The 72,089-nt window shown below is 38.2% G+C and overlaps 3 protein-coding genes and 1 non-coding gene across 5 annotated transcripts; 2 read left to right on the forward strand and 2 right to left on the reverse strand.

The window, feature by feature from the left end:
* The first annotated feature begins 21,521 nt into the window (after positions 1-21,521).
* Positions 21,522-21,628, forward strand: LOC142608491 (small nucleolar RNA R71). Its single transcript, XR_012839520.1, has one exon. It is a non-coding gene; the product is annotated as a small nucleolar RNA R71 (small nucleolar RNA).
* A 13,281-nt stretch (positions 21,629-34,909) lies between these two features.
* Positions 34,910-37,500, forward strand: LOC142605656 (SWR1 complex subunit 6). Of its 2 annotated transcripts, XM_075777088.1 has the most exons (6): positions 34,921-35,136; positions 35,814-35,920; positions 36,059-36,161; positions 36,582-36,691; positions 36,767-37,000; positions 37,290-37,500. In XM_075777088.1, the coding sequence occupies exons 2-5, from the start codon at positions 35,816-35,818 to the stop codon at positions 36,968-36,970; spliced, it is 522 nt and encodes a 173-aa protein (XP_075633203.1). In that variant the 5' UTR covers positions 34,921-35,136; positions 35,814-35,815; the 3' UTR covers positions 36,971-37,000; positions 37,290-37,500. The 2 variants fall into 2 exon arrangements, with proteins under 2 accessions (XP_075633202.1, XP_075633203.1); XM_075777087.1 differs by lacking the exon at positions 37,290-37,500 and having other exon boundaries at positions 34,910-35,136; positions 36,767-37,164.
* LOC142605655 (laccase-13-like) lies at positions 37,467-40,529 on the reverse strand. Its single transcript, XM_075777086.1, has 6 exons — positions 40,377-40,529; positions 40,124-40,275; positions 39,641-39,885; positions 39,364-39,492; positions 37,958-38,914; positions 37,467-37,843 (listed from the first exon to the last, which is right to left on the reverse strand). Exons 1-6 carry the CDS (start codon positions 40,494-40,496, stop codon positions 37,713-37,715), a joined length of 1,734 nt encoding a protein of 577 aa, XP_075633201.1. The 5' UTR covers positions 40,497-40,529; the 3' UTR covers positions 37,467-37,712.
* Positions 40,530-45,251: 4,722 nt separating this feature from the next.
* On the reverse strand, positions 45,252-58,697 carry LOC142607394 (N-terminal acetyltransferase B complex auxiliary subunit NAA25). The gene is made up of 19 exons (XM_075778861.1): positions 58,406-58,697; positions 57,900-58,056; positions 57,687-57,805; positions 57,473-57,547; positions 57,216-57,309; positions 57,008-57,126; positions 55,110-55,180; positions 54,128-54,269; positions 53,832-54,007; positions 51,046-51,248; positions 50,493-50,623; positions 49,602-49,678; positions 49,260-49,334; positions 48,885-49,077; positions 48,081-48,200; positions 47,856-47,994; positions 47,701-47,741; positions 47,276-47,530; positions 45,252-46,304 (listed from the first exon to the last, which is right to left on the reverse strand). Exons 1-19 carry the CDS (start codon positions 58,550-58,552, stop codon positions 45,603-45,605), a joined length of 3,036 nt encoding a protein of 1,011 aa, XP_075634976.1. The 5' UTR covers positions 58,553-58,697; the 3' UTR covers positions 45,252-45,602.
* Between the last annotated feature and the right edge of the window lie 13,392 nt (positions 58,698-72,089).

The raw sequence follows: 72,089 nt of genomic DNA on the forward strand, positions 1-72,089 counted from the left end.
TTTATGTTTCTTGTACCTTAAACACGCGTCTTGATATTATTGGACAACGCTTAATCTAGGCTTTTTTTAAGAAGGAAGTTGGGTCTGGCGCTCTGCGGAATGGGTTCCAAAGTACCATTCTGCCACTATCAGTTTGTACGCAAACATTGAGTCCAAAGTCTAAGGAAAGATGTTGTAAAGTGGGCTTATCCTTTGTTTCTGCCGTAGAAGGAACTTTTCTTCAGTTTCTACTACAAGACTGACATTTCTACTGTGTAGTAAAACTTTCTGCTATGCAGTAAAACCTTTTGCTGTGCTGTAAAATTTTTTACTGCGCAGTAAAAATTTCGGCTGTATAGTAAAGCTTCTTGCTGTGCAGTAAAGTTTCATGTTGTGTAGTAAAACCTTCTGCTGTGCGGTAAAACTTTCTGCTATGTAGTAAAGCTTTCTGTTATGTAGTAAAACCTTTTGTTACTCAGTAAAGCTTTCTGCACTTTTCTGCAACGTGAATGACTACTTTCCATTTTTTACTGCAAAAATACTTTTATACTTCCTGCACATAAACAAATCTAAAACCCAAAGAAAATACTCATCAAGCAAATGTTAGTTTACATGGGTTAACATATTTTCAAATATATACATACAAATATTCGTATATGTACTTATATGTATTCACATATACACATGTAAAATATATTTTGTAGAACATGAGATACAATGTATATGTATAAATACTTATAACAGGATAATGATTAGTTCGTGTCAAAAGTAAAACACGTAACAAAGAAATAAGAAGGCTTCAGCAAAAAAGGTTTAGCAAGTATAATATCTAACACGGTAAATATAATAAAAATGTGATACAATAGAATAACTAGTACAGCAAATAAAGATACCATAGCAAGACAAATGATGCAGCGAATGTGATAAAAAAAAACGTACTACAGCAGAACGACTAAATACAGCAGATATAAGTTTTAACGAGTGAAATCAAATATATTTGCAATTTAAATCAAGTATTGAATCTTCCCATAGAATTAGTAGACCAAGAAGGAATCCAAACCCCAACTTGAACAGCCTTGTCATAGGCTTTTGCCATCAAAGTTGTGCATTTTGGAGAATAGGCCTAAATGGCTACTAGTTATTACTTTTGAGGGACTTTAAAGAGTGAGTTTGCTAAGAGGGAGGGAAAAGATGGTCTATTGATGCATGCCCCTATTCTTACCGTGTTTTCTCTCCTCCTTTTACCACTTTTTTTTTTCTTTCTTCCTTTCTTTCTTTCGCTCTGTTCTTTTTACTCTTAGTTTCTTATTGCTCTCTTGCCATGGGTTGTTCACCCTTTGGTCATTCCTTTTCTTGGGGCCCTTTCTCTGGGTGCCTCCCCCTCTAAGTGCCTTCCTTAGATACTTACTACTCTCTTACCACAGGTTCCTCCCTTTCATCCATGGTTACCTCTTCCTTTTGTAGTGAACTAATTCAATAGGATTTCTTCCTTTTACCCCTAGGGTTTCACCAACTGTTTTTGGCTTGTTGTGAGCATTCCTTCAAGACTACCCACTAACTTATTGGTTGTCCGGCCACTGCCTCTGCTCAGAATACGTTTGCTGCTCCACTACTCACTTCATGACAAAATTTCATTTTGTTTATTCTTGCTGTATACCTCTACCTTTGGGTTCAAATGAATAAGAATTAGGCTACCTCACCACCTACCTCTATGGCATGCATTAGATGGTCTTAGCCATCTACTACATCTTTTGGGTAAGATACCATCCTAGTAGGGTTTATTCCTAAATGAAGTCACGGCTAGAAACCAAATATAGATCCCTTTTCCCCCCACCACCAAACCACACCCTCTGAATCCCCTTGATTGTGGGCCTACCTCCCTTGTATTGGCTGAGTACAGGTTGTTGATGCTTCAGCCCTTATGTGCTTGCTCCACTATCTTCTATTTTTGCCTTCTTTCGTTCCCACACAGTTTCTACCGTAGCAGATTAGCTTTATTTCATTCTGCTGCGTGTCTCTGTCTTATTTCTTCATGCATTTCCTACTATCTTTGTTATTTCCTTTGGTTTGGCTTTTCTTTCCTTCATGCAATTCATGCTACTGACACTTCCCGCTATTCCTTGTTTCTTTTCATCGTGCATCTTCATATTAGTTTTCACACCTATCCTTTTATACAAAAGGATTTGGACCTTTTGGACCAGATAATGTTAATTGGATCAAAAGGGTCTTGGGCCCAATTTGCCTTAATCTGTTGAAGTCATTCTACTAAAGAACTATATTCTACAGCAAATCTGTATCCTGCTGCAGATCGCTTTCTCTTGCATTTCTTTCTTTGGACCTTTCTTACTCTTCGGTCTTCTTGGTGGGTCTTTCGGCCTTGCTTTTCATTGGGCTTTCCTCCGTATGGGCTTTTGAGTCTTGCTTCTTATTAGGCTTTCTTCCTCATGGGCTTTTGGATACGAATTTGCAAAAATGGGCATCAACATTCAACCCCCTGAGCATATGGATTGCTCCTGCAATTCATATGCGAATACTTATGCAGTTTTCTTTCGCAGGTTGTTTCACAACTCATATGCGAATGCTTCTCTTCTTTTCTTCGCAGGCCTGTTGTTTCAGTCTTTACTCTCATTAGGCAAATCGTTTGCTTTCTTTCTGCAAATTTATGACCCTTCAAGGGTAGCCAAAAAGTTGCTCTTCATGAGGGTGGAGGTTTTGTTGCTGTCACTGTGGGGGGTAAAAAGATCCTGATGGGAACATGGGCCTTTTGGGCCGTGTTAAGGAGGGCCGACCTGACCCTGGGTTTAGAAGTTGTTAATACTATGGGTCGGCCCATGCGCCGAGGATCCGAGGACCCAGCCGAGGGTGAACTTACCCTCGGGTGAGCACCGAAGAACTCGAGATTTCATAGTAAAGGTTAGGGGATGGCACAGTTAAGGCCAATGGTTAAAAGGGGGAAACCCTAGAATGCCCCAGAAGCACCGGTGTTGAAGAAATGTCAAAGATAAAGGCTGCTACCTCCACATTAAAGACCCTGCACCTACCACCCTGGCCGCATTAATGGGGAGGTGACACTTGAACGTGGAAGCGGAAACTTCTAGTTACCGTTCAAAGGCACTAAGAAAAGAAATATCTAGGCTAAGGGAGGAGTTGGGGCAACACGTGTAGAAAGTATTAAAAAGAAGAGTATTTAAGGGAGGACCTAGAACGTAAAGAAGGAGGACTTTTTGTAACCTAACAAGAAAAAGACAAAGAGAGAGAGATAATATGAACGGTACTTCCCGCTTACGTCCGAGGAGACCTATTTACATTACTCCTTGCCGTTTCCAAATACCGGCAATCTTTAGTTGTCATTTAATCTTCACTCACTTCTAACTCGGGTTTCAAGCCCACTCTCTACAAATTTTTATCGTTTAAGGCTCATTCGGGCCTGAGCCCATAACTGTTCTTGGGTCCAGGTGCAATTGTGCACTTACAATTGGCGCCACCGTGGGAACCTAGTCTAGAAGTAGTAGGGATATTATGGCAGCTTAGGCTCTCACCATGCAGAGTCACAAGGATCACAACCGGAAGATCATTTCGAACGTCTTGAACATCTTAGGGATCGTGAGGGAAGCGTCCATACGTAATACCCGGTGGGCTAGCCATACTCAAGCTTAGGGGGTAGCACTACCCACGATGAGGGCTCTAAATCCATGCAGTATGAAATTAATCGTTTGAAGAGGAAGTTACGCCGTGCTAAATGTAAGGTTTCCCGTCCTCATCTAGTTCTTCCTCGTAGAGAAGGATAGGGGAGTTGGCTACAGCTCAAGGTCATATTCCCCCACTAGCGCAACATCCTCCGGCGAGGAGGACGACCAATCAACTCGCGTACGTAAGAAGCTTCGTTCTAGGGGCTTAGGCAACGATACCATGAGTAGGGCGTTGCACCAACTCTCTAAATCTCCGTTTTCACTGTGAGGATTGAGAGGGGGAGGCTTCCTCAGAGGTTCACCCCCCACCTTTACCATCTATAATGGCCGGACTGATCCGGTGGAACACGTGAGTCACTTCAACCAAAGGATGGCGGTGCACTCATAACAAGACTTTGATGTGTAAAGTCTTCCCTCCAACTTGGGACTCGTGGCTATGAGATGGTTTAACGGTCTCAAATCGGGGTCTCGTGGGCTCGTTTGGGGAGTTAACTAGGGCATTTGCTTCGCGGTTCATCACGTGTAGCGAGTCCCTCGGCCATTGGATTCGTTACTATCCATGGTCATGAAGGAAGGGGAGACACCGAAAGCATACTCCGACGTATACCGGGAGATGTTTAATGAAATAGATGGCGACTTTGATGAGGTGGCGCTTAATACCTTTAAGGTAGGCCTCCCTACCGATCACGATCTAAGAAAGTCTTTGACGAAAAGCCCGTCCGCGCGTACGCCGTCTTATGGATCGTATTGATGAATATAAAAGGGTAGAGGAAGACTAGCAAAGCAAGGAAAAGGAAAGGAGAAGGTTATCCCGCAGGAGAGAAGGGATTTCAGGTCGGCCTGGATATCACAACAACAAGCCGAGGAGGGATTACTTCGACAATCCGCTCTCAAGAAGACTTCAGTGTAAATCAGTGTTCCGAGAACTACAGGCATCGCTATTAGAAAAAGTTCGTAAAGAGCCCTTTTTCGATGGCAGCAAGATGGCAGTGGGACCCCGCGAGAAGAAATCAAAACCTTTCTCGTCGCACCATCAGATGTGGGCCATACTACCGAGAACCGTCGGACCTCGTGGAACCATCTCGGAGCAAACGTCGCCGAGGGAAAGTTAAAGGAAGATTTGTGGCCACTTGGGCAAGTAAGTCAAGTTGGTTCAACCTACCAGAGGAACAGTTCATCTCGGCCGGCATTTGGAACAATTAATGTTATCTTCGCACAAACTCGGTAGGACCGGTTCAGGTCCCACTAGGATTATATGGCAGTTCCATCCGCAAAGCCGAGGATGTAGGTAGCAGAGATTAAAGAGCACTCTACCTGTCTTGGGTTTCTCCGAGGAGGATAAAGTAGGGACTATCCAGCCCCATGACGATGCTCTTCGTGGTTACCCTCAGATAGGGAATTATGATGTGAGAAGGGTGATGATAGATCAAGGCAATGGGTGCGATATCATGTACCCCGATCTATTTAAAAGGACTCGAGGTTGGAGTTGGAAGATTTAACTCCTTATGATTCTCCACTTATAAGCTTTGAAGGAAGGGCCGTTGTGCCGAAGGGGCAGATCCGTTTACCCGTTCAAACCGGCTCGAAACGGCCGAGGTAGATTTCATTGTGGTTGACGCGTACTCTCCATATACAAACCCATCCTCGCCAGCCATGGCCGCACGCTTGGGAGCCGTCTCCTTCTACCTTACATGTTAAAGTAAAATTCCCCTGGGAGCATGTTGAGGAAATCCTCGCAGCCAGGTAGTTGCTAGGCAATGCATATCGTCGCGGTGCTTCGTCGCCGAAATGGAGTCATCAACCTTGCCCATCCAGAGTCATAGCAATGTAACAGCTCCGGAGGCACCCTGGAGCGATGATAGAAGATGAGGCTGTTTGTGAGGAGTTAGAGAAGTTTGTAATAACCGATGATCCGTAGAGATTCTTCCAAGTTGGCATACGATTGCCACACCAAGAGAAGATGGATTTGTTGAAATTTCGAAGGATAATTTAGATGTCTTTGCATGGAACCCCTACAGGCTCCAGGTGTGTAGATCCGAACTTTATTTGTCATCATTTAAATGTCAATCCGGCCATTGTTCCGAGGAGGCGCAACACCTCGGCGATCTTCCCGAGAACATTCCGAGGCTGTGAAGGAAGAGGTTCTTAAACTCAAAAGGGCGGGGGCTATCAAAGAAGTTTTCTACCCCGAATGGTTGGCTCATACCGTTGTCGTTAAGAAGAAGAACGGCAAGTGGAGAGTATGTGTAGACTTTACCGATCCGAACAAGGCCTCGTCCTAAAGATTCGTTCCCAATGCCACGGATTGATCAACCGGTAGATGCTATCGTCGGACATCCTCGACGAGTTTTTTGGATGCCTTCCAAGGTTACCATCAAATTCTCTTGGCGTTAGAAGATCAGGAGAAGACTGCTTTCATTACACCAACCGGGAACTATCATTATAAGGTCATTCCATTTTGGGTTAAAAAATGCGGGGGCTACTTACCAAAGAATGATGACCCGAATGTTTGAGCAGCAATCGGGGAAAAATATAGAAGTATACGTGGATGATATGGTGGTGAAGAGTAAGACGGTACCTTCGCACATGACAACATTTGGCCGACACCTTCCGTATGCCGAGGAAGTATAAGTTGCGCCTTAACGCCTCCAAGTGTTCTTTTGGCGTGGGATCCGGAAAGTTCCTAGGATATATGATCACTCATAGGGGCATAGAGGTGAACCTACAAGGTGTTAAGGCTATTCGAATTTGCAGCCGCCTCGGAACCCAAAAGAGATTCAAAAATTGACCGGAATGATTCGTCGCGCCGAATAGATTTATTTCTCAACCGACCGGTGCCGTCCTTTCTTTCGCTTGTTGAACAAGTGGAAAGGGTTTCAATGGACCGAAGATTGTGAGTCGGCCTTTCCAACAATTTTGGCAATATCTTTCTCGCCCGCCCATCTTATCTCGTCCTGAGGTGGACGAGGTTTTTGTCGCTTATTTGGCGGTGGCTATTCATGCGTGGAGTTTAGTACTTATTAGGAATGAAAATGGAGTGCAGAGACCAATTTACTACGTTAGTAAGTCCTTGAATGAGGCCGAGGTGCGCTATTTGCCCTTGGAAAAAGCGCTCGGCGCAGTCCACGCCACGCGCAAACTTCCCACTATTTTCGGGCCTCATATCGTGGTTGTTTGACCTACCGCTCAAGGCCGTGTTGCGTAGTGCTGATTATTCTCGGGCAAGGTGGCAAAATGGGGAACCATTTTAGGAGCCTTTGATGTTAAATACAAGCCTCGCACTTCTATGAAGGGCAGTCCTCGCCGATTTGGTGGCGAAGCATCGAACCATTGTTAGAAGAAACTTCAAAGGAAGCACACATGGGTGAAAATCGCTGGTGTGATCACGACCGTATCGCCCTCGGCTTGGAAAGTTTATGTGGATGGGGCTGCTAATCATAAAGGGTCCTAGGGGTTGGACTTGTTTCTAATGTCCCCGAAGGGATTGTCTTTGAAAAATCTTTGAGATTGGCCTTCTCGGCTACTAATAATGAGGCCGAGTATGAAGCGGTCTTGGTAGGCATGCGAATGGTACATAAGATGGGTGGCAAGGAAATCCATGTGTTCTCGGACTCTCGTTAGTGGTCGGCCAAGTCATGGGGACCATGGAGGCTAGAGACCCCGGTAATGAAGGACTATTTGGCCCAGTTAAACGTCGGCCAGACCGAATTCGACTCCTTTGCCTTAGCTCATGTCTCTAGGAGTGGAAACACTCATGCGGCATTCTTCGGCCTACATTGGCCACATCCTTGGCTCAAGGTCTACCAAGGGTTATTCTCAGTTGAGGATCCGGTAGAACCTTCTCTCTTGTAATCGCTAATGCACCTCGCATCCATCTAATAAGGCTCGGTCCTAGCCGGATGGATTCGATCATATCTTTTCTTAAAAATGACATCCTTCCCGAAGACAAGGTCGAAGCGTAAAAGGTACGTCGAAAGGCGCCGCGTTTCGGTTGTCCGAGGACTCGTAGAGTTATACAAACGATCCTTTTCAGACCGTATTTGCTTCGTGTGTACACCCCGAATCAACAATCATTGTCACTGGAGGAATTGCATGAAGGAATTTGTGGGAGTCACACTGGGGAAGGTCCTTAGCCCATGCAGCCCCGACTCGTGTTATTGGTGGCCTAATATGCAGTGGAGGCTCAGACTATGCCAAAATGTGATCAATGTCGAGATTCGCCCCTAATATCCACCAACCCGGAGGGGTTCTTAACCCTCTCTCCGCCCCTTGGCTTCGCGCAATGGGGCTTGGACATTGTAGGGCCATTTCCGAGAGGCCGTTGGAAACAAAAGATAGCCGCTCGTAGGACACGACTACTTCACGAAATGGGTTGAAGCCGAGCCCTTAGCCAATATCCGAGATGTTGATTCCAAGAAGTTTATATGGAAGAATATTGTTACTAGATTTGGTATACCGCATACACTTATCTCGACAATGGCGTTCAATTTGACAAAGAACGCCTTTAGCGCATCGTGGTGACATGGGCATCGTAAATAGATACTCTACCCAAGCCTTATCCTCGAGGAAATGGATTGGCCGAGGCCGTTAACAAGGTCATAGTCAACGGGCTCAAGAGGTTGGATGATGCGAAAGGCAGATGGGTAGAAGAGCTCCTCATGTCCTCGGACGATTCGACCACTCCGCGCAGTCCACCGGAGAAACGCCATTCTCTATGACTTACGGAGCTGAGGCGGTGATACCATTGGAGTCTGTTTTCCTACTCTAAAGACAAGTTCTTTAGTCCAGAGAATAACGAGGAACTTCTAGAGAGAGATCTTGATTTACTTGAAGAACGGCGTGAGGCCTATGGTCCAAATGGCTTATTATCGCGAAGCTAAAACAAGGACATGATGCCCACATGAAGCTAAGGCCACTTGCGCCTGGTGATCTTGTATTAAGGAAAGTTGTAGGCACTTCTAAGAACCCGCATGGGGTAAGCTAGGACCTAATCTGGGAAGGCCCTATCGCATTGTTTCAATAGCAGGCATAGGGTCGTATAGGCTAGCTGACCTGGATGAACGAGTTGTACCACGTCCATGGAATGTAAATAATCTTAGAAGGTATTATTATTAATCAAATAAGCTTTTGTCAATTAATGTTTCAAAGTTATGGCTAGCTCTCGTATTTGAAGTTACAATTTTTAAGAATCAACGAAACTTGGTTAAGTGTAGTCCTCGGACCACAAACCTTGTGGAAATTGATGTCTTGTCATTTGTTAAACAGAACCTTAGTTATGCCGGGTCTTCGAACCTCCTACTTTGGGAAAATTAACATTTGAAGTTACAATTTTTAAGAATCAAACAGAAACTTGGTTAAGTGCAGTCCTCGGACCACAAACCTTGTGGAAATTGATGTCTTGTCATTTGTTAAACAGAACCTTAGTTATGCCGGGTCTTCGGACCTCCTACTTTGTGAAAATTAACATTTGAAGTATCAATTATTAAGTATCAAAAAGAAACTTGGTTAAGTGCAGTCCTCGGACCACAAACCTTGTGGAAATTGATGTCTTGACATTTGTTAAACAACCTTAGTTATGCCGGGTCTTCGGACCTCCTACTTGGGAAAATTAACATTTGAAGTTACAATTTTTAAGAATCAAACAAACTTGGTTAAGTACAAATTCTCGACCACAAACATTGAGTAAAATGATGTCTTGACATTTGTTAAACAGAACCTTAGTTATGCCGGGTCTTCGGACCTCCTACTTTGGGAAAATTAACATTTGAAGTTACAATTTTTAAGAATCAAACGAAACTTGGTTATGTAGTCCTCGGACCACAAACTCTTGTGGAAATTGATGTCTTGTCATTTGTTAAACAACCTTAGTTATGCCGGTCTTCGGACCTCCCTTTGGGAAAATTAACATTTGAAGTTACAATTTTTAAGAATCAAACGAAACTTGGTTAAGTCTCGGACCACAAACCTTGTGGAAATTGATGTCTTATCGTTTACAGTTACAATCTTGAAGAATCAAACGAAAGATTGCTTAAGATTTATCTTCGGACTATGACTTTGATTTAACTTAACTTCTGATTGTGTCTGGATGTTAATACGTTACTGTTTATTAAACTCGGACCTTAAGTTTTATATCTCCAATTGTTAAGCAATTTTGTGTAAAGAATGGTCCTCGAATCTTACATCCTACTAGAAACAGTGTTATGCATTGTAAGGGCTTAATCATTATATGAAGTCCTTTTTCCTTTTTAATCAAGGCATTGTTCAAACGTATTAACTATGTCACTTTGTATTAAATCTTTAGTAATATACGCATGATTATGTGGAAGTTATGATTGTGCAATCCTTGGAGTTAGATTTTTATACTCTGAGAAACTTTTGATATGACTTAATGGGAAACTTTTGTGATAAGTACAAAAAAAAGAGTAAAGTAGAAACAGAGAAAATCCAAGTGAAAAGTAAACGAAATCGTTCTTCATTAATCAATTGAGTATGCATTACATATAATTCAAAAAAAAAAAAATGGAAAAAGAGAAGCCCTAAGCTAAGTCCTAAGCTGTTGGAGGAGGATCTTGCTGAGAGGTACTAGTGCCCTCGGTCTTTCTCAACTCAAGCTCAAAAGGAGTCATAATCTGCTTTCCTTTATCCACTGTCGTTGTTGAAAGGACGATGGGTTCCACTGCTCGTTCAAGTCCTTCTCTCGCATCCACTCCTCCTTCCTTCTCTTTATTGGAACCGAAGGTTCGTAGGATCGAATTTGCGGACCATCGAGGTAAAGCGGGAAGAGTCGTCTCGTGGGTAGGAGCAAAGCGGGAGCCTCTTCAATCTCCTCGTATTTCTAGGGGAAGCCAAACGTTCTCGGACTTCCTCAAATCCGAAGATTGGGGAACTCCTGCTGCGTTTAAAGCTTCCCCCCATACTTTTGACAGATTCGCGGCATAAAGCCGCGAACTCCTCTCTACCGCTCTCGGTGGTTGCTACCCCTTCATCGAACCGGCCTCGCTTAGCGCTGAAGAGAGAGTTGGAAGGAGCCGGCTTCTTCCTTCATCGCCGCTGCTTCTTCGCATCCGAGCACTCCCGAGCTCGGGAGAGCTCTTCATCTCTTTCACGAAGGAGCTTTGCGCCGTCCTTCTATCTAGGTCTTCATAGTCTTCAAGTCACTCGACCCCGTTTTTCTCTCCTCCCCGCTACCTCCGAGGTCAGCTTCTCATTCTCGGCAAGGGCTGTGCCCAAGGACTTCTCGCCTCCAACCTTATTTCGAGCTCGGCTTACGGCTACTTTCCGAGTGTCTTCAATAAGCTTTTCGCCCACAAAGACCTCCCGAATAGCCTTGTAACAAAGTACGATGGAGTTAACTATAAATATTATTAAAAGTGGAATCTTCCTAAAAAAGGAGAAAAACTTACCGCGCTAAGTCTCTTTTTAGAGAGAGAAATAGTTGTGGCCGGCCCATCTTCTCCAAGGTCTCCATGTCCTCGGGGCGGCGGGCAGGACGTTCCAAGACCTCGGCCGTGGTGGGCGTGGCCTTGTTGAACCGCCCTTATCGGACTGGCAAGAGATGGAGCGCCGTCCGGGCCTTAGATCGGGGGACCAAGTGGTCGGTGCTCGGCGCACTGGGCCTCATCCCCGATTTCCCGAGTTCAACCGAACGGCTCGCCTTGCCCTTGTCCGCTTCCGCTCGCCGGGGCCGGTGGGAGTTGTTGGCGTGGTTTCTTGGGGTCTTTATTAGTCGTCCCATCATTATCCCCCTTCCTCTTCTTCTTGGGATCCTCGGCTAGCGCTGGGGCTCGACTGAGGAGGAGGAGGAGGTAAAGCCGGGGGAACTCGGGACGTCCCCGTTTTCTTCTTCTCTCGCAACTTTGGCAGCCCCCGTTGGTGAGTGAGACCCTCCATTCGTCCCATGTCTTCTCCTACGTCGTCTTCGGGAAGGGCAACCACAAACCCACAATTCCGCAGGTCTCGGTGGCTTCTTCTTCCTCGTCGGAAAGTACCACAAACCGGTTCCCGCGAGGTCTCTCGGTGTCTTCGAGGTGGAATTGGTCTATCTCGTCGTCAAGTGTGTGAAGAAGACACTCGCTCTTCGAACGACGGTTGTTTGTGAGTGCACGGCGAGTGGACCGCTGCTATCGGCCGGTTGTACAAAATAGTGTTAGTGAGCGTCCGGAGGTCACGGTCGTCCAAAAAATGGCGCCGAGCTACGTTGATCCTCTTCCGTCTCTCGGCCGCCCGCAATAATGGCGTCCTCTATCTCTTGGAAGTCTTTGGAAAGGGGAGTGTATCCGAGGATGAGGTGAGCAGCCCGGAGTTGTAAGTCTTCGCTAACGAACACCTCGGAGCGAAGTACTTGGCGAGATCGGCAACGTTACGGTGACTCGACGAGGACGCACGTGCCGCTTATCCGCAAAAAAGACGTCAAAACAAACAAACCTCGATTAGATTCACACAAATATTTAACAAGTTTAAGTAAATACAAATAAGCATTTTTGTGTGTGTGTTAGGAGAAGTTGTGTTGTGGGGAGATTAATCCTACGGCGTCGCACTCGGATCCCCACCGAATCGGCGGTGGAAGTCATCGTGCCGCTCCTGTGACACGATCAAGTAGTCGTCCTTCATGCCTTTGTTTGATTTGGGCGTACAGGAGATTAGCCTAACGGTGCCTGGACCGAGATTTCATGTAATAACCTACCTTAGAGAGTTTGTGGGACTCATATAGGAACACGACATCGTGCCATGTGAGGTTTAAACCCATCTCGCTCGTTTAGAGCATCTACACTACCTAGAACTCTAAAAACGTTTGGAAGGCATTGGTCGGCACAACCGGTGGTTGCGAAGATACTCCCTCATTACGGGTTTCATTGGAAGGGTCATCCCACCCTCTATGAAGGCTATCATAGGGATGATAACCTCTTCCTCTTTCCTAGAACCCGCCACGGCTGTTGCCGGGCAGTATTCTAACCCTACGTCACTGGGAATATGGTATTTAGCTCTAAAGCCCTCCATCCCAGCGGCGGTATCAACTAGACACTTGAATTTTCCCATTACAGAAAGACGATTGACTAAACTTTAAAAGGGAGAGTGTTTGTATTGGTAGCCGAGGACAAATATCGAGGAGAAAAGGTTAAGAATAGGAGCAAGAACTTACAAGGTTGAAGGTGTGCAAATCTCCACGGTTTTCTGCAAAGTAAGGTATGATGGCTGATGTCTTGATGGGATTACCCCCTGAGGAATTAAATGAAGGCGCGGGTTCCCGAAGCGTCACGACGTGCGAAAAGGCGGCCTCGAAATTATGTCTGTCCCGCCTAAAATTTCGTGGAGTAATGAGAACCGTTGGATGTCCATCTCACCGTTGAACGTGGGAGACAAAGAGTAACTTACAGTAATAAATGCGCGCGTTTTCGAAAATAAAACCGCCAAGTGTCATCTTCTCGGGGACGCGAAACGATTTCCACACGTGCCATCACTTATAAAGTGTGTAGAAAGGTGTTCTGTTTGATCAAAACCCTATTTTTCTCCTCGGACGTTGAAAATTAGAGTTTTCGAGGGGCTATTGTGGGGGGCAAAAAGATCCCGATGGGAACACGGGCCTGGGCCGTGTTAAGGAGGGCCGACCCGACCCCGGGTTTAGAAGTTGTTAATACTATGGGTCGGCCCATGCGCCGAGGATCCGAGGACCCAGCCCGAGGGTGAACTTACCTCGGGTGAGCACCGAAGAACTCGAGATTTCATAGTAAAGGTTAGGGGATGGCACGCTAAGGCCAATGGTTAAAAGCGGGGAAACCCTAGAATGCCCCGTAAGCACCGGTGTTGAAGAAATGTCAAAGATAAAGGCTGCTACCTCCACATTAAAGACCCCGCACCTACCACCCTGGCCGCATTAATGGGGAGGTGACACTTGAACAGTGGAAGGGAAACTTCTAGTTACTGTTCAAAGGCACTAAGAAAAGAAATATCTAGGCTAAGGGAGGAGTTGGGGCAACACGTGTAGAAAGTATTAAAAAGAAGAGTATTTAAGGGAGGACCTAGAACAGAAAGAAGGAGGACTTTTTGTAACCTAACAAGAAAAAAGACAAAGAGAGAGAGATAATATAAGAACAGCTCTCGGCTTACGTCCGAGGAGACCTATTTACATTACTCCTTGCTGTTTCCAAATACTGGCAATCTTTAGTTGTCATTTAATCTTCACTCACTTCTAACCTGGGTTTCAAGCCCACTCTCTACAAATTTTTATTGTTTAAGGCTCATTGGGCCTGAGCCCATAACTGTTCTTGGGTCCAGGTGCAATTGTGCACTTACAGTCACCCTAAAGCGAGTTTGCTCAAAAATTTGCCTTTTTTTAGTTCGATTTTTTTGCTGATTGCCTGCATGTTATTCTGTTGAAGTGAGAGGTCCTTACTGAGAGCTCTCGCTTGCAATTTCAAGAGGAAAGGTAGCATCTGCTGCTAACTCTATTAATGTCAGTGTTGAAAGTTTGAGGAGGGAGCGCTTACTTTCTGCCACGCCTACCCCAAATGACTTTCAAGATACTTTTCTCATTATTGATTTCATTTGATTGTGTTGTGTTGTTGATATCTGTGTCTAGGCCCTTACTCTTTTTTTCTTTTTTTTTTAATCTTCTTCTCTACTCACGTACCCATCTTCTTCTTTTTCCTTCCTCTTTGTAAGGAAAGCGATTCTTTCACCACTTCTTTTATGCATAAACATTTCTTGGTTTTCTCTACTAATTCTTTTTCTTTCATTCAAGAGGTCTGCCACCCAATTCAATGAATATTCTGTGGAAGACCATTCTTAGTCTTTTTATATTTCAAACCTTATGTAGAGGGATCGTTAGCTCATGAGATCATTCTTGATCTCCTTTTTTACGTCTATCCCTATTTAAAGGGAATATTTTCCTCATTCGAGGGCTTTCTTTACAAAATACCATTCTTAATCTCTTTTTCTACCTCTACCCTCCTTCAAAGGGATTATTGCCTCATTCAAGGGTCTTTTTGCAATAGGTCATTCTTAGCCTCTTTTTCTACCTCTACCCTCATTCAAAGGGATTATTGCCCCATTCAAGGGCCCTTTGCATACCTCTACCCTCATTCAAAGGGATTGTTGCCCCATTCAAGGGTCTTTTTGCAATAGGACATTCTTAGCCTCTTTTTCTACTTCTACCCTCATTCAAAGGGATTGTCGATGATGATGATGTGTGCATCCTTCTCTTCTTCATCATTCCTTTGTCTGTTCTTGGTTTGCTTTTTGGAAATTCCTTGTAATCTTGGACTTCGATGGTGGTACCCATTTCTTTATGTCTACGGAAATTCGTATACTTATTTCTTTACATTTCTACAATAGCACATGCTCACTTCTTTGCTTCTACGGCAATATGCATGCTTGCTTCTTTATACCTCTGCTTTCTACGATAATACGTACTCATTTCTTTGCTTCTGTAGGGATAAATACTCATTTTTCTACTTCCGCAGAATATGCAGACACTTCCTGCTACTAGTTTCTCCGCTTCCGCTGCAATACATGCACTTATTTCTCTGTGTTAATACACCTCTTACTCTGTTTCTACTAGAGCAGTGTCTATACTGCAGGAAGTGAAGATTGTAGTAGATTTTGTGGCAGAAGAATTAGGCTTAACTGCTTCAACTAACTTACTTTTGTGCTTTCTTACTTTCCCCACGTATTCCTTAGTATCATCTCTTTATTCTTCCATAAGTATAGTTGCTCTTTGAGAATAGCTAGGAGACACAAATGCCATGGAATCCTTCTTTGTTGGGTTCTTCTTCATTTTGATGTTCTACATTTTCTCATCTCTGTAGAATGCTCAAAATTGGCTCTTTGGATTCTTTGACTCTTCTTTCTCTTGCCAACTTCGCGAATAGTACTTTGCGGAGCAAGGATCCTTCTTACAGTCTTCATTTTTTTTTCTTTTTGCCATGCAACGCCATCAACAAAGAACAACCAAGTTCTTCAAAACTCATAACATATCATGAAAAAACATTCTTAAACAACTTTGTTAGGTTCTAAGAAATTAGGAACTAATGTATTAGAACTTCAATATGTATATGTTGGCAAACCATAATCAAAACGTTTAGTCTAGATTTAGGCTACTCAAAGTGTGTGTTTATGTAAAGTTGGAATCAAGTAATTGCAGGAAATTACTACTCAATTTCTGCAAGGCTTGATCGATCGAAAATTAGACTCGATCGATCAAAGCTCGTGCAAAATGTTTTTCTACAGAATTTTCCAACTCAGCCCAAGCTCATATGACGTGTAGGGTTTTATGTTTTGCCTTAAGTATAAAAGGAAAAACCCTAACCACATTTTGAGGTTGTTGTTTATGCTGTATGTGTGAATCTCTTGTGAGATTTAGAGGTGTTTGCCTTCATACATACTTAGGGTTATCAAGATCGAGATTGATGTTGAGAGCTTGGTGATCGTTTCAGTTGCTGCATAAAGAGCTTAAAGAAAAACAAGTGGTATACTTGTGGATGCTGTGGATCTGAGAAAAAAGTAGTCTGTGGACTCGGAGCTATCACGTGGTGATGGTAGTAAGTTTTCTACTCGAGGTAGCAATAGGATGTTAGTGGTCTAAGTCACTATTGTAAAACTTCAATCCTTTCATAGTGGATTTGTTTTACCTTGATGATAGCTAGGTTAAATCCTCCTCAAGTTTTTACTGGTTTAGTTTTCCTAGGTTATCATATCGTGTGTTATTTACTTTTCCCGCACTCTTTACATGATATGATTTGTTTGTGTTAATCTAGATCTGAATAATTTATCTAAGTAACCACTTGGCTAAATAACTATGTTAATCGACTGGTGTTTTAAGGGGTCTAAAAACTTTACAAACTTACAATTACTTAGTAAGCATTTTCACTCAAAGATGGAGTAAACTAATTATGTGGACCCTCACAGAAATAAACACTCGACTCTTATGCGTTTGAAGGGTATGTGTTTCGCTCAAATTCATTGCAATGGAAATGATCTACCATAGGCTTGCATATCTTCTCATTCTCCACCACTGGGATCACATGCATAACACGAATCATAAGGACTTTTCAAGGGTTGTAACGGGGTTTATGATCAAGGTGGGAAATATTTGGGAATGTAGCTCAAAAGCCATCGAAACTAGTGGAGCAAAAATGAATCAACTCAAGCTCAAATATATAAGACGTGTAAAACCAATCACTCCATTTAGCAGCTTCCACCTTTGTATATATCACGTATAAAAAAACCCCTTTCTTGGAATTTTAGGAGGAATTATGAACATAGACAGTTTGTAATATTAAAAGCAATTTCCTCCATCACTTTCTTTTTCTTTTTTTTCTCTTTTTTTTTTCAAAATTACATCAACAATAGAACTCACAAATTGCGAATGAAGACATGTTCCATTTCACCAGTCATTGCCATACCACAAATCCAGACACCCCCACACTTATTTCTTGCACACCCATACTTATCATAATGATGAACAATGCTCCACTAGCTCTACGGCTTGGGTAAAGGCATTTTTTTTCGAGTTTAAAGCTTGTAACGTGGGTTCACAATAAAGGGAAAAAAAAAAACAATAAAGCTCAAAGGGGTTCAACAAAGGGAAAATTAATTACAAGGTATGATATTTGGCTTGTGTAGCTTATAACAAAGAGGGCCTTAATCATTTTCATGCATGCATGTGTCAATATGACCTCAAAGAGAATCAAAGAAAGTTCTAGAGAAACAAATCAATGGAAGAATATCTCACATGAAAGAATAGTGAGACTGATATGGATGTGTCAGTCTAAAGGCTCAAAGTCTCACCAGCTTTCGTCTACTAAATTTAGTCACTACCATTCTCAAGGAAAATAATGAGACCAATTAATTCTAAGCTGGAAGATCACTTCTTCAATCATGTTACGAATTTTTCAAGCTTAATTGAATCTTGCTCATGACATACATAACCAAAAATCTTTGAAAACCACAAAAACAAAGAGCAATTTTTTTTTTCAAAAATACAAAATTAAAACACAACCTAAATCCCCTCCCCTACACTTAAAACTTACATTGTGCCCAATGTAAGGTGAAATGCGAAGAAAAGGCAAAAATAACCAAAATATAAATGCGAAAATAAAAAGACAGGAAAAATAACTCCCCTTGGGTTGCCTCCCAAGTAGTGCCTTTGATTATTGTCGTTGGCTCGACTTAATGCTTCCTTCTTCAATTAGTATAGATTGGATCCTCAAGGTCTAATTTTGCCACAATCTCTACTTGGAAGCCTTCATAGAAAGGCTTAAGTCTATGGCCATTCACCTTGAACACTTTGGAAATTGCTAAACTTTGAATTTCAACTGCACCATGAGGAAAAACATTAGTAACAACAAAAGGTCCAATCTAACGAGAACGCAACTTGCCCGAAAACAAATGAAGTCATGAATGGTATAGAAGGACTTTTTGACCAACTTTAAACTTCTTCCTAGAGATCATCTTATCATGAAAAGCCTTTGTCTTTTCCTTGTAAATCCTTGCACTCTCATAGGCATCATTGCAAATTTTCTCTAACTCTTGTAGTTGCAACTTCTTGTGTTCTCCACTTTCACCCATCTTCATGCTGAAACTCTTGATAGCCCAATAAGCCTTGTGTTCTAACTCAACTGGAAGGTGGCATGGTTTCCCAAACACCAACCGATAAGGTGACATACCAATGGGCGTCTTATATGCAGTCTTATATGCCCACAAGGCATCATCCAAGCGTAAACTCCAATCTTTTCTACTTGGATTGATAGTCTTTTCAAGGATGGACTTGATCTCTTGATTTGACACTTCCGCTTGTCCACTAGTTTGTGGATGATAGGTAGTTGACACCTTGTGGGTCACATGGTACTTTCTCAGCAAATTCTCCACAATTTAATTGCAAGAGTGCCTCGATCACTTATTAGAGCTCTTGGAAATCCAAATCTAGAGAATATGTTAAACTTGATAAAATCTGTAACAAATTTAGAATCATCAGTCCTAGTAGCTTTAGCTTCCACCCATTTCGAGACATAATCAACAGCAAGCAACATATAAACATAACTGAAAGATACAAGGAACGGTCCCATGAAATCGATGCCCCAAACATCAAAAATTTAGCAAAATAATATGGGGGTTTGTGGCATCTCATTCCTTTGGAATATATTACCTATTTTTTGACAATGATCGCATGACTTACAAAAAGAATATGAGTCTCAAAATAAAGATGGCCAATAGAAACATTCTAGCACTTTTCTCGCTGTCTTCTTAGCTCCAAAGTGACCTCCACAAGCGTAAGAATGACAAAAGGTGAGAATAGAAACTATTTCATTTTCAGGAACGCACCTTCTTATCACTTGATCTGCACAATGCTTCCATAAGTACAGGTCATCCCACACATAGTATTTGGCATCACTCTTGATCTTATCTCTTTAACCCTTAGACAGACCAGGAGGTAACATATCAGTAACCAAATAATTTACAATATTTGCATACCAAGGTAATGTCACACTCATGGAGATCAATTGCTCGTCAGGGAATGTGTTGCAGACAAAGGTCATCCTCCACATGAACTAAACGACTCAAATAATCTGCGATAGGATTTTCTATCCCTCTTTTGTCTTTGACCTCCAAATCAAATTCACTCATGAGAAGTATCCATCTTATTAATCTTGGTTTTGCCTCTTTCTTTGTCATCAAATAACGAAGAGCTGCATGATTAGAGTAAACAATGACTTTAGTACCAAGCAAATAAGATCAAAACTTTTCTAAAGCAAAAACAACAGCTAAAAGTTCTTTTTCAATGGTAGAATAATTTCTCTGAGCATCATTCAAAGTCCTTGAAGCATAATAAATGGCATGAGACGCTTTTCCAATTCTTTGACACAAAACAGCGCCTACTGCATAATCACTTGTGTTGCACATTATCTCAAAAGGAACGTTCCAGTCAGAGGGCTGTATAACTGGGGTAGAAGTCAACAGTTCCTTCAGCTTATCAAACGCCTTTTTACATGCCTCATCAAACTCAAAAGCCACATCCTTTTGTAGCAACTTGCATTGGGGTAATGCTGTTTTGGAGAAATCCTTGATGAATCTTCGATAAAAACTTGCATGTCCAAGAAAAGAACGAACTTCCTGCACACTAGTGGGATAAGGTAAAGATTGAATAATATTAACTTTAGCTTTATCTACCTCAATTCCCTTAGATGAAAAACATGACCCAAAACTATAACCATAAAATGACTTTTTTTAAAATTTAACACAAGGTTAGTTTATATGCATCTTTGAAGAACAAGTGTAAGGTTATGCAAAAAATTATCAAAGGAGTCTCCATAAACTATGAAATCATCCCTAAAGACTTCTATGATATGCTCAATATAATATGAAAATATGCTAACCAAACACCTTTGGAAAGTGAATGGGGCGTTGTAAAGGCCAAAGGGCATGCAACAATATGCAAAAGTCCCAAATGGGCATGTAAAAGTCGTCTTTTCTTGATCCTCTAGAACAATTGCAATCTGAAAATAACCTGCATAACCATCAAGAAAACAATAGTAAGAATGACTAGCTGACCTTTCAAGCATTTGATCAATAAAAGGTAAAGGGAAGCGGTCCTTGCAGATTACAGCATTTAATTTTCTATAATCTATACAAAACCTCCACCCATTTTGAATACAGGTAGGAACTAACTCATCATTTTGATTTTTCATAATAGTTATTCCAGTCTTTTTAGGAACCACTTGAACCGAGCTAACCCAATTGCTATCTGAAATGGGACAAATCACTCTAACTTCAAGAAGTTTGATGATCTCCTTCTTCACTACATCCATCATGGGCGGGTTCAATCTTCTTTGCGGTTGGCGGGAAGGTTTTGTTCCCTCTTCAAATAAGATACAATGCATGCATGTAGACAGGCTAATTCCCTTAATATCTACAATTGTCCAACCAATAGTCGTCTTATGCTCCTTAAGGACCTGCACAAGCTTTTATTCATGTGGTGCACTCAGTCTACTAGAAATGATCACTGAAAACGTTCCTCCGTCTCCAAGGAACACGTACTTGAGGTGACTGGGGAGAGGCTTCAAATCTAGAATGGGGGCCTGCAAAATAAAGGGTAAAGGCCTCTCATTAGAAACTGGTAACGCAACATAAGGAACGTTACCTGACTACTATAACTTTGGAAAATCATTCAATGCTGCAACAGTTTCCTGCAAATCAATACTCAAGGCTAACTCCTCATTCTCTTTCTCAAAATGCTTACTAATGGCAACTTCTATTCCATCTTTTCCATCAAGTTCAAAAACTTCCTATGCTAAAGAATCAATCACATCAATAGAATAAACAGGATTATCATCATCAGGCTATTTCATGGCATCATAAATATTAAATTTAACAATTTCACCATCAAAATCCATGGTAAGTGTGCCACTATGAACATCTATCTTAGTCTTGGATGTCTTTAAGAATGGTTTTCCTAACAAAATAGGAGTAGTTTGATCACCATTCTCCATATCAAGCACATAGAAATCAGCAGGGAAAACCAAATAATTAACTTGCACAAGAACATCCTCAACTACACCCTTAGGACAGGCAATAGATCTATCAACCAATTGAATCACAACACCAGTTTTATTCAAAGGTCCAAGTTTTAAAGAAGCATATATAGAATATGGCATGACATTGATAGAAGCTCCTAACATGCTTTGATGGAGAGTCGAGCCTAGTGCCAAATTGTTGAGAATTGGCCGCCATATTTGTAATCAAGTTTCTCGCGGCCTCGGGAGTTTTATCCACCAAAGCTCCTCCACTAACAACATCAATCATGCTCCTATCAGTGGGTAGAAGGCCCTTATAGAAATATTGGATAAGTAGCTACTCACTAATTTATGATGGGGGCAGCTTGCACATAATTTCTTGAAACGTTCCCAATATTCATGTAGGGACTCTCCGTTGTGCTGCCTTACTCCACAAATTTCTTTTCGAATGTTGGCTGCCCTTGAAGCTAGGAAATATTTCTCCAAAAAAAACTTCTTCATCTCATTCCATGTTTTAATACTCCCGGAGGGTAGATAATAGAACCAATCCTTAGCCGAATCCTTCAAAGAAAGCAAAAAGGCTCTTAATTTAATTTGATCTTCAGTCACCCCCATGAGTTTCATACTTATGCACACCACATGAAGCTCCTTTATTGTAAGGATCTTCACCCGCAAGGCCATGAAAAGTGGGCAAGAGATGTATTAGTCCAGATTTTAATTCAAAAGTAGTAGTAGCATCTAAAGTAGAGAATGTTATGCATAATGGTTATTGATTCAAATCAGGTGCAGCAAGCTCTTTCAAAGTTTAATTTCCATCCATGACTTCTTCCTCTTCTAAATCAGATTTGTTAGCAAACAGGGAATCAAGAGGTAGATCGTGCTCTTCAGAATTTCTCTGAACTTTCCTCCTTAACCTACGCAAAGTTCTCTCTATTTCTAGGTCGTACTACAAATCACCTTGATTAGAAGATCAAGTTACAGTCATTAACAATCAAGGAAACTCGAATAAATCATGAAAAAAAAAATTAGGAAAAATCTATAGTAATGAAAATAAATAAAAATTCTACGCTAAAACATTTTAAAAAAATGCCTAAAAATCCTAGAAAACAGTGGAATCTGGCCTCGAGAGGGTAGGGCTAGTAATCCAAAGGATTAAATAGGTTTGCTCAGAACACCGTTTACCTTCATAAAACTATACTATTAAGCCTAGTTCTACCGCAATCAGAATTCTACAGAAAACTAACGATTTTTTTTTTTTTAAATTTCAAGAACAAAATAAGGATCACAAGAAGCACAAAAATCAACTAGAATCACTCCCCAGCAACGGCACCAAAATTTGGTGTGCTTTCGCAAGCAACCAAAAATAAAACCTTTACTCCAAAAAATATATGTAGCGGTGTGAGTAAGGATCGTTTCCACGGAGAGTATCTAGCCTAGTTTTATGCTACGTGAACAATGATGAGGGGGGGGATTTGAGTATAACGAAAACAATTTTAAGAAAAACAATTCAAATTAAAATATCGAAATCAATCAAAAGAACAAACCTTGGTATAAGTCAACATCCATCACCGGAATTTTAGAACTAATCATCGATGCAAGTATATATCAATTCACACTTTGAATATTCACCATTGGAACTATTTTCCTATCTCTCCTTAGTCGCAGTTAATTAGAAAACAAGCGTTCTAATAAACTCTAACTACTAAACAACCCAAGACAAGTGCCAAAGGTTTAATCTAGTAGCAGCCTTAAGAATTAGAGAGATCGATGAAACTAAACAACACAAGCACAAGCAGTTGTATTTAATTTAGTCGAGCATTCTTCCTAAGATCTAATAATTTTTGAAGCAGCAAATCATTAAATCTTGGTTGCTTCACAAATTAGAGAGATCAAACAATTACGGATTTGATATCTAACCTAGCAATAGATTGCAACGAATAATAAACTAGCAGGCCTCCTAATTAAATGAGAAAATCATGAAAATAGTTACAGAAGAACATCTAATACTCAAAGCATAAATTGAACAGTAAAAACAAATTAGATCTCACAGTTTTATTGATTTTGAGGCTTCCGTTTCCTTCGATTAAGTATAAATGTTTAGCCAAGCCGGGCCATGATGAAAACTCGAAGGAGAAAATTAGAGAAGAGGGGAGAGGGAGGCATGTGTGTTCTCCTCCCCTCTTTTACACGTTAATTCCCCCTTTCCCAAGCCTACAAAATCTCCTAAAAATATTCTAAATAATAATATCTAAATTTGACTAATTAAGGAAAATATTAAAAATAAAACAAAGTCCTAATATAACTAGAAAAGTGGTGTTTTTCAGCTGGAATTTTCGTGCACCATATCTGGAAGCTTCTGAAAATAAACTGCATCAGGTATTAGAATTTTAGGCGAAGGAACATTCCAGAATGTCAACATTGCAGGTGCAACAACTTCAAGCCCGATTTCGACCTTGATTCAGCTAGTATCTCTCAAAAATCAAAACATGAAAATTGTAGAGCTTTTTTTTGGCGTTCCATAGCATCTTAAATCATCTCAATCGGAGCTTTGATGAGAGAGTTATGCCCAGATTATGAAGTGATGTCGAAACTGTCCAAAATCGCCCAATTAGCTACGTTTTGCACTTAATGCCTCCATTTGCATCCTAAATCAAAATATAAGAATAATGAGTACATTTAGGCACCAAATAAGTATAAATTACTAAACATTAAGGGAGAAAAATATGACAATTTGCATTCTCATCAACAACCCTTTTGCTAGCTTTCACTACTAAGACCCATATTTCTTGGGTTTCTTCTTTGCTTGCTTTGAGTATGAGCGTAATTAGATGGAGCTTGCTACATCTTTTGCTTCATGGTTGGCTAGTAATGGTCAAGAGTCTGCGGCTTCTAATATAGAATTTTCCCATGACGTACCAACATCTTCTTGGGACATCATGCTTCTTTATTCCTGTGGTAAGATGCCCTTACAGCAAAAAGCCTTCAATAAAAACCACGTAATAGTTTTCTGTAGCAGTAAGATGAGCAACTCTATTCACAGCAAAATGTGTGTCAGAAATTGATTCTGCTATTTCTCTCTTGTACACAAGCCAAAAGAAGAAGCTTTGAGTTTGTCACTGTTGCAAAGTTCTTCTTGGATGAGACATGGGCATCAATGAGCTTCATGACTTGAAAAGTGGTGGTGGAGTTGCGTAGTTTGTAGTACAAGTGATCTGATACATTCTTTCTTAGAAATATCATAAAGATCATAATCATTGATGCCACTCTAGGCATAAATCCTCTGAGGTGCTTCAAAGAAAGCTTCTCAACTCTTCAAGGTTGTTGAATCGGTTTGATAGACCCAATAATGGACAAAGAGAAGTTTGCAAGCAACTTGTAGATTTGGGTTTCTTTATGGAGAGTACGCAATAACTTAGTGATTGGCCTCATTCCAAGGTCAGAATTTAATTTGGACACTTCACCATCCCGTCAAATGCCTTCAATGTATTCTTCAATTGAAAGCGGATGTTTCTATATCGCCGAATTGATTACTTCTCCCTCGTCCCTTCATTGATACTAATATATTTGCTAATGTAGTAGAAAGAGATTGATTCAGCAAAAGTGAACATGAAAGGCTTTGTGTGCACCTCTCTTGCTTTGAGAACAAGTCTCAAATTTGTTGAATAAGATCTAGACTCAAATTTCTTGTTGTAGCAGAATCATCCACTACTCATTTACACATCTTCACACTGTTGGTGTTCTCATGAATTCTTAATGGGGCAATGATCACTTTTTTTGTAGAAGATAATCATGTTGGATTTGTGGTTGCACTTAGAAAGTTCAAGAATTCAGTACTGAATTTTGCGGTAGGATATTCTACGAAAAGACCTGCTAGAATTCAATACAAAATTTTGCTACAGAATATTCTGCTATGAACAGTCTGCTGAGATATCTGTACTTTGGCTTCTGAAACTTTCTGCCTTGAAATATTTTGCAAATTAGCATTCTACATTTCTGAAATTCAGCAGATTCTGCTATGAACAATCTGCCAGAGGATTTGCACTTTGTCTTCTAAAACTTTCTGCTACAAAACATTTTGTAGATGAGCATTCTGCATTTTTGAAATTCAACAAATTCTACTGTAAATAGTTGGCCGAAGGATCTACACTTTGTCTTCTGAAACTTTTCACCACGAAATATTCTGTTGATGAACATTTTGCATTTCTGGGATTCTGCTGCGAAATATTCTGCCGATGAACATTCTGCATTCCTGAGATTCCATTGCGAAATATTCTGCTTATGAACATTCTAGAACTCAACAAATTCTACTATAAATAATCTACAGAGAGATCTACATTCTTGCTTCTGAAATTTTCTGCTATAAAATATTATGCAGATGAACATTCTGCACTTCTAAAATTCAGCAGATTCTACTATGAACAGTCTGCCAAAGGATCTCCACTTTCTGCTACGAAATTTCTACAAATGGACATTTTGCACTTCTGGAAAAGTCTGCTAAGGGATACTTCATGGGGGAAATAGTGATTCGCAACAGTATAGTAATGATGAAAGTTTTCATTTGGCTTCTATAACTTCATTTTGTTTCTAGCTTTTGGTTCTTGAGGGGAAGTAGTGCTAGAATCACTAGCATGAAAAAAATTATTGAAACCTTGTGAGGGAATGAAGGGATTTTTCTCTTCTAAATGCTGGACCCAAAGGTGGAGATGGAGAGAGTTTAGAAAGTTTCTAATGTTTCCTTAAAAGAAATGAGAGCAAAAATGTGATAAGTGGCTTAAAAAGCTTTTAGGAGAGTTGCATGTTTAAATAAGTGGCTTGACACATGTTTCACATGTATGGCAAGGAGAACAAATGGCATTTAATGGATAGGACCAAGTATTGTTAAGGCCTTCTATTGTAGAGTTCTTAGGATATTTTTGTCGAAGAACTCTATGGTGTTGTAGTGATATTTTGCTATTGCGTTTTGATGCAATGCCATTGAACTCTACTAGGGATTGTGGTATTCTACCACAACATTCTGCTGCAATATTCTACCATAGCATTTTGCTCATGATACTGCTTTGTTTTAACAATGTTGTGTTTGGCCACAAAATTCTACTGCGTACCATTCTACTATAACGTTGCTGCAATGTTCTACCATAGAATTTCACCACACTGTTTTGCTGTAATGTTGCTGTGATATTCCGCCATAAAATTCCGCTATGGTACTGTCCTGCTATAACGTTGCTACAGTATTTTGCCATAGAATTTTGCAATATTGTTTTGCTATAATGTTGCCATGATACTCCACCATAGAATTCCACTATGGTACTACTGTGACGTTTTGGCTACTTTCCTATGTTGTAGCACAAATTAAACCAAATAATTAATTCATCTAGTCTTGATATATGATAACATTTCTTTTTCAACACAATTTTGTTTTTTCTTGTTTTGTTTCCTACGTTAAACTCAATCTGTGTAAGTAACAAGCTAAACTCCAATAACTGGTGAGATTTTTTAAATCATTATTGATAAAAAATAATTATTGTTCAGCCCTCCCTTATTCAACCAAGGGTGGGCAGCTCCATAAAATGGTCATATCAGATTTAGGTGATATTTCTTAAAGCATAATAATTTTAGTAAATTATGATATCATGAATTATTGGGGTACGCCAATTTAGAGCAAAATATCAAAATTGGCCATGTCTTTCAAAATATATTAAAAGGTTAGAAACTTCCCTGTGAGTATAGCTTAGACGGCTTAAGAACATCCGTGTCTTTCTTTGGTAAGGACTTGGAAACACGATTACGGGGGAGAAATATCTCATTCTCCCATCTTGATCTCAACTCCCCAGTGAAGTCGCCAAAAATGTAGAGAGTTCTTTTTATGTTTCTTGTACCTTAGACACGTGTCTTGATGTTATTGGACAACGCTTAGTCTAGGCTTTTTCTAAGAAGGAAGTAGGGTCTGTCGCTCTGCGGAATGGGCTCCAAAGTACCATTTTTCCATTGTCAGTTTGTGCACAAACATTGACTCCAAAGTCCAAGGGAAGACACTGTAAAGTGGGCTTATCATCTGTTTCTGCTGTAAAAGGAACTTTTCTTCAGTTTTCGCCACAAGACTGACTTTTTTGTTGTGCAGTAAAACTTTCTGCTATGCAGTAAAACCTTCTACTGTGGAGTAAAGCTTTCTGTTGCGCAATAAAACTTTCTGTTGTGCAATAAAGCTTCCTTCTGTGCAATAAAATCTTCTGCTACATGGTAAAGCTTTCTACTGTGTAATAAAACCTTCTGCTACTTAGTAAAGCTTCTTGCTGTGCAGTAAAACCTTCTGCTGCACAGTAAAGCTTTCTGTACTTTTCTGCAATATGAATGACTACTTTTCATTTTTTATTGCAGAAATACTTTTCTACTTCCTGCATATAAACAAATCTAAAACCCAAAGAAAATACCCATCAAGCAAATGTTAGTTTACATGAGTTAGCATATTCTCAAATATATACATACATATATTCGCATAAGTACTTATACGTATTCACATATACACACATAAAATATATTTTGCAGAACATGAGATACAATGTATACGTATATATACTTATGGCAGGATAATGATTAGTTCGTGTCAAAAGTAAAACACGTAATAACAAAGAAATACGAAGGCTTCAGTAGAAAAGGTTTAGCTAGTATAATAGTTAACACGGTAAATATAATAAAAAGGTGCTACAGCAGAATAACTAGTATAACAAATAAAGATACCACAGTAGGACAAATGATGTAGCAAACGTAATAAAAAATGTGCTACAGCAGAACGACTAAATACAACAGATATAAGTTTTAACGAGTGAAATCAAATATATTTTCAATTTAAATCAAGTATTGAATCTTCCCATAGAATAAGTAAACCAAGAAGGAACCCAAATCCCAACTTGAACAATCTTGTCATAGGCTTTTGCCATCAAAGTTGTGCATTTTGGAGAATAGACCTAAATGGCTACTAGTTATTACTTTTGGGGAGCTTCAAAGAGTGGGTTTACTAAGAGGGAGGGAAAAAATAGTCTATTGATGCATGCCCTAATCCTGCCATGTTTTCTCTCTTCTTTTTACCATTTTTTTCTTTCTTCCTTTCTTCCTTTCTTTCTCTCCGTTCTTTTTACTCTTAGTTTCTTACTACTCTCTTGGCGTGGGTTGTTCCCCCTTTGGTCTTTCCTTTCTTTAGGTGCCTCCCCCTCTAAGTGCCTTCCTTAGGTACTTACTACTCTCTAACCACATGTTCCTCCCTTTCATCCATGGCTACCTCTTCCTTTTATAGTGAATTGATTCAATGAAATTTCTTCATTTTACCCTTAGGATTTCACCAACAGTTTTTGGCTTGTTGTGGGCATTCCTTCAAGACTGCCCACTAACCCATTGGTTGCCCAGTCACTACCTCTACTCAAAATACGTTTGTTGTTCCACTACTCATTTCATGACAAAGTCTCATTTTGTTTGTTCTTGCTATATACCTCTATCTCTGGGTTCAAATGGATAAGAATTGGGCTACCTCACCGCCTACCTCTATGACATGCATTAGATGGTCCTAGCCATCTACTACCTTTTTTGGGTAAGATATCATCTCAGCAGGGTATATTCCCAAAAGAACTCACGGCTAAGAACCAAATATAGACTCATTTTCTCCCCACCACCAAACCACACCCTCTGAATCTCATTAATCGTGGGCCCACCTTCCTTGTATTGGTTGGGTACAGGTTGACGGTGCTTCGACCCTTGTGTACTTGCTCCACTATCTTTTGTTTTTGTCTTCTTTCGTTCCCACATTGATTCCGCCATAGCAGAAGCTTTGTTTCGCTCTATTGCGTGTCTCTATCTTATATCTTCATCCATTTCCTACTGTGTTTGTCATTTCCTATGGTTTGGCTTTTCTTTCCTTCACGCAATTCCTGCAACTGACACTTCCTGTTGTACCTTGTTTCTTTTCATCGTGCTTCTTCCTATTAGTTTTCACGTCTATCCTTTTATATAAAAGGATTTGGGCCATTGTGAGCCAAATAATATTGATTGAATCAAAAGGGTCTTATTCTACAGCAAATCTGTATTCTATGGCAGATCTGTATTCTGCTGTAGATCGCTTTCCTTTGCATTTCTTTCTTTGGACATTTCTTACTCTACGGTCTTCTTTGTGGGTCTTTAGGCCTTGCTTTTTATTGGGCTTTCCTCCATATGGGCTTTTGAGTCTTGCTTCTTATTGGGCTTTCTTCCTTATGGGCTTTTAGATACGGATTTGCAAAAATGGGCATCAACACACATCTTTCCTCAATTGTTTCTTATATTTTTTTAAGAGAAAATTCTGATTTATTGATAGGAGTTATCTACTTATCTTCAATCCTAAAATTAAGCCACTTACTACAAATCCATAACAATAGTAAAAAAGAGCTTAAATTCAGGATTTAACAATTACATTTAAAACCAAAAAACTCTACGTAACATTTTTTATGGAATAACATTTTTGATGGAAGTAAAAATGGATGAGGGTTTTTTTTTTTTTTTTTTTGAGAAAAAAGGACATGGTTGTTGTAAGTGCACAATTGCACCTGGACCCAAAGAAGATTATGGGCTCAGGCCCAATGAGCCTTAAACAATAAAATTTGTAGAGTGTGGGCTTGAAATCTAAGTTAAAGGTACTAAGAACTTGACAACAGCCTGAGAGTTACAAACACTTGTGAACAACAATTGTTAATGGCAAATAGGCCTCCTCGGATGTAAGCCGAGGACCAACTTTGTATTATTTCTCTTTCTTTCTTACAGGTTACAATCCTTAATTTCTTTTCTTTTTCTTTAGAGAGAGAGAATGAGCGAGAGAGAGAGAGAGAGATCCCCCTCTCTTTTGCATTCCTCCCCCTTAAATACCCCTTTTTCAGATGCCTTTTAGGACCCTGACTAGAAGTTTCTGCCCTACTGTTCAGGGGTCACTTCCCCATTAATGCGGCCAGGGAGGTAGGTGCAGAGTCTTTAATGCGGAGGTGGCAGCCTTTGCTCTAGATATTTTCCTTAACACTGGTGTATCGAGAAGGTTCAGGGTTTCCCCCTTTAACCATTAGTCTTTCTAGAGTGGTGCTTTGACCTTCATAATGAAACTTTGAATTCTCTTGGGCTTGTCCGAGGAGAAACTCATCCTCGGTTGCACCCTTGGACCCTCGGCGTATTGGCCAATTCGTAGAGTTCAATTCTGGAGCAGGTCGGCCCTCCATGCTACAGTCCAAAGGCCCATATACCCATTTGGGTCCTTTTACTCCCCACAGTTGTGTTATGTGTTTATGATATTCCTAAAATGTAGCTACTCAATACAAATCCATAACAAAACAAAGTACAAAATCTAAATAATTTTTATTTATTTTTATTGAAGTAAAAGGATCACTTTTTTTTTTGTTTTAGGTTTTTTTATTATGATTTATTTTTGTTAAAGGAAAGGCTCCAAGATCGACATTCATTTATTTTTTGGTGTTTTTTTTTTTTAATTTTATTTATCTCAATTATAAACTTTTCTTTAATCCTAAAATGTAGTTTTTTAATAATTAAATGTAATTGGTTGTAAAAGGGAAAAAAAACTAAATAAATTAAAAGCATTTTTTTAAGAGTAAAACATGGGAAGTGAAATTTCAATATAATCAGTTGTAAAAGGGAAAAAAAATTGGTAATTGAAAAAGAGGAAAATGTTATTGACATATTGTGGTGGACCTTTTGTGTTGTTGGGCTTCGATCCCTCCTATTATACTACAACCCGTGGGTCTGAGGTAAGAAAGTTGAGACTGGCCTAAATGGAGCTACACTTTAGGCCAGCTTGTGCACAAATCGAGCCATCCCATTATAGACGCATTCCAGTAGAGGCATCATGGGTTGAGTGTATGACGTGCATGTCCACAGCAGGAACAACCGTTAAAGATGTTATAGCAAGAATACAGTGCGACAGAATAATTGTAATACTAAACGAAAATAATGAGGCTAACACCAAGAAGGAAGGTAGCTAATAAGGTTATGGCAGAACAATACAACAAATGGAAATAACACTACAGTAAACAGTTTAATAATTGAACGGTAAACTAATCACCCAATAAGCATGAATAGTAAAAGGGATAGTTTGTCTGCCATAAAAGTAGACTTAGCCTTTCAGCAAAAGCAGACCCAAGAAGGGAGCCAATTTTCAACATGGGTAACCTCAAGGAAGGCTGTTGCTGTAGAAGTTACACACTTTGGAAAAATGGCCTAAATGGTTAAGGTTTCAAATTTCAATTCTTCAAAGAGTGGATCTATCAAGAGGGAGAGAAAAACATAGTCTATTGATGCATGTTACTATTCCTACCATTTGTCTCTCTGGTTTTTCTATGTATTCTTTTTCTTTCTCTGTTGTTCTTTTCTTCTCTTTTCTTTCTACCTCCCTTCCCTTTCGTTCCTCTCCTTTCACTGTTCATAACTGCCCCTTTTTATATTATCTGCTATGATGGGATTTACCAATTTTACCCTCTAACTGCTTTTGGCTCTTTATAGGTGTCCTCACAAGACTACCCACTAGTCTACCGACTCCTCAACCAGTACCATTGCTCTAAATGTGTTGGTTGCACCACTCTCCATTTCTAGACAAAATTGCTTGTCTTGTTTCCTACCTCTCTCTATTTTTCACTTCCCTCATCCGAATAAGGATTAAGCATTTTCATTACCTACCTTTATGGCATGCATCAAGTGGTCCCAGCCCATACTTACCTCTTTTGGGTGAGATGTCATCTCTGCAAGACATCTCTCTGAAAGTCTTGACCCTTGGCCACCTCTCATGTATTGGCTGGGTACAAGTAGGTGGTGCCCTAGCCCTTTGTGTATGCTCCACTCCGTCTAAACTTTGTTTCTTTCTGGCCTTCACACCATTTCTGCTGCCTCTGTGGTTGTTTGATTCTGCTATACGTGCTGGTTGGTGTTTATCTTTTGTGGCATGAAGGATGTGTGGGCTTTTGAACTCATATTCCCTGCTTTTTAGACTGGGTATTGCTTGGTAAAAGCCCTTATCTTCCTACCGAGCCTTTGTTTTCCTTTTCTATGTCCGTAAGCTTTTTGGTTATTGATCCTGCCATATCACTTCATCATGACTGTTAAAGCTTTACCTCTCCTTTAATTGCTTGTTATCCCTGTAGGCTTGTGGATTAATGCTCCTGCCGTACCAGCCCACTTCTTCATCAATCTTTTGCTCAAGACTCCCTAAGCCCACTTTTCACGTCTTTATCTCTTTTGGGCTTTGTTGGCCAGCGTTCCTATTGTGCTAGCCTATTTCATTACTTCATTCCTCCAGCTTCCTCGACACATTTACTTCATCTTTACCTCTTTTACTCCCATGGGCTTTTTACTAGATTTTTTGGGCTTCCTCATCCTAATTACCATACCTTTACCTCTTATTACTTTTTGGGCTTATTTAAGCCAACCCATTGAGTTTACCAATTCATTTCTTGGGCTTCCCTGGCCCATTTACTTCCTCTTTATCTCTTATTATTCTCATGGGCTTACTACTTTATTCTTTGGGTTTCCCTGGCCCATTTACTGCTTCTTTACCTCTTTTTTTTTTATGGGCCTGCTGGCCATCAATCCTGCTATTTCATACTGCCGTGCTTGTTTCCTTATTCATTTACCATTTTTCCCTTCTCACCTTCTCTATATTGTTGGGCTTCTTCTACTGTTGGGTCATTTGTCAAAAATGAGCATCAACACATATTAAAAGCACTTTTTTAGGAGTAAAACATGGAAAGTGGAATTCAACTGGCATTTTTTTTTTTTAAACATATTTATCCTATTAGTTGAAAAACTTGTAAGAGAAAAGATTGAGAGCATTTTGGACATCAAAATTGAGGATCTCAAATAAGTAAAACCCCTTAAATAGTGGTATAGATACAAGATCACACAAGTAAATCCATCCCCTAAATTCTCATTCTATGAGAACCACAACCTAAGGAGCTTGAAAAATGTTTGGATATTCCCCCTAGATAGAGAATCTCATAATGGAGGCTCATATATATAACGATATTCATCACATAGATGGAGAGATTTATACTAAAATAGTTAATTATTTATGGATAAAATCAAGAAAACACAAGAAAATGTGCTAAACACTCATCTTGCCTGTTCCGTAAATTAGTCTCCTACTGTCCTAAGAATTAAGAAAAGTGTTACGTTCACAACATTTCACGACAAATCCTAAATGGTAAATTGTTACTAGTTCTAATTTAGAACTCCTAGTAAAATTACTTTTTTGTCTATCAGTAACAACTAATTAATAACAATATGCCGCTTAGAATTTGTTGTAAAAGTATTATAAATATAGCATTTCTCAAGAATTAATGGTCATATTTAACATCATCTTTAGAACAAGCAATCTCATTCATATACATTTATGTTAAACATAATCATATGAAGAAAAGATGTAAAATAACATGAGGAAACTTCATTTAAATAAAGACAAATTTGCTAGTCCTTGATGGGGAGGGAGGGGGTGGAGTTGGTAGATTTGCTCCAGGTTGAAAATTCAAAATCAAATTCTTTTCTTTTTTTTTTAATTCCTGAAAGAAAATATTTATATCAATTTTAAAAAAAAATTAATAAAAATATCAAAATGGTATCATTTTGGGACCTAGAAAAAGAGTCTCATAATGGAGGCTCATATAACGATATTCATCACATAGATTGAAAGATTTATCTTAAAACAGTAAGTTATTTATGAATAAAATCAAGAAAACACAAGGAAATTGTGTTAAACACTCATCTTGCTTATTCCGTAAATTAGTCTCTTACTCTCCTAGGAATTAAGAGAAGTGTTACGTCAACAATATTATCATAACAAATCTTGGATAGTAAATTGTTACTAATTTTAATTTAAAACTCACCACTGAAATTACTTTTTTACTCCATCAGTAACATTTAATAACAATTTACCATTTAAAATTTGTTGTAAAAGTGTTGTGAATATAGCATTTCCCAAAAATTAATGGTAATATTTAACATCATCTTAAAACAAGAAATCTCATTCATATACATTTATGTTAAACATAATCGTATGATGCTAAACATAATCATATGATGAAGGATGTAAAATAACATGAAGAAACTTCATCTAGATAAAGACAATTTGCTGCTCCTTGATGGGGGAGGGAGTGGAGGTGGTAGATCTGCTCCAAGTTCAAATTTTAAAATCAAATTATTTTCTTCTTTTTTAAATAAAAAAAAATTATACCAAAAATATTTTTATATTAGTTTTTTTTAATAAAAATATCGAAACCACGTCATTTTGAAACATTTAACAATAGACCTCTGACAAAAATTGACCAAAGAATTGATATAATAAAATTAAGTGTAAAATGAAAACTACATTCTTGAAGTTTAGGATTGTTTGAATTTTATACCCTTAAGATTTGGTTTTGTTTACAAAACCTACTCTTAGGGTCCATTTGAAATCTGCTTATTTTACTAAAATTAAAAAATTTTTGTTAAAAGTACTGTAAATAAAGGTAAAAATTAACTGAAATAATACAATGAGACTTATAAATAGTGCTAAAAAGTGCAACAAGACTCATAAATAGTAGCAAAAATAAATTAAATAGAAAAATAAGTTGGCAAAAATAAGCTGATAGGTGTGGTTGTGTTATTTGTTTTTGTTGCCAAATCAGCCCGAAAAAACGACACAGTTGCAAAGACAGCAAAAGGCCTTGCTGCCAGCTTCCAAAATGGCGTCGTCTGGCCCAAAATCGAAAGACACAAATTCCAGGTTGTATTACGACACGATTTTGGAAGCAACTCAATTCTTAAATCAACAGCTCAAAACCCCAAGAACCCATACAGGTTGAAGGACCCAACGAACCCATCCAGCTCAAAACCCAACCCAACCCAACCCAACCCAGCCCTCGGCTCACCGTGAACCCACCCAGCAGGTCCGGTCCAAGGCGACGGTGACGACGACGGTAAGTTTCACATGATTTCTCATTTTCTTCGTTTTGTCCAAGACATGATTTTTTTTTTTTTGGGTATGCGTAATTATATACAATATTGAAGATGACCCATTAGAGAGTTAAGTGTGATTTGGCAACACCTTCAATTCAAATCAAGGTTTTACCTTTACTCATTGTGTTTTTTGATAAATTGTTAAAGGAGAACAGTCAATGCCACTGAGCAACAAGGCTCTCTTGGCCACTTTACTCACTGTTGATATGCTCAAAATCCATATTTACTTTATTACATAGTCGTTGAGAGGTTTATATGTCTTTCATTTTTGGTCCATACTCCATAGCTTCTGCTTCAATATAAAAAAATAATATTAAATAAATAAATAAACTACATTAAAAAAATGGTTATATTGCATTTTTACTTCCTGAAATTTGGGGTAAGTTCCAATTTGGTTCTTCAAATTTAACAAGTTCAGATTTTGGTCCCCGAAATTTCAAGCACTTTTGTGGGGTTTGGGAGACGTGATTGGTCATGTAAATAGAAACATAAATGGGGACCAAGATGTTCTATTTTTTAAATTTCAAGGACCAAAATGGAAGAAACCTTATATTTGAGGGACCAAAAATGCTATTTACACCCAAAAAAACAAAATTTTCAATGAATATTTTCTCTGATTCAGATATCTCTTTTGCAGCAATGGATGATGATAATTCCAACCTGTTTCGACGCATGTCTAGCCGAACTCGTAAGGTTGCTCCAAGAATGGCAGCTGCCCTTGCAAGTAGTGACAACCGCACGCATGTATGTCGTATCTGTTTGATTAGAAATATTTTTTTTGGCTGTGGTTTCTGTACTTTGCACAAGTTTGCAACGGTTGATGAAATAGGAGATTATACATTATCTTAACATTGATTAGTTTCTTGAAAATTGGGTGTTTAGGCTGCTCTTGCTCGCCTTGAAGCTTTAGAGAATGACAATGCGGGAATAGAACAGGTGGAAATCAATGAAGATAGTGATGCTTCTCTTGATGATGATGATCAAGGTCTAATTCATTTTAGCTCTCTAGTGTTTTTTCTATATTCTTTTATGTGCATTCTTTCGTTGTTTTATAATGCTTCTCCAAAACTTTATTTGCTAGAGTGAATGGGTAAATCTCAGCTTTTGATTCTTTATATTATTCTTAGAGCCTATACCCACAGCCATAAAACAGAATTCCTGTATTGAGGCATATAGATTTCTGAAACCAAATCTCTCTCTCTCTCTCTCTCATCACTGAAGTTGATTCGTCTCAGTAATCTCATAGAGGGTTGGTCTGAATGGGATTATTAGGTCAAGTTTGGTGTATGGTTATAACCAAAGTTCCTCTTGATAAGGTAGCACTGAAAATTGCCTGTCTATTTCACCTTGTTGACGGATATATTCACTTTAGTTTATATTTTCATTTTTGGACCTCTTGTTGCAGTATATATGCAAAAGAGGCAGTCCAAGGGCACAAAACGTAAAACCCGACAGGCCAAAGCACTTGAGAATGCCAGGAAAGCCCCAAGAACATTTCTGGAGCTATTAAATGAGGTAATAATGGAAATGCTGATCAACCTGTTTTTAATTTTAAATTGCTTTTAAGTTACTCATTGGTTGCAACTGTAGGCAAACCTGGAATCCTTGCCTCCTCATGTTCCCTCCTATTTGAAGGCAGCAGTGGGACCTCCAAGCTCTACCTCTCGCCGCCATTTCTGTACTGTTTGTGGATATGCTGCCAGCTATACATGTGTGAAGTGTGGGATGCGCTTTTGTTCAGGCCGTTGCCAGAATATACATAATGATACTCGTTGTCTGAAATTTGTTGCCTAACTGGTGGGAGATTTTAACGAGCCAAAATCTGTAAATTCATGAAACTTGATGCTCATTGCTATATACAGAGCTATGTGGATATTGTTACATTCTTCCCCTTTTTAGTTTCCCTAGGAAACAGAGTGTTTTGTACTATTTGCCTGGACATTTTATATTCTTGCAGTTTAGTTCAAGATATAGGGACTTTTCGGATTTTTGCTGTTGATTAATTTTTGTTTTCCTTCAATTTCTTGAAATTACACCTTACTCATGCAACATGCTTGGTGCATATTCCAGGACACTGGCAACCCTGTTTAGCTGATTCTTGCAATTTTCACAGGGTTATAAAATGACTACAGCCAATCAGAATATAGTTGACTCAATGCCAATGGTCATCATCACATGTGAGCAGCAAACTCTACTTCATGGGTGGATTTGTTGAATGATTATCTCTAGCTCCTTACATCTGTTTCATTTGTGGTATGTTTTGTAAACTTATCATGAGAAAGCAGGAATGAAAAATAGATATTTCTTAGTTATGAATTGGATATCCAATTCTTTGATTTTGAAAATAATACACTCAATCAAGAAACTTGACAAATAAGCTGCTCAGTGGAGCAGTACCAATGCTTTGCTTACTACTAAAAAACCAATGGCATCAAATTCAGCTGAACAGGTACTTGTATACTAACAACACTGGAAAACAGAAACTCCATCAACTTTGAAATTAGATGTAATGACTGGTGATGCTCTGTCAATGGTCTTAGCATTGGGGCAGATCGGCTGGTGGAGGTATTACAGTCTGAGATTGCCCTACTCCATTCTCAACTAGGAAAGCCATTGCCAAGCCCCACCTGAGATGTGAGTCTATGTGACAGTGCAATAGCCAAATTCCTGTTTTGGACCAAGTAAACACATGGAAAACATCAGAGCAGTGGATTTATTAGTGGTCAAAGTGAAGCAGACTGAGACATATTTGTGTATTTTTACTTAGATTTAGTATATTACCTGGATTATCTGCCACAAATCGAATGGCTACCCATCCACCAGGGTTTGATCCAATGGTATTCCTTTGTGGTGGGTCGAAGAAGTTGAACTTTGCTGTATCTGTGCTTGGGTTGAAGTTACCAAAACCTGATCCAACAACGTAGAATTGATATCCATGAAGATGAATTGGATGGTCCTCTGTCGTGACAATACTGGTATCCTGAAAGACAATTTGTACTTTGGAACCATACTTCAACTTATACAGCTTAGTTCCTGGAACAGGTTGCCACAGCCCACGGTTCACGTTGCCTGTATAATTAAATTGTATGGGGGGGACAGGCGGAAAGTCTGTGGTGAAGATACCAGGTACACCTTGGTAATAGGCTTGCATTAGGGAGTTGATTGTTGGGAATACAAAAGAAACGTTATTTATGCTGGCAGTGAAGCGGGTTCCATTTGGTCCTTGACAACGGGGGCTGTTAGGACGTGTGCAATTGTTTAGTCCTAACCCCACTGTGAAAAATAGGTTCTGGTCAATAGTTGTGGGGACATTGACCTGAAAACGGCTCTTAAGCCCAGCGTTGAAAGCAGTTGCAGTGGCTGTATCATTGTAGGCAGGTAGTAGTGGGAGGATTGGTCTTGAAGATTGCCCCTTCTTGGTACTGCAGGAAGCAGATTTGTATTCAAGGATTGCTGTGGTGGTGGTGTTGTCAAAGGGTGCGTTCATCGCAGTGTTATAGGCACGTGCTGCTATGTAGTAGTGAGCTGGGGGCTGATCTGCAGTGAGGAGGACATTGGTTGTCTGACCAGGTCCTATCATGACTACCCTGGTTGGGAAAGGCTTGGTGTATGCTGCATCGACACCAACAACGGTCATTTGGTGGTTGGCAATGGTAAAGAAGAGTTCTTGATTGAGTGCAGAGTTGACGATTCGTAATAGAACTGTCTCGCCTGATTCTATCGGAATTCTCACAGTTTCTGCATTGTAAATTTAGTTATATCATCCAATTCATGTTATTCTAATAAAAACAAAATATAAAAGTCTTATCACAAAATATAGTGAGGTTTGCTCTATGGTTTCATCTTCGTTATAATTGCACAGAAATATTAGGAACACAACATTTTTCATTACTTGTTAAGGTGGCAAATTATGATTGGATTAACATCATTTTTCACCGATATTTTTATTATTATACCAATTATAACATGTTAGGTTAAAATTTGTGAATAATTTTGTGTCCCCAAAGTTTGATAATCTCAGTATTAAAAATCAGAGTTTGAGGTCTATCATATTCATATATTGCCACTTGACTCAAATTAATCTTCAATATCAAGAAGGGAGCAAAAGAAGTTTTTTTTTTTTTTTTTTAACTTCTTTTCCTTCTGTAAATTTTAAGTTTTTGGCTACAAGTAAGGTTACTCCATACCTTTGCTGGAGCATCTATACAAATCACCGGGTTGACCATTAATGGTATATGCATCAGAAACATTAGGAGCTGCTCCTGTGAAAAGTGCCTGCTTCAAGACATCCATGGGGTTTCTATCGAACCATTCTCCTGATAAACCATCATAAACCATTATGGTTTTATCATTTGCTCAAAAAATTCACTGACAAGACTGAACAAAATCTAGAGCATTAAAGATTAGTAGTGAGAGCCATGTAGGAAAAACTAGAGGGTTTAGTAACAGGTCTTTAGTTGTTACCAAGAAGAATGGTATATTCTTGCTTGGGCGTTGAGAAGGGATATGGTGAGCCCGATTTGGGATGGACGTTGAGAGCTCCATAAACAGTGGCTCTGAGCCATTCACTATGAGCATGCCACCACAGAGTACCCTCCTGGTTTATGATTGTGAAACGGTATGTGTAAGTTGCTCCCGGTCGGATGGGACACTGAGTCACATAACTAGGACCATCTGCCCATGGATTTCTTAGCTGTCGAATTCCATGCCTGAATGATAAAATTCAATTATTCACATCAATGTTACAAGCATCATGAACTTCAAGTATGTATGCAGTGTTTGGTATTAGATTGAGCATTTTCTACGAAGTTTCTCAAAAATAAAAAAGATTGTAAACGGGGGGAAAATAATTAGGCAGTTAATAGACGTGTTAGCTGCTGTTATATGTGTCTTAGGAATAAGCTACATGTGTGATATTGATGTACATAGAAATTCTAATCATTTTACCAGTGGAGGGTAATGTTGTATTGGGCACTGTTCACTACTTTGATCACAAGGGAATCTCCATTTCTCACTTCCAAGGCTGGCCCTGGGAATTGTCCATTTACAGTAATTATGTTGTGAATTCTGCACAGCCTCTTCACTGGTCTTGCTTGAATCTATATCAGTCACACAAAAAAAAAGGAATTTATAACCAACTACATTCCATTAGTGATAATAATAATAATAAGTTCATGAAATGAAAAAAAAAAAGACGTACAACAAATTCATGGTAGTGAGTCTCAGCATTTGCAAAGGAAGAAAGGAAAGTGATCACAGCAAATAGGCCAAGTAATAAGCAAGAGCACCATGGCTTAACAGTGAGATTGTAAGCCTCCATTGCTTTCTCAGCCTTTGTTGATTAAAGCTTGGAGTGCTTGTGTGAGTTACGACCATAAGAGAGACCAACTATTTATAGTGTCAAAAAGCGGGAAATGAGAATGATAAAAATCATTTTTTTATTTTGAAAGCGAGACTATTTCCCAGATTTGGTTTTAAGTCAACAGTGATACATGTTAAGATATTAAGGTTTTTGGACTTTTAGTCCAACCATAAAGGGGATTTGTTGCACCCACTAGGCCCTTCACTCGATCAAGAAAAAACAAAAGGGAGAGAGATTCTGTACCAAATGCAAGTTAGGAGAGCGAAAAAAAATTGTGCCAATCACATATTAATGTTAGGGATTGCCCAGCTTAAATTTTTGTCATAATTTAATGTCCTGGAATTCTTATCAAAAGCTAGTATATGGGATAGAATTATAGATGTATTTGCTTCCTAGATTATCCCCTAAAGCACCTTCGCGCACCCTTAATGCGGTCGTCACTCCACAAGTATAAGTGCTTGTGGGGTGTGAGGGGCAAGGACCAGGGTTCAAGTTTCCAGAAAAAAGCTTCACACACAGATACACTTAAATTAAGCTAGAGTAGAAATTCTATCTTATATCAACAAAAAAAAAAAAAGATAATCTCCTAAAGCAAACATTCTACAACAAATCTGTGGAACTTTAGCTCATTCAGGATTTTGTTAGTTCATTATGTAACAATATGTTCACAACAAAACTTGGGTGAGAAGTTGTTAATAGTAAGTTAAAAAATAATATTAGTAATGAGTCCAAATGAGAACCGATAATAGCTTGTCACCTACACTTTGTTTTGAAATCGTTATGTCCATAACACTACTCTTTGATGATTGAACTATCTGGTTAGTGGTGATCTCTTTTTGAATGGTAATGTGAAATCTTGTCCATCCTCTTTGGCCTCATTGATAACTGCAGTGTCTCTTCCATTGATTTTCTTGTAGAATTTTATTATTTATTATTATTATTCCTCCTGAGAAACTTCTTGTAGAAAGCTCTACTTGTATTCAAGGCTCATAGTCAAATAAAAGACTTTGTTGTTTTCTCTAACCCCCGCCCCGGGTTGATTCCTGTTTTGTTGAAAATTGATTGAGTATTTACACCACCAAATTGTTCAAATCAGGAATGGAGTTAGAAATATATTTTTGAAATAGCCAACTTCTAGGACCAAAATGAAATAATATGAAACTCAAAATGCTTCTGCATGCACGTACATAAGCATGCTCACATGTAATTATGTATGTGTTTGAAAACTTACTTATAACAAAAGTTATGTATAGTTGTATACGTTTTTTATTTTGCTTGAATAGATTACTAAAAGTTTTTATATTTTGTTAGATATAAGTTATAACTAAATTAAAATTACAAAACAATTCTTAATTTGAGATATGTTTTCTATAAAAATTAAATTTAAATTAAATAGTCATATGGTATCTATAATATATTTTTAGCTTTTTCATTAATTATGAGATATGTTTCTACTTTATTGAAACTTTTCACCTCTTAAACATTTAAATTTAAATCTCAAAAAAAAAAACTTCATTTACCGCTCTCAATAATAGCAAAACTTGTGCAATACATTAAATCCCAAGCATATATGACAATTATGACTCACAAATATCAAAGCAATAGCCAATACACCAATCAAAAATCATTTTTAAGAAACTAACATTTCAATCAATCGCTCAAAAAAATTACTTAAAAAACAAAATCTCTTTAAAAAAATTCGATTTTCTTTTTAATACATCTCATGTGACTTTGTCCTCTTTCTTGTCTCAAAGATCAACAAACTTAATACTAGAACAATAAATTTTATATATATATATATATATTCCACAACTCTTTGTTGTGACAGACCGAAAATAGTTGCCTATTATTTACATATGAACTCACAATTTTCATTTTTTAACGCTCATACTTTGTCACATCATAGTTGTGGCAAAGAAGTTGCGTAATAGTTTATGATACTATATTAATTTGTTTTGTAATTGGATATAGTAAATGAGAGCTTCTACCTCACTGTACATTAGGTTGTGTTTGGTAAATAATTACTTGCCCAAAAATAGTGTTATAGTAAAGAATTGCAAGATGCATTGTTAGCTCAACGATCCACGATCCTATGCTCCTTGTGGACCAAGATGTTATGTTATCTGAGCATTAGTTGAGTCCACATTCGATTTCTGTAGCAGATTTGTATTTGTATATATTGAAGTATGTTATACAAACCAAGGTATGCTTATCCTTATCAAAGAACAGTTAGGGTAAAGGTTGAATTTTGGTTAGGTTAGGTACGACTTATTTTAGGAGGCAGAAAAGAACAAGTGTATTTCTTGTCTTAGCTGTCCACTATTCCGTTATTGGAATGAATTCAATAGTTCCACACCATAAAGTCCTTTGGGTTTGACAACGTTAATTAATTCTTCACAAAATAAAAACACAAAGTCATCAGCTCCATTATATTTGTTTTAATAGTAAGGATTTGCAGTATTCTATACGAAGAGAGCTTGACCCTGAGACAATTTGAGTAAATTAAGTGCCTCTTGATTTGTTAGCTAAAGCCTTAAGGATTAAAGATTTAAAGTCTATTTATCATTCTTTTAAACAAGCCCTTCAAAGTGTATTCAAGATTTTGATCAAGGCAAAATTTGATGCCATGCAGATTTTTCACTTGTTAAGCAATCTTTATTTGAAATGAAATGAAGTTTTAGCTCTATACGTTCAAAGCAATGAAATGACTCCAATTGAGCTTCCTATAGCAACTAAACATACCCTGCTTACAACTAAAATCTTCGAGTTCTAGGATAAATGTTAACAATAAGGAGTAAGGACAGACACTAATATGGTTCAGTCAATGATAGATTATAGATGATTAAAAAAATTAAAATTAAAATTAATTTTATTTCCCTTTTTATTGCCAAATAAATTGTAGGTGTTAGAATTACTGGAGTTTGTAATTTTATTTCCCTCTCAATTTATGATAGATAATTAAAATAATAAAAATCAAAATGAAATTTTATTTGAATTTCTTGAAATTTTATTTGAATTTCTTGAAATTTTTGGTAATAGAAATTTAGTTGGACTAGAATTTTAAGTTTCTTAAAATTTAGGTAATATTTATCTAAATTAAATCATCCTAATAATTAATATCAATAGAATTTTAGTTGGAATAAATTTTTTAATTTCTTGAAACTTAAGTAATAGAATTTTACCTAAAAAATTTAACTATCTAACAATTAATTTGATAATTAAAGAGATTATAGCCACTTTGCCAAAACATAGCTTTTTTTTTTTTTTGAGGAAAACCACAACTTCTAGTTTTAGGAGCTAATTTTATTAGATTACAAACGTTTCTATTGTTAAAATATATATATATATATTAAAAAAATTAATAATTCATAAATTAAAGCAATATATGTGGCTATTAGATTGAATATTCACTTGACGCAATTACTATTTTTAAGCCCTAACTTTTATTATATCGTATATGATACATTAGCAATGAAATAATATTTGCTTGGAGAGAAAAGGCAATACTTGTTATATTTTTTATTATCGTCACCTAAAACAAAAACAAATAAGAATTTGTTTATTACCAAAAGGACAAAAAAATAATAAAAAATAAATAGGAAGAAAAATGGAAATTGGTTTAGTGGAGTAGCATCGAATCTCTGAACAGCCTCACCATCGTCGTAGTCCATAGTTTATCAACATAAATCAAAATTGTTTAAACATCAATCAAGGCACTGATTCAAATGGCAAGTAGTTTTCTACTATTTTACGTACAAAATATTGGAAATGAAGGAGGTTTGATAGGTCTCTCCCAAATTTTCTATGGAACTAAAGTGATGGTACTTGAGACCTACTACTCTCTACTATATATTGCTTAAGGTGAATTAGGTAGCCACCCAAATGACTTAAAAGAGAAGATGCTATCATCATTTTATTAATGTTATTAGTCTATACCCAACACGTAAATGTGGAATATGAAGTATCTTTTCATTAATACATACCCGTAGACTTCTTTGTTAGAACTGTTTACATTTCATTTATAAGGTCATTTTCATTCCAATGGTTTTGTCGCGGTGTCAACAGCACAATCATCACACTTAACAGCTTCACTAACCACTGGAAGCTTCTCCTACTAACCACTGGAAATTAATACCTTGACAAGGTTGAAGTAGATTATAGAAAATACAGTCAAGGATATGGCATCACATAACTGCCTTGACTGAGGAAATGAAAAATGATATCCACATTGATTCATATTTGACAATATGCATAAAGATTAGATAACAACACCAAACCAATAACCCACCAACCCAGATTCACAAAATATATATATATATATATATATATATATACACATGTATGAATTATAAAATCTAGCTACGATAAGTGAGCATTCGGTACTGCATTGTTCTATCTTTTTGATAATCTATCTTAGTCAGCTACATTGCTCTCGTTCTATCTACTATCACATCACCTTAGGTTTTCTTTTAAAATAGTTTTAAAGAATCTCTTTCAACCCATTATGTGACAATTTATAACACTTAAGAAGATCATGTGACTAAAAATACATGTTATGTAAAATCCTCTAAATCAGTTTGACGGTAAAACTTTCTCAACAACCAATTTCCTAATCATTAAACACTGTACAAAGCATAACTAATGATTTTACCATATTCCAAGAGTAGAGTAATTACAACAATCTACAATTTTTTATCCCCCTACAATATGAAATACCAATGAAATGGATGATACATTGCCAAAATTTACGTTTAAAATACAATGCAACAAGCTACGAGAAACATGAAACATTTTGGGAAAAAGAATGTGAGTTTATATGGTGTACACTATCAAACAAATCATCCAGGAAAATTTTTAAAACTATTCATAAACCAGTTCTCAACCAACTTCACCACACAGAGCTGGCAATATGGAGTTCTCCAGATAAAAGTTGATTCAGAACAGTGCATTAACAACAGCACTCAGAAACTATTCCACCAACCTCTTGCTAGGATAGAGTGTTAACCGTTGGAGGATGAAATCATCCGATGCTCAATGTTCAAAGTTAAATGCATGAATCCAACTTCAGACTTGAGATATCTGCTGTTTCAAGGTCTTTAGTGACTTAAATTTTGATTCACAAATTTTAAGAAACTCGGATAATACTGTACACTTCCCGGTTATTATTTTTCTTGCAACATCAGCAGGACTCCAAGACTTCACTGCTTCAGAGATCCGTTCACCAAGTTCTGCATCATTTACAGATGATAAATAAGTTTCTAGAATCTTAAAAACCTGCCCAGGCCCCTCATTCTGTCCTGTCTTCTGAACAAAGGACAGTATAGTTTCCAAATTTTCATCCTCTGGCCTTTTGATCTGTTCTCTTAACCATTTCATAACATCTTCTACAGTACCATGTAAAGATTGGATTGACTCTCGTATTACATGAGTCAGAGGAGAGTTAGACAGATCCAGTCCACCTTTCTTTTTCTTCTTTCCAGATGGAAGAGATGACCGGACACAAGACTGGAGTACAAGACTATGCCAAGCCAAGGGTTCTGTAACCAATTGCACTAAAATTGGAAGATCAATCCAAGGAGCACAAATTATGGGATTGATAGATCTGACCACCTCCGAAATGTACTTCTCCAGCAGAGAATCCACAATGTCCCAAGTACCAGGCCTATGTCCTTCTCCATCTGGCTGTGCTAGTTCATGGGAACTCAAGTTCCATGCATTCAAAAACACAGCAAAATTTAACCAATCGATCAAGTCTGGAGCTATAGCCTGCAGCAGATGCAAAATTTTATTCTACATAAAATTTTATAAACTTAATACAGTTAGCATAGTCCAATTTCATTCATGGAAATGAATATTTGTTATTTGTATATGAAGTCAAAACTGTGAACCCAAAAAGAAAAAAGTAAAAAAACCTTTCCTCAATGTTCATCAAAACCGCAAATATTGGGACAAGATAACATGACTAAAAAAATTAAATATTTCCATTTCTCACATGAATTATAAGATACAATGTGGTGTTTAAATAAAACATAATTAATTTTTTACATTTAAAGAATGAAATGATTTCTAAATGTACAAAGTTTAGCTACAAACTTCTTAAGCTACAACTTCACTTAATATTTTTTTATTGGATTTAAATTTTGATAAATCCAACATTGAATTACATTTGCTTCTTATATCCTCCATGCTTACAAAATTTTCAGATGATCAAAGATCAATAACTATGTCATCAATCAATTGTTTAAATTGCAAGTTTTTATAGTCTAAAATTATGCATAAAAAATAAGTTCATGGATCATATAGTAAATAACATCCGAATGACACAAAATTTGACGTGTATTAAGAGTGTAAAGAACATACAATCCTACGGCTAGATTTCCAAAATATGTAGCAATATTAATTTTTTAAAAGAGTTTTTAGCCTTAAACTACAACTAAGTTTGTAGTCAAACTTTGTCCTTTTTATATATAGTCCCAAATTTCTTTTTTGATAAGTAAATATAGTCCTAAATTTCAAAAAGAAAAGGTCACAAGCTCTCAAATTTCAAACACACATCCATACTCATTAAAATAGAGAGATAAATTCATGGGTTTCAGTACATGTTTGTACAAGCCACAGCATATTATAATGTAAACCAAACAAGTGTCCTTGCATTTGATAAAGAAAATTTATATAATGACTGAAAATGCTTATGAAAATAAAATAAAAATGTAGCTTGATTGTAAATAAAATCATACCGAAGAAGGTTTTAGGCCACTAGAAACACCCACAACCACTTCTATTGCATCACTTAAAGATAATCCCAACAATTTTGCATATCTTTCAAGCAGAAACTTCAGTTCCGAGGAAATTTTAGGGTCAGAAACAGATCCATTCACTTCAATATTCTCCTTGAGTAACGTTGAAGCACTTTGTATAGACAGATATACCATTCGAGGAAGAAGAGACTTCCTCTCAATAACTCTCCGTAGATTTGCTTCCCGTTCCTTTGTCTAGTTTCCACGCCAGAAGAAAAGGAAAAATCCAAAATTAAAGAAGGCAATTAAATACAACAACAAAATGGGACATTAGTGATATGAAAAAATCTAAATTGAAAGACAAGTTCTTTTCACCACCAAACATTATATGCAAATTACAGACATAAGGGACAGAAGTTTCATACCAAATTTTCTCTAGGACAATAAGAGATTCCTTCAAATGGACCTGATAACAACAAACATCAATTTAGTTCATGAAAATATCATTCAATGCAAGTATAGGATGAAGTTGTAACTTCAACCGTTCAACAACTGGAAACAAGATGCATGTTATACTAACCTAAAAGATAGTTTTTTTCTGAAGTTGGGGTCCACCAAGGACGGGACTGCAAGTCTTCATTGAAGGTCAAAGATTTGGATCCAATCTCATTAGAGAGCTCAAGGAAGTGAATCCCACATTTCAAGCTATCAAGAACACACTGAAGGAACATACACATAATATATCATCAAATGCATTAACTGAGAGTAGGTAATGACATGTTAAAGTCGTAAAAATAAAAAATACCTCTGCTTCTTCAACATTATCGGCATTCTTCTTCAGCTGTAGAATGGGTGCTTCAACCCTAGCCACTAAATACTGATTTGAGTGTTGCAAACGTTCTTTAAATTGAACAAATTCAATAACCTGAAATAGGACAAAATATGGCATAATTGCTTCATTCTATAGTCACAATCATAAACTGCATTGTGGCAACAAAATGGAGAACGACAGCTTAAGCAACAAGAAATATATAAAGTGAAGCATATATGTCCTTGTGCATGCTACAAATTACCCTTCTAAATTCCACATGAGAGACAGAGTAAGATAATGCAAATAATGGCCTCATAGAGTTAGATCTTTTGGAAGTCAGTTGCCCATCACACACAAATACGTATTGGATGAGTCCTGAAAGCATAAATTTCTTTCTTTCTTAATGTTTTTAGCCACAGGGAGGGGCACTGGTGTTCAATAGAAGGTACCCTTGACCCTTTCACATTTGTTTATCTACTAGAAACAATTTTTTCTAAAATTTGTATTTTAAAATGTAATATAGACATGCTGAACTCTCAGTGCAGATAAGAATGCAGCAGACACAAGTATAAACCTGAAAGGATTTGAGAGAGAGTTCCTGCAGACATTTTAAGAGGAGAAACATGGAAGAAAAACAAATGCTGACAAACCACGCCTTGTCTAGTATATAAAGTAATAAAACATATATAAAGGAAAATAATAAACCTATCACTTCCAGTAAATCTTTGAACCATGTAACACATGTTATATGCAGTAAAGTAGGTCCCAAAAAAAAGTATACTGACAATTTGTTCGTACTTTTGAGTAATTTCTATGGCGATATGCAAGAAATGTAAGATCTGCAGATTCTCTGAAGTGGTCATCCATAAACTTGAGATAATCTTTTAGAAGATTATTTAAATCTACCCAAAGGGGGGATACCAACATCTGGGGTAAAATGTGGTGTGAAACACTTTCCATCAAGATATTCTTCACATCCAGAGATTTATACCTAAAAGGAGGAAACAGATGCTATTATACTTAAAGAATATGAAAAGGGACTGCATAAGTGTGTCACATGCTCATCAAAAGTAAGCCCAAACATATAATCACTAACTCAGAATAAGAGCCGAGTGGAAGATAATGCTATCCAATCAACTGACATGTAAAGTCATATCAATTTAATTACTTTACCATTCATATGCTAATGAGAGGGCACCCATGTGAGAATACAAATGTAACAACAAGATCTTGTACTGCCATACAAATCTGCCACATTTGAGAAAACCAAAAAAAAAAAAAATGTTAATCTTTGAAATAGAGAACTCCCAAACATAATACAGAATAAAATAGCTTCCAGACTGAAAGTGATGCTATACTAAAAAAAATGCAAAGATTGTATGACATACAAATCTCTCTGTTGTGTAAAAAAAAATAATAATAAATCAAAAAAAAAATAGTATTTCAATGCCATAAACCACTCAATGAATGATACCAATAGACGATAGTAATCAAGAACTTGAAACAGTTCCTGACCTTCGGATGCTCAAACCAAACTCCAAAACCATAATTGCCTCCACAAAATAGCCAAGATCCCCAGTACGCCAAAATAACTAAACCAAAAAAGAACTCAGTATTAGCATTAACCACGGGGAAACTCTTAATTTATAAAAATCATTACAAATTAAGAATGAAGGACCATGCTCCTAACATCATATTTTTTAAGAATAAAGTACACTTTTGGCCTTTTGGGGTCATTTTCATTTAGGCCTTACATGTCAAATTTTCCATTCTAGCTGTTCATGTTTGATTCCGTTTTCATATTGGCCCTACCATCCATCTCCGTTAGTAATCTAACCATTGAGTGTCAAATGAGTGCTTAGTAATATGACCATTAATCCAGCACATAACGGTCAAAATACTAACGGAGATGAAAGTCAGGGCCAATATGAAAAAGGAATCAAACATAGAGGGCCAAAGTGACAATTTTGAAACATAAAGGACCGTAATGAAAACAACTTCAAACTTTAAAGGCCAAAAGTGTAATTTAGTCTATTTTTTTATATTCCACCAAAAAAATAAAAACAAACAATTTAATCAAAAAAGAATCATTTCATTCATGAACCTAAAGTTTTACTATGCTATGATAGTAGTTATTGTGCCAATCAAAGTGAGTAACAGGCAAGGACTTTCTAAAATCCACCTATGAACATATATAAATAAGCTCTAAACCAATTTGTAAATACAACACAGGAATGACTTTCTGGATGTAGCATGTGATACTTTTTTTCTTTTGATAGGTAATCAAAGATTTTATTTCATAAAAAGGACATCATGTTCACGATGGTGAACAATCAGAACTTAAAACGAATACAAGTACCTCAGGAAGAGATACGAATAGAAAGAAGAAAATGTAGCATGGGATACCTGAACCAATATATTGCACACCATAGATAGCAATTCTTCCCCATGCATACTCTCTTGTGGATCCAAGTCCTTTGAAAGTGGAAGGTTTTTACAATACATCTCCACCATCTGTACAGCAGAGCCCTCAAGTTCTGGAGAGGAACAGCTCCAGGTTAAGCAGAAACTCAATGACAAAGTTCACACAGTAAAACACAGCATACTCCAATAAGCCACATATAAAAAAAACCTTTATTATTGGTAAAAAAGCTTCCCAGCCATTGATATTTACTAATAATATGTGTGTGTGTGTGTGTGTGTTTAGCTTGGTTATATATAATTCACTGTTAAGATTCAGCACATTGACCATGATGAAGCATGACAATGCAACCAAGCTAAACACCAGCCACAACGTTTGACAATGGAGTTGTGAAAATATGTGGTCCAATCATAGTTGATCTTAGCTGGCACTAACAAGCCCCCCCCCCCCCCTCCAAAAAAAAAAAGAGGGTGTATGATGGTATTACCAAGGAAAATGAAATTGCAGAAATTTAAGATTAAAAGGCAAGAGACCTACCATTCTTAGGGAGCCTGTACATCTTCCCAATCAGTTCTTGAACTTTTAAAAGGGTAATTGACTTCCCAAGCTCTTTGGTTGGCACTGCTGAATTAGATTCAGAGTTTTTCATTAACTTCTCCAAAAACTCTGTTTTCTTATCATGAGTCAGGACTTCAAGAAACACCTCAACATCAGAAGTGAAGCAAGCCAAGTGACCAAACCTGTGTTTAACAAGAAAAGAAGCTCCAAAAGATAGAATCAGAACTGTCGCATTATGAATATTGTTCACCAACAAAATAAAAGTTTATAACATATTAAACACAACTAGAGCGGAAAACAAATTGACAGACTTTTTAGAATTTACTAGGTAGATACAAAAATAATTAATCCACCCATATGCATCAACTTGATAATCCTAACTGTGATGAACACCACAAAGGAAGCTGATAAATTAATAGAATCAACTATTATAACATAAAAGAAACTTACAATTAATACACACAGGAAAGCAACCAGAGATGGCATATTAACAGACCACAAGATAATATAACCCAACTCAATTTGGCCTTATAAGTTCACAAGATATAAGAATATTTTTTTTTTTTGATAAGTAAGAATGATATATATACGAAGGTTACTCTATGCCTGAAAAACACAAAGCAACCCAGAAAAACAAGAAAAAGAAAACAAAGAGAAACAAGAGAGAAAACCAAACAACAGAGAAATTACAAAAAGAGAAGGGAACAAAGAAAAGAAGGGAGGGAATCACTAGACGTGAGTCCCCACGCCCGAGACCAATCAAATAGAGTTCCACAAAAAGAAGCAAGCAACTGATCCCTAGAGCTATCCAAATCCTCAAAAGTCCTCCGGTTCCGCTCCTTCCAAATACACCAAAGGATGCACAACGGGACTAAATTCCAGATCTGAGACGAATGCTTCCCCAACCAATTCCACCATCCAAAAAGCAAGTCTGGAACCGAACTAGGCATAACCCAAGCCAAGCCAAAAGTTATAAAAACAAAGCTTCATAACCGATAGGCCACCTCACAATGAAGAAGCAGGTGATCTACCGTCTCTCCACCATGACGGCACATAATGCACCAATCCACAAAAACCAATCTCCTCAATCTCAGATTGTCTCCCGTTAGGATCTTATTCCAAGCTACGCACCAAACAAAAAAAGAAACTCGCCTAGGGGCCTTAACTCTCCAAATAGCTTTCCAAGGAAAGATAGTTGAAGGAGAATTTCTTAATTTGTAATAGTACGACCGGATGTCAAAAGCCCCATTACGCTTCAATTTCCAGCTCATCCGGTCACCAACATCCATAGGAGGGATTATAGCACCCAACATACGAAGAAACCGCAGCCCTTCATCCATCTCCCAATCATTAAAAAATCTACTAAACCGAACATTCCAAGATCTTCTATCCTCCGCCCCCTGCCTATGCAAAGAAGCTTCAACAGAAGCCTCCTTATCAATGGCAATGCCATACAGCCTAGGAAAAGCCAACTGAAAAGGTTGATCCCCATACCACCCATCCTGCCAAAACCTCACCCTATTCCCCAACCCAACCACAAATTGACAATTTTTGAAATCCTCCCAACCCATACGGATGCTTCTCCACAAACCACACCCATGAGCTCCCCTACCCAGCTTTGAGGTCCATCCCCCCCACTCTTCCCCATATTTTGAAGCTACTACCTGCCTCCATAAACGACCCTCTTCCTTACCAAACCGCCACAACCATTTCCCCAATAGAGCCTTATTAAAGGTAGTAAGTTTCCTTATCCCTAAGCCACCATTGGCTATAGGCGCACAAACTTTGTCCCATCCTACCAAGTGAATCTTGCTATCTCCCCACAGGAAATCCCTTTGCATCTTTTCAATTTTATTAGCCACATGAGTAGGAATAGAGAACAACGATAGAAAGTAAGTCGGAAGACTAGAAAGCGTACTCTTGAGTAATATCAAACGACCCCCCTTAGACAAGTACAACTTCTTCCATCCAGATAATTTCCGGTTAATACTTTCCAAAATTGTGTTCCAAATTGAAGGGGAGTTGTGAGGAGCCCCCAGCGGCATGCCAAGATACAATATAAGAATATATAAGAAGACGTGAGTTATATGGGCTTTATGCCACACCACTTCGGAGATTGAAACAAAAGAAAAGTGATGCAGAATTACGAGCTTTGATACCAAATTTGACATAGAACTAAATTCTCTATAGAAATTTGCAAGAAAAACATAGATAAAAATTTAAAATTTAAAATAAAAAAAAATAAAAAAAAAAGATAAACCTAGTAATCAACGCATAGGGAGTCAGCACCAGGTGGGATAGAAAACCTAAAAATCAACAGAGTTCATTGGAGTCAACACCAGGCCAATAGAAAATTCCAACTGAAATTTTAATCATCATTAACTTGTCTTACATGAGTTCAAGAGCATGCTTATGTAGATATGTAGGACTAAACCCCTAATCCTAATTGACTTGTATCAAATCTCAATTATTGTAATAACAAAATAACCTTGACTCACAGAAATTTAGGAAAAAAAACTAATAACCTAATTAACTAATAAGACTTAAATTAAATCCAATGGACCAATACTAAAAAAATACAATTGACTTCTAAAATAAATAAATAAAAACTATATTTGCACTCCTTGCAAGAAAAAGCCTTATAGGTTATCCTATTTTGGTGCATGGTAAAGATCCCTTATGCCTGTCTTTTTCAGGAATAGAGTATAGGGCTGGGTGGGATGATTTGAAATAGAGCAGTTGCCAATTGAAATGCAAAACCAAACCTGAAAAAATATTGCATCAAGGCCTCCATTATCTTGTCATCATCCCCCTTTCCATATAGGTGCTTCCTCCTTTCAACTTCAAGGTTTGCCAAGTATGGACCCCTTAAAATGTTATTACTGGTGTCTGCTTGTAACTTTTGTATAAAAGCTACAGCATTTGACATACAAGAATCAAACTGCATTAAAAATTTGAGCAAATTAAATTCTGCATAAAAGATTGCAGCAAAGTGCCACTTGAAATATGTTAAATGACTAAACATATAAAGACACATCAGAATTCAAGTGTATACACACACCACTTCATCTGCCAAGTGTGAAAGCTTGCAGTCAATGAATTTTGGTGGATGAATTGGATCATTGAGGACCCCATTAGACCAGTTACTATCATCCTCCAGCAAACAGCCTAAATAATGTAAGAAACACTCCCAATCATCAGGGCTGCCAGAGGAGAGAAACATGTCAGAATTGCAATCCATACTACCAAATATAGACAAGTGGAGATTATTTGAAGAATAAATTTGAGCCGAGATGTACTAGAAGTTTCAACTCAATTTAGCAATGCACTGAAAAAGGAGAAAACAAGCCATTTCAAACTCCATGGTAATAGTAACAAACAAAGAAAAACCTTCATAGGTGAAAACAAGGACAGGAAAAAAGAGGGAGAGGGGGGAGATGGGAGGTCTAACTAGCAAATGAAATGTGCATTTAAGAACAATTTGACATGATTAAATGATAAGAAAACCTTCTTTCATAAGTAAATTTTAATAGAAAAAGAAGAGACCTCGAGTACAGAGGAAGTTTACATAGAGATCCCATCAATCAATTTATGCAAGGATGAGGACAAAAAGACCCAGTGATCAGTAGTCAGCCATACATATGATAGGCCACAATACAAGGGCAGATCATAAGCTTTGTCCCACAATATAGCAGCACAGAGTCCTAACCTAAGTCAAATTACAAGACTACAATTCCACAAAAAGAAACTAGCAGTGGGAGCATCAAAATCAGTTTTCTAATACCTAAATTGCCAATTATAAACTAAAGAATATAATTTGTAGGTATCTATTCCTTTACATTACCATACCTTCAAATTAATTATAAATAAATAAAACACCAGGGAGCCATACAGGGAGCACTAGCTAATCTTAATTTATATGTTTTACCATGATTTTAACACAAGTTTATGGCAATAAATCACACACTATGTATATACCCTTCTGTTTAATGCCCATTGAACAGCTTATAATACTGGCACCGTGCAAGTTTCCACAAACATACCACAATTCTAGGATTTTCTGAAATATACTGGCAGCAGCAGCATAGTCACCTGCCCGAGCAAGAAGCCTCCCCTGTCAACTTAAAATCAAAGTCCAAAAGTTGATAAGGAAAGCAAAAGGTACTAGATGAGTTTCAACCATCCATTTGAGCCAGAAATGCATTATATATTTGAAATTTTGAACAGTAAAAAGGGTTCAAATAAATTATTGAATTACATGCAACATATTTCATGCCATAGAATTCATGCAAGGGCGGCAACGTGATAAAATAAAACCAAAAATAGAGAAAGTAAAAGCATAGCCAACACTAGAACAAGAGCAAGGGAAGTCATTCTGCAAGCTTCACTAGTATTGAAGGTAATCATAAGCAGGCAGTAGTGTATCAGCTCATCAACAATCACCGAATTACTAAAGCTAAGTATTTATTTACACAACTAAGAAACAAACTTGTTTACCATTTCCAATTATTGACATGTTTGGCCTTTCATATAAAGCAAAAATAACTAGATAAATTCAAACACTTTTATCCAGCATTGCAAAAGCCAATTTGTAACGTTCTTTCTCTCCATTAAAAAAATCAATCTGTAAATTTGTTGAAATTTTGACCTATATTATTTCTAGTTTCCAAAAAAATTCTATCAAAATAAAGAACTCCTTCAGAGAACAGAGAGATACCCATTTCAATTGGCTAAATTGAATTTATATATATGTGTATATATATATATATGTGTGTGTGTATATATATATATAAGGTATTAAACTTTCAATGCTCAAATTTTAAACATCATATTTGAGCATAAAATATAGATGGTGCATCAATTCAGTAGCATACATCCTATAATTAAGTAACAATGCAAAGAACAAAAAATCCCCCTATATTGGTAATGCCACATTCCATAAATGGCAGCAAGTTTGGGTGTCATGCAGATTTTTTATTGGTAAGTTACACATGTACTGGGGTTTTTAAACCAGCAACTCACTCTCCATCCATTTTTATGGCAGAAGGAAGTGCCATTTGAGCTAGAGATCATTGGCAGGTGTAACATACATCAATGTACAGTTCATTCATAACAATGGCATCTCACATATCTTCCTAATCATAGAGCATCTAGAAGGCCAGATGTAGCCTCACTAAGCTTGTGTTTTAGACTGTTAGCTGCCACACCTTCTTTATTTAAATAAATAAAATAATATAAAAATTAAAATAAAAATATATAAATATAAATATAAATAAAAAAACCTTGAACATAGACGTAGGGCTTCTGAAGATGCCAGTATGCATAACTGGAAGTGGACTTTTCGAATAAAAATTAAAAATGTTAACTGGATAGTTTGGAGCGTAAGAAAAGTGGAAATCAAAAAAGACCTACCAAAAAATAAAAAATGAGGAAAATAAGTTAAAAAAATTAAAATTCCTTAAAATGAGACCACACATCATTTTCCTAAACAATTAGTATACTATCTCTATTAGAAGTGTAACTGCTTGAGGTTGTAAAAAAAAAAAATTTCTACATGGTTTAATTTTCTTTAATTCTTTAGTAGTTATTATCTTCTTCAACTGTCATCTCTTTGTATTGCATAATACACTTCATAAAGAGAGAGAGAGAGCCTATGAACAAGTGACTAGTGAGTGAGGAGGCTAGTCTATTTTATGTCCTGCAATCTTCTTCTCAATCTAGCCTTCCTCTAGGACACCTCATTCATTCATCTCACATCCATCTTCTCTTCTTCTTTTTTCCCTTTTTACAAAAAGTTCTGCTTCTTAACCAAGTCCTCTAAAGAAGAAAAATACCAACAAAAGAGTACAAAAATATACATATATATACATGAAAACATTTAAATTCATAAATTACATGATACTAAAGCTAAACACTAAAAAATGAAAGCTAAAGAAAGTACCTGTATGCGCAGCTTATCTACTTCGATCATTAGCAATGATCCTAATTTCCCAGAGAGAATTTCTAAAGCATCACCATACTTAGCTTGCTGCTCCAATACGGAAATGTAGACAATAAGAGCTGAAATAGATTCCAATCATTTAGTAACGAAATTAGCCATTCTTATTTCAATTCGAAGCTAAATAGGGAAGGAGAAGAATTAACGAAACCTTCAGGCTCATGCAAGCTATGGGAGGCAACATGCTTCTTGATTAAACCTTCAGCTAAGAGCAATAACTTCTCTCCCCCATTACCACAAAACACCTACCAGAAGTTCAGACCCCATAGAATCAGTTGCGTACATAGAAAGCAAGGTATAATTTGTGGAGAAGAGATCTAACTTCAATAGACAAAAAATATGAAATCCAAAAGATCAATTGGCATACACATTAACTGGACAAAAAATGAAAGAGAAAGCTGGCAGAACCTGTAATTGAATGCTACAAATTGCCCATAGCAAAAACCTTTCTTCGCCAACAAGCTTATACATTTTGATAGCTGTCTGCCAGAAGAAAAGACCAGAATAAGTAAATTTTTCAGTAACTTTTTGTCCCATAACCATGCATTAAACAAATGCTCAACGTTACGATAAGTTGATAAATTTTAAAACAAAAAACTAAATATATTACAAAAACACCAACCTGCTGCTGCTTCACAAAAGAGTACTCGCGAACATAGCAGTTGAAAAGGCCCATCATTAGCTCTAAATTGTTTGAAAATTTCCCACAAGCATATTCATAACAGCTCGTAGCCAAGTCCACTGATTTACACAGAATTACGAGATAACTCTAAATAAATAAATAAATGAAATGCATATAAACAGGTTTACTTCAAGCATCAAAACAAACACTGACAGTGATCAAGTCGTTGGAAAACAATCTGCAGCGTGCTGAGAGTGAGATCGTCCATCAAAACAGAGTCATTCTTATACAACAAATCTTTGGCACTTAAGCAAACAGTTAGCGCTTCATCGGGTTTCCCCATCCTTTCTAAAATCAGAGCTTTAAGCGCCTGCAGAACCGGAAACAATGCCATCACAAATGACATTTCAACATTACCATTTGTACATTGTCTTTTTATCTACTTTAATGAAATATCAGATTAAAAAATTCATCGACCTCTTCGAGCCTAGAAATTGATATTTGAATGTTCCAACTTCAATCTTATTATCTCTCAAGTTAAACCAAAACAGCAAAAACTTGTAAACGGAAATTAACACACAGAAGATAATCCACATTGCTAACAAACTCCAAGCAATTTTAACAATAAAGTATAGCATTGCAACTTGCATAAATATATACACACACCACGAGCTATAACAGTACAAAGAGCAAAAAAAAGAGAGGAAATGAAACATTACGAGAGCGTAAGGTGAGTTAGGGAATTTGGAGAGAAGTGTGGTGGATTGCTTGAGAGCATTCTTGAACTGCCGCGAATCGATAGCGTCCCAAATGGGTCGGACCCTTCGCTCCGGTATCCCACCCGCCAAGCCAAACTTGGACGCCATTACCGGGTCAAGGTTAGTTAGGGTTTGGGCACTAGTAAGTAATTGTTGTAGTAGTAGTAGTATCTCTAAACTGTATCTATCTATCTATATCACTGTAATCAATCTTTTAGGGCTTGGTGGCTGTTTTTAACTCTTTGGGTCTGTGAAAAAGGGTTTTTTGAGAAACGGAAACGGGGAAGAAAACCTAATCTGAGTGTTTGGAAGCAGGTATACGTAAGTAGTGGATCGCACTCGATTGAAAACGAGTCTGTACCTCGTCCGAATTAGCACGCCATGTTTTAACTTTTTAAGGGTTGACTTGTCATTTCCCTGGCCGCGCTTCCTTATTTTTGGCTCAGATTTATTTTTAACTCACCATGTAATTTTGTTTTAGGGTGCGTTTGTTTCAACAGTAAAGCAATTCTGAAAAATGTTTTCAAGAAAGGAAAATATTTTTGGGAAAAGAAAATATTTTTAGGTGTTTGGTAACATTTTAAAAAATATTTTGAAAAATATTTTCTGGTGTTTGGTTGTCATCTTAAAAATATTATAGAAAATGCATTTTGTATTTGTTGCTCACATTTTCTCACATTTTCTCGGCTTCCAAACAAATATCATGAACAACAAAACCAAAAAAAAAAAAACTCATCAAATTTTCTTAACACAGCTCAACAAAACCCAAAAATAAAAAAATCTCATCATCAATTTTTCTCTAACAAATCAACAAAACCCAAATCAGTTAGAGAAGAACGAAGACAGAGAGAGAGAGAGAGAGGCAACTGGCGATGGCGAAGGAGAGATCGTGCCGGCGCGGCGCGGCGAAGGCGAGATCGTGATCGGTGATGGCGACTGGGTTCGACGAAGAGAGAGGCGAAGGCGCGATCTCGCCGGGACTGGGTTCGGCGACTGGGTTCGACGAAGAGAGAAGCGAAGGCGCGACTCGCCGGCGCGGGTTGGGGCGCAACTCGCTCTCTCTACTCTCTCTTCGTGCTCTCTCTCTCTCTCTCTCTCTCTCTCTCTCTCTCTTCGTGCTCTGTCTCTCAATTTTCTAGAAAATTCCTATTTGAAGGTAAAATACAAATGGAAAAGAATTTCCGGGTCAGATGCCGTATTTTACAGTCAACTGTTTGCAATTTTCCGTTTGACCAAAATTTCAGCACCTGCCAAACACCCGAAAATGCGTAAAACAATTTCCTGAAAGCGTTTACCGTCGAAACAAACGCAGCCTTAAATGTACAATTATAAGTGGTAATAGATTTTAATTTTCACATTTTATTTACGCTCTATTTGTTTTGATGTAAAATATTTATAGAAAAATATTTTTCAATTTTATGGTGTTTGTTTTTGCAATAAAATATTTGGTCAAAAGTAAAATATTTTCAGTCAACCAAATCAACATAAGCAAATTTATGTAAAATATTTTACACTTAAAATTTTGGTAAAACATTTTACATTTGCTCACTCTTTTGTACCCCAATACTCATCATTCTTTTTTACTCCCATAGTTACTTTATGCTCAAACTCTGCCAAATCAGCTTTCTCTCCAAAAAAAACTCAGCCACCTTCAGTCCCCTCTCCCACCAATCCCAGGCTCTAAGGTCTGAGGCACCACCGGCCAGCTTCAACTTCTGTCGTCGCTGCCTATTGCCAGCAATAACTCTCCCTTTCACTCTCAAGTTCTCTCTTCCCCACAAACCAAAGCCACCAAGGAGCTCATCACTCTCAGGTTCATCGGGGCTCTTGCCATTCTCTCTTACCTATCTCGAACAGACAAAGAAAGTCACAAAGAGGCTTCTTGAGAGGTGATGCTGGTGGTGGTCAAGGTAGATTTTCGGCATGATCTGGTAGCGGCGGTCAAAGGAGGTGTTGCGATGGAGATCTAGGTCTTTGCGGGTTGGTTCTGAACTGGGTTCTTTTTTGTGGGTTCCCCCCCCCCCTCTAAAATAGAGATCCGATGACAATATTTGGGTTTGTTTCGTTGGTCTTGGGTGTTTGGGTTGTTGATGATGGTGGCTGATTGGATGGGATAACAGTGGGTAAGTGGATGATGGTGGCCGATTGGATGGGATTATGGCGGGTAGGTAGATCGTAGATGACGGTGAGTGTGGTGGCTGGATTTGTGATGGTTGCCGGCTGCTGGCTTTGCAATGGTTGGTGGTGGCTAGGTATGGAATGGTTGGTGGATGACAGTAATTGTGTTGGCTGGGTTTGGGGTGGCTGGCTTTGCAATGGTTAGTGGTGGCTATGTATGTGGTCGTTGGGTTTGTGATAGCTGTCTTTGCAATGGTTAGTGGTGGCTGGTTTATGTTTGCATTTTCAAATGTTTAGGTTACATCAAACTCTTGCCAAACACTTGAAAATAAAAATATTTTACTTTGAAACAAATGAAGCGTTAGTTAGTGAATGACATGAAAATCTCTCATTAAAACAAAAAGAAATTCTAGTTAAATGTACAATGATAAGTGGTAAGTTACACCTTTTTTTTTAATGTTTTTTACTTTGGACAAAATTATTTTTTGGCATAGATTGGGTTTTTATTTTTAAACTTTTGTTGGTGTTTTGTTTATTTGGATAATTGTATAGGAATAAATATCCAATAGGAGTGTAGGATAGAGAAAAATACACCCTCTTACAGATGTATATTTCCTCACATTCACAGCTGGTGGGACCCACACAGCTGTGAGTAGGAGGAAGTATACACCCATAACAAGGTATACTTCCTCGTAGGACCAGAGGAGGATGGCTTTGTTTAGTTGGATAATTGGATATCTATCCAAAAAATAAAATTGGATAATTTGATAGTATAAAGATCCTTCCCATGCACACTTTTATCAGAGAGACGTTTTATTTAAGATTTCAAAAAAGTTGTACATGAAAACTAAAAAACAAAAAGCTAACTTATAAGTTGTGCCTAAACACAAACTTAGATCATTCACACCAATCTATCTATATTCTATAATACAAAAATTAGTCAAATTTACACATTCTTCCCTAAAAACTAACTAAATATGTGGGTGTATAAATGTGTAAATATACACATTTGCTATAATAATCTTGTAAATATATATGGTAACTGTAACAATTTAAATCAATTTTTTATTTTATTCTTTTCTCTCTCCCTTCCATTGGAACCCTCCCTATCACTCTTTCTCCTTCTCTAATCTCAGACTCTCTCTCTCTCTCTCTCTCTCTCTCTCTCTCTCTCTCTCTCTCTCTCAAAGCTTCCATGGCCGGTCATTTCTCACCACTGCTCGCTGCTACCACCATAGTTTTCCTTCATTCTTCATTGCGAAGCCTCTCCAATCTCATCCACTTTCATTCATCTTGCAATCTTTGTTTGTATTACACCAAGTTTAGTCACAGCTGAACCCCAATGACCACAACTACGATGGTTTTATAGCAATGGTTTATTGATGCTCTTCTTATATTTTCACTTTATTTGATCTAGGGATTTAGGGATTTAGATTCTTTTTGCTTAATCTATGGATTTGAGGATTTAGATTTGCTTGTTAAGATCTGATGTTGCTTGCATGTGTTTGGTTTGGATTTTGATTTCAAATGTATTTGAGTTATGTGAATCAAAAATTTGAATGGATCTAGTGGATTTGGTTTGAAATTTCCTTAGATTTGTTGTTTGTGTTGTTGTGGGTGTAAGTAATGGTTTGGGGTTTGCTTCAACATGTCTAATGTGGTGCAATGTGTCATGTGGTGGGTGTAGTGGTGGTTGTGGTTATGGTCATTGTACAGCTTGTGGTGGTTGTGGCAATGCCCAGTGATAGCTTTGAGAGAGAGGTGGAGAGAGAAGGTTGAAAGAGTAATAAAAAATATTGAAAAATGAATATTATATTGAAAAAAGTTTTAGAATAGATAATCTTATGCAATTATTTTTGAAAAGTGATTGTGTATTTTTTTTTTTAAATAGGTTTTTATGCTAAGATAAACATAAATTTTTAAGCAAATCAATGCAAATGCTCTTGGTGTTTTGTATAAATGGATAGTATAAATATATAGTAGGAGGCTAGTGGCCTAGTAGTATTTACAGGAATGGAGCTGGACTTGGAATTAGGGAAGGTTGAAGTATAAATTAATAAATAAAAAGTTATAATGAAACTCCCAATAAGCATCCATTTATTATTAACAAAATGTTTAAAAAATATATAAAAGGCTTGGGCCATTTGTTTTTGGTAAAATTGGTTAAGTTGTTGGGGCTTACTATTTTTTTTTTTTTTTTGATTTTAGATCCATCAAATTTTGTCATGGTCTTTAAGTTTAAGAGGGAGAATGATATTGTTAGGAGGGGGGCTAAGTGTATATATGTAATTCAAAATAAATAAATAAATATTAAATGGCGCAGGCCAAAGCATGGCTCCATCCATAGATATTAAGCTTATCCCCATGAGATTTGGTGGATTGTAGTCTTGGTGTCAAATCCTAAAATAAGAAGGACTTTAATTATTTTCACGACACGAACCAATTGTCCACTAATTCCTTTGGTGTGGCCAAGTCAATCTATGACTCAATCAGTTCCTTTATATTTTAAGAGATGTCCCAACAAGTAAAACACTACTATGATTATGCTTACAAAGGGAAGTCACCTTCAATCATCCCATCATACCCTTTTTTATTATAAAAAAACACTTATGATGGGGGGAATTGAACTACAATCCTCCTCTTAAAAGAGAGTAATAAATGTTACTAAGTTATGAGATTCTTGAATGTTAATGTTAAATTTAAAAAGTTGCAATCCATACAAATCTTCATAATAAAATCTTGAAATATTTTTACAACATGATTATAAGAGCGAGAAATGCTACGTACATGTAATTTTCACAACACTTTCATAATAATAATAGGTGGTAAGTTGTAGTTTTAATTTGAAATCACCATTGAAACTACTTTGTTTCCTACCAATAACAACAAATAACACTTGACACTTAAAATTTGTTGTGAAAATGTTATAGATGCAACATTTCTCTTATAAAGGCCTCTACTATGATGTTAATTAATTTTGCAAACAAAATTAAGTAGTACCTTCCAATATTGCCATTGATGTTAATAAACTTTAGAAACAAGCCTCATTATAATTAAAAAGAAAAGGGCTTTGATCTTGATATTTTTTAAGGGAATGCCCTTAATGTTTTACATTCAAGCATATTAAATGTATAAGCACCATATACAAACATGTGAAATTATCAATTGTTAAAAATTTAATGTCTAAGCAAGATATAAATTTTAAACATAGACAATGATTAGAAAAAAAACTGTAAGGACCCAAAAGATAGCCCAAGCCCACTTAGAATAGTGGTATCCACTATTTTAAGCCCAACACAATTAATTTGTAAGAGAGTGGGCTTTTCAAGTCAATTGCAATACTAAGTAAGATCCAAGCTTGAAATTAAAAGAATAAGACTTATACTGTGAACATAGGAGGACAAATTTAGTATAAACACTTCCTCGGGCTCGTTTGAGGATGGATTGTTCATAAAAAGTCAATGTCTGTCTTTACAGTTTATACTTAATTCTCACTTGTCCAGTTTCTACTTGCCAAATCCCCTCTCTAGAGGGGTTCATTTCCTTATATAGTCTTTTCTATTGCATCTCAGCCCTTCACCTATACGTATAGGGGAATAATTTGGATGTTTGTCCTATCAGGACCATTCTGAAGGTGGTAAAGAGTGTTGTGAGCTGCGGAATCATTGTTCAAGTGTATTTTCCTCATAAATGTAGCAAGCTCAGTAGGTGTAGAGCATTGAATGTGGAGGTGATGGTTACCTTCTACAGACATTTCTTTTCTTCTTTATTTGCACGTCTCTGATATCTTCCATGGTGTCTTGCTTGAGGGTGCAGGTGGAAAGTTGGGGCATCTCGAGGTGCTATCGTTCCTTGGGCTCCTCAAATAATGGATCCGCCCGTATCTCATCCTCAGACCTCTACTCGCATATTTAGCCTGAACTAGCATGTTTGATAATGGGTCCGCCCGTATCTCGTCCTTAGATAATGGGCTCTTCATGTTTGACTTCCTCAAACTTTGTCTACGTGTCAAGCTTTGATTGGCACTTGAATGGGCCTTTGCCTTTCCTTGGATTAGACCTATGGACTAGACCTATGGACTTCATTTTTTGTTTGGATCCCTCCCTTCTACAAAAACTTATAGATAGTGTAAGGTGTGCGTGGGTCAATACATTGGGAGTCGAATAATTGATCGACACAAATAATTTACGATATATGGATTGAAAGTCTACAATAGGAGAACTAAAAAGCTTATCAAACTACAAAACCCTGAAGTACGATAAGACCAAATAATAGGAATCTACTTTTATTATATTCTTTGGACTAAATGCAAATGTGACTCTTGTTGGATTTAGGCGCTATATTTTTTTTTTTTGGTAATCTGGAAATTTCATTAACAGAAACTAAAGGGAAACAACAAGCTCAGGGATAGCCCTATTACAAAACATACCATCCTTGTCCAAACTAATAAGCTCTAGAAGATCCACAGGTGGATCTTGGTACAAAATAAAATTACAATCTTGAAGTGCACCTTTCCTACCTAAGAAGTCAACATAAACATTTGCCTCACAATAACAATGCCCAATTTGGACTTGGCCAAACTGGGAAAACAGAAGTCTGCAATCATCAACAATAGGCATAACAGACCGGTTAGTATATGAGGGATTACTAAGAACATCAACAATAGCTTTCACATTTATTTGAATATCAACAGCGTGTAGATGTATGTTATGGCAGAGGGTAAGGCCGTTGCAGAAAGTCCAAAGCTCTACTATGAAACTTGCAGTGACCCCAATGCTTCTAGAGAATCCTCCAAGCCAATATCCATGCTCATTCCGAATGATGCCACCGCAACCAGCTCTACCTGGATTTCCTAAAGCCAATCCGTTCATGTTTAAGCAAAACCACCCAGGTGGAGGCTTCTCCCATCTGATCCAAATCATCCTTCTGCTACCTGAAAATTTGGGATTCAACACACAATGCTGAAATTCAAGTGCCTAGAACACAGCTTCATTGTGAATACTAGACCGAATGTTTTGGCCTATAAACACAGCATTATTCCTTTCTTTCCACAACAACCAAATGACAAAAGGAAAGAGAATTCTCCATGGTGGTTGATTGGTCACTCTGCACCTATTATTCTTGCAGTCCTTCTTGAGCCAATTGTGAAGACTCTTCAAAAAACCTGGTGTTAGGCCGAATACCCAGGCTGGTCCAAGTTGTCTTGGCCATCTCACAGTCCCTAAGTTTATGGATAATAGTCTCAACTTCCCTTTGACAGATGGGACATCTTTCCGACTCACTAAGGTGCCTTTTGACAAGGCATTCTCCCACACTAATGCTATTATGCAAGCATTGCCACATGAATGTTTTAATTCGAGGTATAGCATCCACCTTCCAAACCCAAAACCCAATGAACTCCTCTTCCTCCTCCTTGCATCTAGTGGCTATTGAATAGGTTGATTTAAGCTCAAAATCCCCTCGATTATCATTGATGAGGGATGAAGGCACTCAGACCGTCCCTGGACGGTCTGCACCTCGGCAGCCGTCCAGGAGTTAGCCTCAAGATGGCTAACGCGCAAGGCCGTCCTTGGGTGATAGCAAAGCTACATCCCTTGTCCAAAGGATGCGCGCAGCCCACCTCGAGAGGACTCGTCCACGTAAAGACTCATGGACGAGGCTTTTACACTTGGAACTATTAAGCACATTTTACCATTCCGTAATACACGCATAACCTCCAATGACCGTTGTGTGAGAAAATGCAACGGTTAGATGGTTATGGGAGTTATCCAAGAACCCCGGACCTCCTGAAGTCCGAGGGAGGTTATAATTTCAATAACTGCCCCCAAGACACTATATAAACAGCCATTCAGACCCATAGAAGGTACGTTGAACATTTTCCCAAGAAATTGGAACTCAAAAGATATATAGAGAAAACTGACTTTACCATCGGAGGGTTTTTGGCCGGTGATCCCGGTCACCTTTGATCGTTTTCCTTTGTTTTTCAGGCCATTAGGGAGCGAGTGGTCCTTTCAAATCCAGAGCATCCAGCCTACTAATTTTTCTAGCGGTCAGCTGATCTCCTTGTACTTGGCCTACTCCGTGCTCGGTTGGAAATTTGATGGACAAGTGGTAGGTAGAGGTTACCGCCTTCCAGCTATTCAAAGTTGGCCTTCCAATAATTGCATTATATGACAATGCACAATCAACAACGAGGAAACTTACCTCCTTGGTTATCTGCTGTGGATATGTTCCAACGACCACTGGTAATGTGATGGTGCCCACAGGTTGCACCTTCATTCCTCCGAATCCTACCAACGGCGAGTTCACTGGTCGAAGCTGATCTCGTCCTAGCCTCATTTGTTGGAATGCGGGGTAGTAGAGAATGTCTGCAGAGCTGCCATTGTCTATCAACACCCTCCTGGTCATGTAGTCAGAGATGAGTAGGGTGATGACTATCGCATCATCGTGTGGGTGGTGAAGTCATCCTGCCTCCTCGTCCGTGAACGTAACAGCCTGCTGGTCTACTAGAATTGGGGTGAGCATGGAAGAGGGGGCAAAGCACGCTTTGATTCGGTTTCTGAAGAAAAGCCTCGATGTCTTTGCATGGAGTCATAAGGACATGCCTAGCATTGATCCGAGCGTCATTACCCATAGCTTGAACGTGTGTCCCTACTCAAAACCAGTGCGTCAAAAGAAAAGGATTTTCACTCCTGAGCGAGACAATGCTATTAAGGAAGAAGTACAGAAGTTGGTCGCCGCGGAGTTCATCCGAGAAGTTTATTATCCAGATTGGTTGGCGAACGTGGTCATGGTCAAGAAAGCTAACGGCAAGTGGCGAATGTGCGTGGACTTCACTGATTTAAACAAAGCCTACCCCAAGGATAGTTACCCATTACCACGCATTGACCAGTTGGTTGACTCGACGGCAGGTCATAGAGTACTTAGCTTCATGGACGCTTTCTCAAGTTACAACCAGATATAGATGGATGAAGCGGATCAGGAGAAGACCTCGTTCATTACGAGCCAAGGGTTGTATTGTTACAAGGTAATGCCCTTTGGTTTGAAGAACGCAGGGGCAACTTACCAAAGGCTGGTTAACCATATGTTCCGTCCTCAAATCGGGCGAAATGTGGAGGTTTATGTAGACGACATACTGGTAAAGAGCCAGGACGAGGGCAAACATCTAGATGACCTTCAAGAGACTTTCAATACATTGCGACGGTACAACATGAAATTGAATCCAAGCAAGTGCGGTTTCGGAGTTTCGTCAGGAAAATTTTTGGGGTTCATGGTGTCGCACAGAGGAATTGAAGCAAATCCGAACAAAATCCAGGCGATACTGAATATGGAACCACCAAAAAATATCAAGGAAGTCCAGTCTCTTACCAGACGGGTCGCTGCCCTTAACAGGTTTGTCTCGAAAGCTACTGATAAGTGCTTGCCTTTCTTTAAAGTCCTAAGGAAGGCATTTGAATGGACGGACGAGTATCAAAGGGCCTTCCAAGACTTGAAGACGTATCTCATGACAGCGCCGCTATTGAGTCCGTCATGCACAGGGGAAGTGTTGTATTTGTATTTGGCGGTGTCCCCACACGCGATAAGTTTAGCGTTGGTCGAGAGAAGAAGGAGAATCAGGAAACCGGTTTATTATACGAGTCGTGCAATGAGAGGAGCGAAGGACGATACTCGATGATGGAGAAGCTAGCCTTTGCAGCGATCACGGCTTCCGGGAAGGCGAGGCATTACTTTCGGGCTCACATCATCAACGTCCTAACGAACCATCCCGTAAAGAAGGCAATGAGCAAGTTGGAAGCCCTGGACGGCTAGTACGGTGGGCCGTTGAACTTAGCGAGTTTGATATCGAATACCTCCCGAGGAGTGCGATAAAGACGCGAGGCATTGGCGATTTCATCGCAGAAGTTCACCCCCGGCCCGGGATGAGGCTGGACAAGGACGAAAGTGTTGAGAAATGGGTGATCAATGTCGATGGGTCGTCCACACTTGTATGCGGGAGGAATTGGGGTTATGCGAAGTCCCCTTGAGGGTGACGGGCTGGAGTATGCGGCCGTACGCGTATCAAACTACCAATAACGAGGCTGAGTACGAGGCTCTACTCAAAGGATTGGAATTGGCTAAGTCCTTAGGGGCGGAGTCGGTAACAATCAGAGGAGATTCTCAGCTGGTCATTAACCAAGTAAATGGAATGTGTGATACTAAGGAAGATCGAATGAAGAAGTACCTCAACAAAGTGAAACGACTTGTACGAAAATTTTCGGCTGTAAGTTTTGTTCAACTACCAAGGGAGGAAAATACGGAAGCGGACGCCTTGGCAAAAGCAGCTTCGGCAGGGGTTACAGACGAGTATAACAACATCCAATATATGCCGAGCATAGACATCCCTGACATACAGCAGATAGAAGGAGGAGAAAATTGGATGAGTCCAATAATGATTTATCTCAAAGATGGAAGGCTTCCCGAAGACAAGGATGAAGCGAGAAAGTTAAGGGTCAGGGTAGCCAAGTACGTCCTCATAAATGAAGTATTGTACAAGCAAGGTTTTTCCCAACCTTACTTAAGGTACTTGGCTCCTGACGAGTCAAACTATGTTCTAAAGGAAGTTCATGAAGGAGCATGTGGAAATCATTCAGGAGTGAGGTCGTTGGTCCATAAGATCGTCCATGCCGGCTACTACTGGCCTACAATGCAAGCAAATGCTAAAGCCTATGTCAAGGTATGTGACCAGTGTCAGCGCTTCAACAATGTACCTAGACAGCCATCAGAATACCAGACCCCAATGATGGCCCCATGGCCTTTCACACAGTGGGGACTGGATATCTTAGGCCCTTTCCCCATGGGAACCCGGCAAATGAAGTTTTTGGTGGTAAGAATCGATTACTTTACCAAGTGGGTAGAAGCCGAGCCTCTTGCAGCAATCACTCAGCAAAACATGAAAAATTTTATATGGAAGAATATTCTATGTAGGTTCGGAGTACCCAGGGTATTAGTATTAGACAACGGATGTCAATTCGACAACGCACCCTTTAGGGACTTTTGCAATCATTTTGGAATCAAGAATCACTATTCCTCACCCTCCCATCCGTAGGCAAATGGACAAGCAGAAGTAGCAAACCGATCCCTGCTGAAAATCATCAAGACTCGGCTCGAGGGGGCAAAAGGGATATGGCCAGACGAGCTACCAGGTGTTCTTTGGGCCTATAGGACGACTGTACGAACTCCGACAGGAGAGACCCCCTTTAAACTAGCCTATGGAAGTGAAGCTGTCATACCCGCGGAAGTTCATATGGCTAGTCACCGAGTGATGGAGTACCAGGAGAAAGAGAATGGGGAACAACTTCATCTTGACCTCGATCTTATTGACGAGGTAAGAATGGATGTGGAGCAAAGGAAAGTAAGGTACAAAAACCTTATGGCCAGACAACATGATGCCATGGTGAAACCTAGACGGTTCAATGTGGGGGACCTTGTCCTCAAAAGAGTCTCCTTGGCGACCAGGAACCCAGCTCATGAAAAATTGGGACCCAATTGGGAAGGACCCTACAGGGTAATCAACTGCAAGAGGCAGGGGTCTTACTACTTGGAAGTTTTGGACGGGCGGAAGTTAGAGCATCCCTGGAACGTGGAACATCTGAGGAGGTACTATTAGTGATGAGCAGGAACGAGGGAAGCCAGTGGTAAAGTTACAGCTATGATTTGCATGTTCGCTTATATTTATTGTTGTGTTCTTACTACTATTATGGTGTGTCGTGAATAAAAAGTGCACTACTTCTTAAACTTTTGCACTGCTTACAGACCAGCTTATGAAAGACGAGGTTATGTATTTCTCTTAAGTATTTTAATAGGGCACTAGCTTATAAGCATGTGCCATGCTTGTGAACAATGTTCATGTAATAATATGGTGTGGATTTCTTATGTATTTGATGCATAGATCTAGTTTCCATAATAATACCCACAGAAGGGGCGGGCAAAAGCCTAAGACGAATAGAAATCTTCGGACGCAGAAATACTCGTCCAAGGCTTTCCTTTAAATAAGGATAAATCAAAGAGAAATAAGCTAAGGCATACTCGTCCAAGGCTTTCCTTGAAACAAGGATAAAGCATAGAGAAAAAGTTAGGGCATGCTCGTCCCAGATTTCCTTTTATTGAGTATAAAGCAAAAAGAAAAGGCCAATGCCCATTTGTCTAATAAAGAAAGTAGGCATTAAGGCATAGCATTCTAAAGACGAGTAGCTAGTCAAGATGAGTAAAACAAACGTTATGAACTCCTTGCGAGAAGATGAGTAATAACGCCTAAAGGACGAGCAAAAGTAATGCAGTCGTCATTATCGTCCCAAGTGGGTCGTCCATAAAGAAATCGTGTAGACGATTATTCAACACTTAGAACATTGTTTTTGAAAAAAAAAAAACTAGCATAAATGGTGAAAACAATGTATAATATCGTCCATGAAACAACGATGACAGATGAAAACAGATATTAAGAATTAAAAAGGGTAGACGACCACCGTCCAAAAACCCTTATAAAATACGCCTTTAAAAGGAAATTGTCAATAAACTTGTCCAGAATACTCTGGACGAAGTAATTGTACTCTAATACATTTCAAGAAAAAAAAAGAAGAAGAAGAAAGGTCCGAAAACAGCGGACCAAAAGAAAAACAACATGAACTACAAAAACACTAATTTAAAAATTGTCAAGAAGGGGGAGCGTCAACGTTGGGGTCGTCCTGGGCTGGTTTGGTGGAGGCGTCGTCCTCAATATTAACGTTGTTTGAACCTGTTTGGAGAAGGGAACTTGTAGCAGTGCCAAGATTAAGTTTGATGGAGCTAAAGTCAACTCCAGGAAAGTTGTCTATAGCATCCATCCTAAAATCCTCGAACCCTGCTGCATAGTTAGTGTCCAGCAGGTCAGTGAACTCTTTCGACGCCTTGAACTCCTCCACTGCCTCGTCCTTAGCTTTCTTGAGAAGGAGACTTAGCTCTTCATTCTTCTTTTCAAGAAAGTCGAGACGGTCGTCCTTCCTGGCAGCGTCAGATTTCAACCCTCCCACCAAAGCCTTCAACTCCTCAGCCTCGTCCTTGGCCTTGCTTGCCACCTCGACCCAAGTCCTGCAGTCGTGTTTTTTGTCTTCTATTATTTTTTATAGAAGGATACACCTCCCTGCATCTCGCTTGCTGGACGCAGCTATGAACTTCGACATTGCCTACATGGAAGATAAGAGGGTTAAAGAGACAAAAATAATGTTGGATAACATGGCCAAACCAAGACGAGGCAAAAATGGTTACCTTAAAGAGATCATGGACGCCGGAGTGCTCGAACTCCTTCAAAGACATGTCATAGCACGCAGCCACGTCCTCGCCTTTTACAGCCTCTTGGAATCGCTCCCAAGCCAAATCCTCATTCTCCAGCAAATTTGTAGAAATCCTTTGAGGAGGCTGGGACGAATCAGGGGCAGGGGACTTGGACGGAGTAATGCTGACAGGCGTGGACGAGTCAATGTCGACGACTGGGACGGACGGCTGGGAATGAGGG

The sequence above is a fragment of the Castanea sativa genome, chromosome 8 (genome assembly GCF_040712315.1).
Source record: "Castanea sativa cultivar Marrone di Chiusa Pesio chromosome 8, ASM4071231v1".
Lineage (NCBI taxonomy): Eukaryota > Viridiplantae > Streptophyta > Magnoliopsida > Fagales > Fagaceae > Castanea > Castanea sativa.

Bases quoted from the DNA above. Each gene is read 5' to 3' on its own strand.
- LOC142605656 (XM_075777087.1), top strand. From the start codon at position 35,816: ATGGATGATGATAATTCCAACCTGTTTCGACGCATGTCTAGCCGAACT. The intron at 36,162-36,581 runs GTCTAATTCATT...CTCTTGTTGCAG, and splicing joins TCTTGATGATGATGATCAAG to TATATATGCAAAAGAGGCAG. The intron at 36,692-36,766 runs GTAATAATGGAA...TTGCAACTGTAG, and splicing joins TTCTGGAGCTATTAAATGAG to GCAAACCTGGAATCCTTGCC.
- LOC142605655 (XM_075777086.1), bottom strand. From the start codon at position 40,496: ATGGAGGCTTACAATCTCACTGTTAAGCCATGGTGCTCTTGCTTATTA. The intron at 39,886-40,123 runs GTAAAATGATTA...TTTATCATTCAG, and splicing joins TACAACATTACCCTCCACTG to GCATGGAATTCGACAGCTAA. The intron at 38,915-39,363 runs GTATGGAGTAAC...TTTACAATGCAG, and splicing joins GTATAGATGCTCCAGCAAAG to AAACTGTGAGAATTCCGATA.
- LOC142607394 (XM_075778861.1), bottom strand. From the start codon at position 58,552: ATGGCGTCCAAGTTTGGCTTGGCGGGTGGGATACCGGAGCGAAGGGTC. The intron at 48,201-48,884 runs GTACGAACAAAT...GTCCTATTTCAG, and splicing joins GCCATAGAAATTACTCAAAA to GTTATTGAATTTGTTCAATT. The intron at 46,305-47,275 runs GTATGATTTTAT...CATCTGCTGCAG, and splicing joins GTGGCCTAAAACCTTCTTCG to GCTATAGCTCCAGACTTGAT.